Genomic DNA, 72,089 nt, shown 5'->3' on the forward strand with positions numbered 1-72,089 from the left:
TAATATTTTAAACAACATTGACATTTACATATACTTAGTCAATGATACATGTAATCCCATATCATTAGTGGGTATATGTAATGGTAATGGGTAGGGTAATGGGTATATGTGAATATGGTTACATTATTGTTATCAAGCTCTGGGTAACCAAGTCCAGAATCAACATCCTGTGCATCAATAGACTACTACCACAGTAATACCATCAGAATCATCACACTGTCATTCATCAAACTGCTCGTTTCTCTCATCATCTGACTCCCCAAGTTCAAAGTCCAGTTCTGGACCATCCTGCTGTTTTTGGTTACTGCAGGTCTGTAACCTGCACATGTCTGTGCATGGAAGTCCATTTGACAGGCACATGCAGCTTGGCATTTTGCATGAATGCACACACTTGCATGTTAGCATTTCCAAGACCACATCTGGTGCAGGTGGGGAGCGCATCCAGTAAATGGCCAGCTTGCCTTCATCGTCTGTCCATCCATACTCAGTAGGGCTTGGCACCACAGGGTTAGCCTGCAGACAGCACTTCCATATTGCTGCCTGATAGTTGGCTCGTTGAACATGCATAAAGAGACAGTCTCTACATGGTGGCAGCTGGCTGGACTCAACCTCTCCCCTTTTGGTGCAGAAGAGCTGGTAACGCAGTTTGTTCACCTCAGCAGTGCTGCTATTAGCAACATACATCCGACAGGTGAACTGCTCAATTTTCTGGAACAGCTCATCACTCACATTCCATGTCTGTCCCAGTTGACTAAAAGTCTCTTGGCAGGAAGTGTGCTTTCTCACTATCTTCAGAGCATTCAGCTTTCCTCGACCAGCGAATGCACTGACAGTGTCGCAGCCTGTGAAGGCATGTAAGCCAATTAGGCTGTCACAGATGCTGTCTCCAAGTGAACTTGCCAGTTTGGTGATGTCGACAAACCGTGTGCGGTTCTGAGTCCCACACTTCTGGTAGATGGGACAGGTGATGTCCTTCTGGAAGCCAAGACAAAGCACCATGACATCAGTGTCCTCAGCTGTGATGATAACTGACTTTGAGCCCGCATTTGCTGCATGCAATGCATGCAGGAGCAGACGGGTGTCAGCTTCTTCATGTGTGGAGTGCAGTTCTGCTGCTTCCTCACACCCATCTTCTGTCAACTTGTAGCAGGTTTCCTCACAGGTCATATACAACACCTTACCATGCAGCATAGCTCTGTATCGTGGGAGTTTCCACTCTTCCACCAGAAACTTGATGAGACTGGTCTTGTTGGAGGAACTGCACAGAAATTTTCTCCACTGCTGGACGTGGTGTCCCCCTGCAAGATTCTTGTACTGGAGAGTGATGTCTCCACCCCGGTTCAGTCGTTCAGCATCTTTGATCGAAGTCTGGTGATAGACATCAAAAACAACATCAATCCTCCCACTCTGTGCTCCCTCATGGAGGACCTGGGTCAAGGCTGACTCTGCCACCTGTGCAAAGGTTTTGTTGTTGCCATTCATTTTTTGGACCAGGCTCATCCCATCAATGATGGAAGTAGATGGGATTGGGATGTCTTCTGCAGGAGATACATTCTTTTCAAGCTCTCTGGCAAGTGCAGCCTTGTTTGTTTTTCGTAAGGACCCATCAGCATTTGCCAGTGCCCATGGTAGTGGGCCCAATGGGTAGGCAAGGACATCCTTCAGATTCACCTTCCTGCTTTCAGCCACCAGGATCATGTGACTGAAAAGGTTTCTATCTGCCTTCAGAACCACATCCTGTGCTTTCTTTCCATGAGCTTGTTTTGTGCTGACATTGGAGAATGTTTTCAGACTTTGCTTGGTCATCTTGTCGTGGAATTTCACAGGTGGTGGGTCTGCATCTACCTTGTTTGCTGGAATGCTTGGTAGGCCTCTTCTCCTTTCTCAAGAGCTCTCAAGAGATCTATGGTCACATCAGGTGGAGCCATGTTGCCAGTGGAGAGGCTAACCAAGTCAATCTCATCAGGGGACATAGGATTGAGCCAGTTATTCTCCATAAGGTCCATGAGAGACTGGACATCTGCTTCATCTCTCTTGATCCTTGGACTCTGTAGATCTGGATGAGACCATTTGCACCTGCCTTGACCTGTCAGGTCTCTCAGCTGTCTGAGGTACATGCTTCTATACTCAGCTGTGAGATAATATTTGGTCACAGCTCCTGGCTTCAAGCTGAATCCCTTTGTCCCTCCAGCTGTTTGGGTGTCTTTGTTCACCGTTTCTTCTATAGCTTGGTCAACAGGGATTCGGCCAAAGGGATTGGTGGAGCCCAGTTGGACTGAGAAGCCTCCTTCCATGAATTCTGTGTACACATCTGGGTGTGTGATGGGCAGCTCAGACATCTGGGCGTAGTAGTAGGGGAGGTAGCGTGCATAATTCATCCTGTCATAAGCAAAGCACCATGGGATCATTGCTCGAATGCTAGCCAAGTGTAGCATCCAGTCTCCCTCTCTGGATGCTCGGATGAGCCCCAACAAGATTTCAACCATGTCCAAATAGGACATCCAGAAGTTCGAGAGGCTGCCGTTTCCACCTCTAAGGAACTCACGGCAGACTTCAAATAGATCCATGATGCGTGTACAAGAGCTGTTCTCGAGGACCTCCTTCAAAGCATGTTGTGAGACTTCTTTCCCAAGGCTGTCAATGGTCTTCAGTGTCTCATTCAGGTGAACCATGTCATTCCTGTGAGTTTCTTCCAACCAGGACAGGAAACCATTCAAGGTCAGTCGCATGAGAGCCTCATACAGGAGCTTGTGTAGTCGCACTGCCCTGTTGTACTTGCGGCCATCCATAACACCAGCAATTGAGCCTTCTGCAATCATGCCAGACTCAATGCAGAGGTCTTTGAGTCCAGCATCTTGGAAACGCTTTCCTATTATTGCCAGCAGTGTGCAGATGGTGTGGAATACCCCAAGCCTAACGATGATATCATGGAACTTGTCATGGTGTTTCCATGTGATCTCGACAGCCTTCGCATACAGGGCTTGGTCAAAGACACAGACAATCTTCCTCAGGCCTAAGCACTGCATGATGCTCAGTGACTGGTTAAGCACCTCGTTGACAGTAGACATTTGTGTCGCTGGAGCATTGATGGTAGGCAGATAGCCTATATTGTCGGGGATGACCGTCATCTCTCCTCGAGTCAGGATGTTGAAGCCTGTCCAGCTGCTGACTGACTGTTCTTCTTGTTGTGACATGCGTGCTAGGACCCAGAGAAGGTTTTTCTCTCTGGCAAGCTTAGTATTGGCTGCAGTATCGGCATCTGACTTTTTGCTTTGTGGTGGCCCTACCCGTTGTCCAGCATTGTAAGTTGGTAACAATGGTGGGGGTCCATCAATGCTTCTCTTCTTTGTTTTGGGAACAGTGGGCATGGGTTGGACAGGAAGTGGGTTGACTGGCTTTGCTTGCACAGCAATCCCATTGACTCTGTGAGATGTTCCCTCACCACTGACAGTTTCTTCAAGACGGTCGATATTGTCCCAGGCTAAAGTTGTGAATATGCCAGGATGGATGTTAGCTGGAAGGGCAATGCCACTCCCTGATGATGAGAGTTTCTGGAGACACAGGGCAGTGTTGATCTCTTCCATCTGTGAATAGGACACACTGTGACCAAGTTGGTTGAGGATGTTTATCAACTCTACATTTCCTGTCAACGATTTGACACTGAATGGCAGAACAATGTGCTTGGAAGGCTTGGTATTTCCACTTGTCACTGCATGTACTACGTCATGGCCAAATGACTGCAGAAGGCACTGCACTCTCTGGGATGCATGATCAGGATCATTTGAGCCTGTGAGTAGAGAGTACAGGAAGATAATGAGCGACTCTGGAATGGTAGGACATTCTGCTTCTGGTTTGACTTCAGGCGGCCAGGTTTGAGGAACATCTTGACTTTTAATGTCTGCTCTCAATTTGATGGCTGCTTTGGCTATAACATCTTGTGCACTGACACTTTTCAGGGTCTGCAGCTCCCTTTTGAGAGACTGATTTTCTTTGGCAAGTCCCTTCATGGACAAGTTATCGGGATAGAGGAGGAATTTTCCTTTCTCATCAGGGAATATCTGCAAGGCTCCAGCAAACTCACTCTCCAGGTTTCGCCTTATGTGCTTCTTGGTTGATTCCTTGACTTGGGCAATGCCTTGGGAGTTCATTGAAGCTACCAGTCTAGAAGAGAGCTCAGTCATTGTCATCACTTGAGGATTGCCAAAAAGCTCCATCCTGATGAAGAGGAACAGCTCATTGTATGCCTTATTCACAGCAGCTTCATACCGGGCTGCAGCATCATCATCTTCATTGCTGGCAACCTCTCCTTTGGAAACCTCTTCTTTGGTGTAAAGTCTATAGCATGACCTGTGGTAGTGCCCTTCAGCTGCTACAAGGTCTCTACTCACAATGGCAAGGATTCTGCTGTCCCTTTTCTTTGTGGCTGCACTCCTGATCTTTGCATCAGCTCGCAGTTCTCGACACTGCACCAGTACTTCTCTCGTATTCTGTCTCTTGGAATATTTGCTGTTTTTCTGACAAAATATGCACTCTGCATCACAAGTCCTAGATGTACTTGGAGCATGTCGAGCTACTCTCTTAGATTGTTTCTCTTCAGCAGAGACACAACTTTTCTTTTCTTTTGCAAGGAGGCCATCAAGAATTTGCTTCATAGTGAAGATACTGCGACACTTTCTGTGGTAGTAGATTGCTGGAATCTGTCCCTCAGGAATGTCTTTTGCCAGTTTCAAAACTGGTGCATGATTTCGTATCTGAGCTGCCCTGAGCAGAGTTCTCCATGAGTCGACACTTTGTAGTGAAACCAGCTTATCTGTATCATCAGAACAGTGGATAATGCACTCCACCCGTGGGCGCTTTGGTATTGGGTAAAAACTTGCTTGTTCACCAGTGGCCATATTCAGTCAGTTTTCACCTGCCACATACAAACAAATACATGTAACTTAGGTGTATGAACACTACTAAAACAAAGTTTACTTTGCTTCACCAGCGTCATATTACCATTACTTATCTTACATAGCCACAAATAGATACATTACCTAGTTGCTATGCAACAGCTGTATTTTGTCCACATGAGGCCGCTAAAATCAACACAAGATGAAAGTTCCTCGTAGCCACTTTAACTAATCATATTAACATATACATTAAAAGAACATGCTAACATTATGGGAAATTAGCTTACAATCTTCTCCAGAGTGAGACAAGAAGATAGATACCAGTTTCCTCTATATGTGTTTAGTGGAAAGCTATCTGGCTGCACGTTAGCCTAGCTTAGCACAATGAATGGAAGTACACAGTACTGGTTATCCTTGGTTGTTGGCCAACTAAGAACTGTCCCAGAGTTTAAGCTAGGCTAATCAGTACCAGGGGTGTTGAAATGCTATATTTGTAAAAATCTGGGCAAATACACAATCGTGAGAGGCACAGAAACAGGTTTCCTGAAAGAAAAATGAAATAGCTGCTCATTTGGAAAGGTTATCATGTATTATTTTACTTCTGTTGGTGTACCAAATAAAATGGCACCAGTGAAGTTGTGTCACCTTGGGTGATATCGATATCTGGTCTGACCCATGGACTAACTGGCTTTGGTCTAGTTAGTTTCTTAGTAATAATGCCCTTCTAATTTAAGGTTCACAATCACCTCACACAAGGAAATAGTATGGGTATATTATACATTTCCTGAATCTTTACAGTCCTGTGAGTATTCCAGTTTTTGTGTTTTGTGTCCCTGATATTCCTAGATGCCACAGGGCTAAAAGAAAGTATATAGTTTAGGCGAACATTGCAGAAAGATGTGTGTTATTGACGGGTTGAAGAGCTCAAGTGACCTCTATATTTGTGAGAAATATCCACAACAGGGCTTGAATGAAAGCTAAGAAGGTCCCCTTTAAAATGATACCAAAGACAATATTATAGAACATTAAAAAATGTCCTGACCATGAGGCTAGACCAGGATATGCACCAGCGTCTAAAATGCAATTTACTTTAGGGGGTGGTTAACTTCATGAGCTGATAACTGTGATACAGCTGCCACTCAGGAATGGTTATCATACCAAAATATCATCTACAGACATGGATCCTTTCAAAAATTATAAGTAAGTTTTGCCACCTTGAGTGTACCGAAATAGGAAATTTTGGGCTCTGGCCCATGGACTATATTTCTTCAACTGTTTTTACTTAGGTGGCGTTTTACTTGCTGTTTGGACCTCACAGGCTGCTGGTGTGCTTTGCCTGGCTGCCTGTTGTGAGCCATCTCCCGGCGCTGACTTGCATCTCATCGGTGTGGTTGGACTGGACATATCCTTGTGTGATATTGGACTGTTTTTGTGTGGGACTCAGTGCCCGTGCTTGCGCATTCTTGGACATGGCTTCCAGGTCTTGACTTACACACTCATCTTGGCTCCTTGACCTTCTGCATGGCCTTTGTTGGCCATGTTGTATGCATTGCTCGATCTAGCGTTTCTTGACTGTGCACCCCCCTCCATCACCTGCTACTGTTCCCTCAATCTGGGGGAGCGGGTCAGGCTGTTTTACACCATCTCACTTATGGAATAATTTCTTTTCAATATTGCCCCTCACTTTTTTTTCTTCCTTTGACTTATTTTTGTTGGTGTTTCAGTTGCCCCCCTCATGTAGAGTTCTGTTGCTGCTTATGTTATGTATTATGTTTTGTAAAGTGTAAAGTGTGCTGTTGCTGTAAAGCATCCTTGAGCTTTAGAAAGGTGCTATATGAATTAAACTTGTCATTATTATGTATCATTGAAATGCAGACATGAGTGGATACCAGTCATTTCACTGCTAAATTAACATCAGTACACAAAGGGCAATACAAAATAACATAGGTGATGCCCGATCCAAGTTCCAAGTTGACAAATTTTTTGGATGATGCAAACTTTGGAGTAAATCATGTATATACGTTGCTCCTCTTTCACACATCAGACAGTGGAGTACAATATTCAGAAGGCCACTTCACACCAGCCGGGGACTCTGACATTATGGGCCCCATCATGACCAGACCATGTTCCTGTTTGTATGAGCTTCTTCTCACAGTTCAAAGATGTGCATGCAGGATGAATTTGAGTCTCTAAATTGCCCATACATGTGAATGGTGTGTGCGTGACTGTGCAGTGCCTTGTAAAAGTATTCAACTCCCTTTACAGTCATCACTAATTTCTGGATTATAAAAGATACTCACACATCTGTTCCTGAACAATATTATTTGTGTGAACCCATAAGCTCTAACAGCATGTTCCCAAAGCCAAGATAAGTTATGTTTCACTGACTTTTTAAAAATAAATTAAAAACTAAAATATAGTGCTTGCATAAGTGTTCAACCCCCACATATCAATACTTTGCAGAGTACCTTTTTTGCTGCAGTAACAGCCATAATTCTCTTGGGGTATGTATGTACAAGCTTTGCACATTCTTCTGGAATAATTTTTGCCCATTCTTCGTGGCAGAATATGTACAGGTCTAGCAGGTTGGTGAGCTGGCGCGTCTGGACTATGATTTTCAATCTGTGCCACAGATTTTCAATGGGGTTGAGGTCCGGGCTTTGACTTGGCCACTCCAAAACGTTCACCTTTTTGTTGCTGAGCCATGCCATTGTTGCCTTGTGCTTAGGATCATTGTCCTGCTGGAAGGTGAACCCTCTCCCCAGCTTCAGTTTTATGTCAGACTGCAACAGGTTTTCTTCTAATATTTCCCGGTATTTAGATCCATCCATTCTTCCCTCAATTTGAATAAGGTTCCTAGTGCCTGCAGATGAAAAGCAACCCCGTAGCATTATGCTGCCCCTGCCATACTTCACTTTAGGGAGGTTGTTTTTTTAGGGCACGAGCAGTGTTAGGTTTGCGCCATACATAACACTTTGAGTTTTGGCCAAAAAGCTCAACTTTCATTTCATCTGACCACAACACCTTTACCCACCTCCTAACTGGGTGGTGGTGCAGTGGTTAGCGCTGTCACCTCACAGCAAGGAGGTCCTAGGTTCAAACCCTGCAGCTGTCCAACTTTGGGAGTCATCACGGGTCGTTCTCTGTGTGGAGTTTGCATGTTCTCCCCGTGTCTGCGGGGTGCTCCGGTTTCCCCCACCGTCAAAAAGACATGTACAGTGCATCTGGAAAGTATTCACACCCCTTCACTTTCCCCATATTTTGTCATGTTACAGCCTTATTCCAAAATGGATTAAATTCCTTTTTTTTCTCATCAATCTACATACAATACCCCATAATGACAAAGCGAAAAAGGTTTTGTAGAAATTTTTGCAAATTTATTAAAAATAAAAAACTGAAATACTGCATGTACATAAGTATTCACACCCTTTGCTATGACACTCAAATTTAGCTCAGGTTCATCCTGTTTCCACTGATCATCCTTGAGATGTTTCTACATCTTGATTGGAGTCCACCTGTAGTAAATTCAATTGATTGGACATGTTTTGGAAAGGCACACACTTGTCTATATAAGGTCCCACTGTTGACAGTGCATATCAGAGCAGAAACCAAGCCATGAAGTCAAAGGAATTGTCTGTGGATCTCCGAGACAGGATTGTATCGAGGCACAGATCTGGGGAAGGGTACAAAAAAATTTCTACAGCTCTGAAGGTCCCAAAGAGCACAATGGTCTCCATCATTCATAAATGGAAGAAGTTTGGATCCACCAGGACTCTTCCTAGAGCTGGCCACCCAGCCAAACTGAGCAATCGGGGGAGAAGGGCCTTGGTCAGGGAGGTGACCAAGAACCCGATGGTCACCCTGACAGAGCTCCAGCATTCCTCTGTGGAGATGGGAGAACCTTCCAGAAGGACAACCATCACTGCAGCACTCCACCAATCAGGCCTTTATGGTAGAGTAGCCAGACGGAAGCCTCTGCTCAGTAAAAGGCACATGACAGCCTGCTTGGAGTTTGCCAGAAAGCACCTAAAGGACTCTCAGACCATGAGAAACAAGATTCTCTGGTCTGATGAAACCAAGATTGAACTCTTTGGCCTGAATGCCAAACGTCACATCTGGAGGAAACCAGGCACCTCTCATCACCTTGCTAATACCATCCCTACAGTGAAGCATGGTGGTGACAGCATCACGCTGTGGGGATGTTTTTCAGTGCCAGGAACTGGGAGACTAGTTAGGATCGAGGGAAAGATGAATGGAGCAAAGTACAGAGAGATCCTTGACGAAAACCTGCTCCAGAGCACTCAGGACCTCAGACTAGGGCGAAGGTTTACCTTTCAACACGACAATGACCCTAAGCACACAGCCAAGACAACGAAGTGGCGGCTTCGGGACAAGTCTGTGAATGTCCTTGAGTGGCCCAGCCAGAGCCCAGACTTGAACCCCATAGAACATCTCTGGAAAGACCTGAAAATAGCTGTGCAGTGACGCTCCCCATCTAACCTTACAGAGCTCGAGAGAATCTGCAGGGAAGAATGGGAGAAATACCCCAACTATAGGTGAGCCAAGCTTATAGCTTCATTGGGACATCCAAACACTTGGATATTGTTTTGTATCCCTTTCCTGCCTTCTGCATTTTAATCACTTTGTCTCTTACTTCATTATTATGCTCCTTTGTCTTCATTTTCTGACGGAGTTCATGCCCGGCTAATGAACTTTACACAGAGTGCTTTCTATATCCATAAACAAGACCATTATTTTAATATCTTACAGGTGCACACTAAGTATGTCCAATTGTGTTAACCCGAGTTTGTTTTAGGAATAATTTTAGTTTTTAATTTATTAATACAAAGTCAGCAAAACATAACTTATTTTGGCTTTGGGAACATGTTGTTAGAGCTCATGGGTTCACAAAAATAATATTGTTCAGGAACAGATGTGTGAGTATCTTTTATAATCCAGAAATTAGTGATGACTGTCAAGGGGGTTGAATACTTTTGCAAGGCACTGTATGATGTGTATGGCCCTATGATGGACCAGTGAACTGTTCAGGGAACTGTTCCCTGCCTTGCGCCCAATACCTGCCGGGATAGGCTTCAGCTCCCCATCTCATCTCAACTCATCATCAGCCGCTTCTCTGGGGCTGGGTTGTGGTGGCAGCAAGCTAAGTAGGGCACTCCAGACATCCCTCTCCCCAGCAATACCCTCCAGCTCCTCCTGGGGGATCTCAAGGTGTTCCCAGGCCAGATTGGACATGTAGTCCCTCCAGCGAGTTCTGGGTCTACTGCAGGGTCTCCTCCCAGTTGGACGTGCCTGGAAAACCTCCAAAGGAAGGTGCCCAGGAGGCATCCTAATCAGATGCCTGAACCACCTCAACTGGCTCCTTTATACGCAAAGGAGCAGCGGCTCTGCTCCGAGCTCCCTCTGGATGTCCGAGCTCCTCACCCTATCTCTAAGGCTGAGCCCAGACACCCTACAGAGGAAACTCATTTTAGCCACTTGTATCCACGAGCTCACCCTTTCTGTCACTACCCAAAGCTCATGACCATAGGTGATGGTTGGAATGAAGATTGACTGGTAAATTGAGAGCTTTGCCTTCTGGCTCAGCTCCCTCTTCATCACAACGGTCCAGTACAACGTCCACATTACTGCTGACGCTGCACCATCCGCCTGTCAATCTCCCGCTCCATCCTACCCTCACTCGTGAACAAGACTCCGAGATACTTGAACTCCTTCACTTGAGGCAACAACTCATCCCCAACCTGGAGGGAGTAATCCACAGTTTTCCAGCGGAGAACCATGGCCTCAGACTTGGAGGTGCTGACTCTCATCACGGCCATTTCAAGCTCAGCTGCAAACCATCCCAGTTTGTGCTGGAGGTCACATTCTGATGAAGCCAGCAAAACCACATCATCTGCGAAGAGCAGAGATGCAATTCTGAGATTCCCAAAACAGACACACTCCTCACCTTGGCTGCGCCTTGAGACCCTGTCCATGGATATCACAAACAGAATCGGAAACAATTAAGGGACAACTTTGGCGGAGTCCAACACCCACTGAAAACATGTTTGACTCTGTGCAGAGAATGTGGACGCAGCTCTCACTTTGGTTATACAAGGACCGGATGGCTTGTAGCAACTGCCCTGGTACCCCATACTCCTGCAGTACCCCCCACAGAGTTCCCCGGGGTACATGGTTGTAAGCCTTCTCCAAGTCCACAAAACACATGTAAACTGGCTGGTCAAACTCCCATGCCTCCTTCAGCTCTTCCGCAAGGGTAAAGAGTTCTCCGTTGTTCCACAGCCAGGATGGAATCCGCATTGTTCCTCCTGGAGCCAAGGTTTGACAATCAGTCAGAGCCTCCTTTCCAGCACCCTAGAGTAGACTTTCCCAGGGAGGCTGAGCAATGTGATGCCCCAATAATTGGAGCACACCCTCCAGTCAGCTTCAGCAACCCCCCCCCGCAACCCTAAATTGGATTAAGCAGGTATAGATAATGGATTGATGGTATTATATATGTTGGATTCTAATGTGAGAATATATCTCAATATGTATATTTAATTTTTGTTTTTGCCTGACGCCCCCCCCCACCTCTGAATTGGAGAAACTCAGTTTGTGTTTGACCCATAGTAAGAAACGGCCCTGTCAACAAGACATCATCCTGCCCTATCTGCAGAGAGGCAACTTAAAAAAAAAAGTATTGTTTTTTTTTTTTATTTGGCTTTGGGAATCAAGACAGTATCAAAAATATTTGTCTTTGGGAATCAATACATTATAATTTTATTATCACAATTACCAATAGCCAGCATCTGTAAAAATCAAAGAAGTATGAGATTAAATAAATAAACAGCTACTTAGAAATTTCTGTTTAAAAACGATATATTCCAACTTCACTACTATGTGAACACATGTAACTGTACTGGTATGGAGGTTAACAAGCAAGTACTCTATAAAACATGCAATATTATGCCAATGATGGCCTACCAATTTCCATTAAGCCATTATAAAGTCCAACAGGGTCCACTGAGAAATATAATACAGCATCTTTCTTGAATGACTGTAGGAAGCTGCACTTAAACCCCCCCGCTGAAGTCCACACATCAGTTGTATTGTATGCAGGGGGTGTGCGTTCACGCTTTCCTATGCCGGTGTGTGAAATCGGGGAAAAGAAAAAGAAACAGAGGAAGCCGGAGAGCGGGTGAGGGATAGCGAGAACAAGAAAGAGAATGAACAAGCAAGCAAGAAAATGAAAGACAGAAAGAAGGGAGAGAGGAAAGAGAGACTGTCAAAGTCAAATAAATTCAGAGGGATCAATTCACAGACTTTCTCTGGCATATCCAAGGGAGCGCCAGACTCAAAGCTCTTCAAGCCAGCACTTCAAAGTGGTGACACGTCCATTAGAATTTCTAATTCTGATCGCATCGACAGGCCTAGGGCTAAGGCACAGGCTGAGAATGGGCTGTGTAAAATCTAGGCCACTGCTGAGAAAAGGAGAGACTGAGAGAGAGAGAGACAGACAGAGAGACAGACAGACAGAGACAGACAGACAGACAGACAGACAGAGCGAGAGAGAGAGAGGTAGAAGGGAAGAGAGGAGTGAGATGCGAGAGAGAGGTAGAAGGGGAGAGAGGAGCGAGACGGGACGAAAGAGAGAGAGGGGGGGGAGGGGGAGAGGGAGAGAAAGAGTACAGGGGAGAGTGAGATGAGGGCAAAGAGGGAGGTATTACTGGATACTCCCCCTTATTTTTGCGAAAAAGAACAAACAAAACTCAAGTATGAGTCATCTTCATCATAACCTTGAGATTTATGAAAGGGGAACATAGGCCTACTTTCAAATGCTAGCGATTTATTATGGGAGCTGTTAATGGGGAAAAACAGTTACCTCCATCCTCATATCCATAATAGATGATAAACAAAGACTGATAAACAATTTATAATGCTAAAATCATCTAATGCAGTAGTAAGTTGCACTATGTGGAATTACACGAAGGACATTATCACCCTATATATGAACTTGAGACCAAACTGCCCAAAACTTTTGAACAAACCAACTGACTGTGAGGAAAGAAAACAAACCGTGTGGTGGAGGAGGCCAGTAGCTCTGAGCACTAATTGCCCTTAGCCTATATTTTCACTGACACAGCAGTCAGAAAGAAACTTCTTTTTCGGAACTTATTTTCACAAAATTTAATTAAAATTCATTGCTGTAAAATGTATGCTGAAAATTAAAAAAAAAATCAACATTAAAAAGGTCACCAAGTGGCTGAAATACATACACCAAATATAAAACTAATTATCAATTCAAATCATTTTGAACTAATTTAGTGTAAAATATATTTAAAACTTAAGAATAAGAGCATGTTTTTCCCCACATGCAAGCCCTGGTGACAACATAACAGGGGTGAGAAGAGTTTCACATGAGTAAAGCTGTGACGCTGGCATGCAAGCAGACGGTATGCTAACTGCTAACTAAGTCAAATCTCACCACACAGCAAAAGAGCCGCCATTTTCTCCCAGTCTCACGCCAGGAATATACAGGTACAGACATTTTGAATTTCTTTCATTCCCTCATTTCCGCATTCAATAAAAATCAATAGGCAGGGTTTTAATTTGAGTGCGGGAAGAGGAGTTGGGTGGGGAAGATCTGTTGGCTTTACGGCTTAACGTTACTGAGGTAGTTCCCTCCCTGCCTGGCTGGTGACTTGGGCCGAGGGAAGTACGCGCTAGCTTAGCGCAGCTGTCAGGAGTTGCCTTCCGGTGAATCAATACTTGTCTTGCTTGCCCTCTTTCTTCCTCTTCATCCTTCTATCCTGCGCTTCCTCAGTCACAGCCAATGGGCTCCCCTGCTGGTTCAAAATCAATGAGTCCTGAAGCCGATTCGCAGGTTCAAGTCGAGGCCATCTCCTGCTTTGTTTTTTTTATAACACACATATTAAGGGTTTTCTTACTGAAGAAAGCACTTGTACCATGTAGATGCATGGAAAGCAAGAGCAGCCGGGTGCACAAGTTTTCCTAATGACGGATGTCATACAACTCCAAACTAACACAATGTTGTCTGTGTAGCCAGGATTCCTGTACAACTGACCTGAACGACATTTAGAAGGCAACACAGCAGCAGCAGATTCAAATGAACGCATGCTCGTGTGTGCATTTTTCTATGTTCTTTGGAAGTAGAATTCAAGATGTCTGCAGACATTTGAACCCCACACATTTACCATTGCCACGAGACAGGCTAAGCCAAGGGCTAAGTGTAAACCTGTTCTCACTGTTTCACAATATGGCCGTTTATTGAACTACAATAGCACACCCCAGTGGCCTAATGTGCACACATGCAATCAAATCAGATCAAGTTTTAACTGATAAAATGGGGATTTTTTTAGGGTTGTCACAGCACGCAAAGAAAAAAATGAAGGTGATGACGGTGCCGTGTGCACTTCACTATTCACAAGCAAACCATACACTGAAAGGGAAGGTACATAGAACTAAACTCTTCTTTGTATATAGTAGCCCCTGAATGTCAATTTTTTTTTATAATGGCAACAAAGTCAATTAATGCGCTGCACCTGTAGGATTTGTAGTTCACAATATTTATTACAAATATATACAGACGGGTGACAAATTAAAGAAAAAATCCTTAATGCTTGACAGGGGGCTCTGTTATTATATGTGATTGTGTGTGTCTGTATGTGTGTGTGTGGGGGGGTTTTCCAAGTCCATTTTAAGTCAATTTTATTTGTATAGCTCATTATCACAAATTACAAATTTGACCTCAGGGGTCTTTACAGCAATACAACATCCTATCCTGAGAACCTCGCATCGGATAAGAAACTAAAAAAAAAAAAAAAAACTCCTAACAGGGGGAAAAAATAGGAAGAAACCTCAGGGAGAGCAACAGAGGCGGGATCCCTCTCCCAAGACGGGCATACATGCAATGGATGTTGCTTTACGGAATAAAACACAATTTACAGAAAACAATATTATGATAATAATAAGTTAATAAGATAATAAGATATATGAAGAATATGATGAGGAGGAGGCCAAGCAGTGTCCAGATGCCACCGGAACAGCCTAGGACCTGAGCCATGTGACCGCCATCACCATGGAGACCTGACAGGAGGACAGACTACACACGCACACAGGGGAGACTCACACACATTACACCAATCACATACACAGGAGAGAGAGAAGTATAAAGACATCATTCAGAGAGTGAGAAAGAAGTGAGAGAGAACAGTTGCAATAATCAATAATGTATACTCAGTCTCTTCAGCATTACAGTGCTTGGTACATTAATTGAGACAGAAACCGACCCACCATACAGCACAGGTCATGAAGTACTCAATTTAAAGGCAACCAATTCTAGGTTAAGGCAAGACGGTCATTATGACTGTTTTGGATCTTTAAAGTTTAATAACTGTGGAGGAAAAAAAGATACAGACCTGCCACCCCCTGAATGCCCCTAAAATTGCAGATATTTGCATTAAAATGAGTTTTAGATCAACTGCACAAAAAAAGTTATAAGATCTACCTAAAATGACCATGACCAGGCAAAATGACAGCATGTAACTGACCTTTCGCAAAGTCCCGCCCCCTTAGTTACTGTTGCTATGCCCGTCAAGCATTTCAGAACTATCCAGGAAGTAGCCGGAAAACACCAAAACATGAAGGAAGAAATCAGCGCATTGTGTGGCTAAAAGTAACAGTAATATTACGTTAGCTGTATTAGCTATCAATAATAGCTAGTAGCAAGCTTGGCTTGGAGCAGACAAGTATTTTTGTTGATTTTGGATGGATTAAGCTGGCCATGGGGTCTGCTATACTGCCAAATCTATTGCCGACATTGCGCTTCTTGCATTCTGGGTTTCGGGAAGGGAAAGAAAATTACACCCCCTCCAAACTTTTCAGATATCTAGTATCCGATTTGCAGATCCCATAGGCACACCGTTTCAGCATTTTGCTGTGTGTTTGAAAGCTTGACGGACCGTTGCTAAGGTAGGATTGGACAAGCGCCGTTCTCGGGAGTTACTTTGCGAAAGGTCAATTTGCATGTCACGTCACTATTTATGACGTGTGCTGGTCGCATCATTTCCTTTGCAAAGTTCATTGCTCTGTCCTAGAAACACACAAGCATTCTCCAGTGCAGAGTAATAGTCTAAACTTGATTTTTGATTATTGCCAACATGTCTGGTTACAGCCACAATTTCAGGCGCACCATGACTACCATTGAGGCATTGCGGCATTTACAGACGTTGGACAGCGGCGATTTTTAAATGGTTTGAAATATAGTATTAAAGTTGTTAAAATGTTCATTTTGGTGTCAGTCATTTCTTAACAGACACACTAACATATGTAATGCATTAATAGCTCAACTGGGTATTTATCTTGACAGAATAGAGTTTAAAAACCGGCCGCCATTTTGACCACCCATGGTCATTTTAGGTAGGAGTGAAATCCTGGTCGTTCTAGTGTTAAAGGACTCAACAGATTCTGATTGTCTGATGGCAGCAGGCGGGTTACTCAACAAGAACAGGGCCAGATAGGAAAAGGCCCTGCCACCAGCTGACTTCTTTTTAACTTTGGGTACACACAGGAGCCCTGTATTTTGAGAGTGAAACACTTGAGATGGAACATACGGTTTAAGGAGATCAGACAGATATAATGGGGCAAGCCCATTTAGGATTTTATAAGTCAGCAGAAGCGCCTTGAAGTCTGATCTAATATGGATAGGAAGCCAATGAAGGGAGGCAAGAATTAGTGTAATATGGTCAAAATGTCTTGTTTTAGTTAGGATTCTAGCTGCAGTGTTTTGAACCATCTGAAGACTTTTAGTATGAGCATGTGGCAGACCTGGAAACAGAACATTACAATAATCAAGTCTGGATGAAACAATCGCCTTTACCAGCAAAACCTTTTAAAGACATCTGGCCTTTCCTGGGACCTACAATGCTAGACATTGTTAATTTATCACTTACTACTGGCATTGTTCCCATCAGTTTTAAGACAGCTGTGGTCAAACCTCTACTGAAGAAACCACACCTCGATCCAAGGTCTCTTAATAACTATCGACCAGTCTCTAGCCTTCCATTCTTTTCTAAAGTACTAGAGAGAGCAACTTTTGACCCATATAGAATAAAAACTTTCTATATGAACCTTTTCAATGGGTTTTCAGGGCCTGTCATGCCACTGAAACTGCTCTGACCAGAGTGGTGAATTATCTTCTACTAGCTATGGACTCTGAATCAACTTCTGTGCTTCTACTATTGGACCTTAGTGCAGCCTTTGACACCATTGATCACTGTACACTATTAGACAGAATAAATTGTAATTTTGGTGTCTCTGGTCTAGCTCTCTCTTGGCTTAACAATAACAACAACTTAGTTTTGTATAGCGCCTTTCAAGGAACCCAAGGATGCGTTACACTAGATAAGAAAAAAAAAGGATTAAAACAAAGACCAAAAGACTACAAACCATAGGCCTTCGTAAAAAGGTAGTTTTTCAGTAGTCTTTTAAAATTGTCCAAAGAAGCAGCGTTGCGGCTGTCTGCTGGAATAGAGTTCCAAAGGGTGGGGGCTGCCACACTAAAGGATCTAGCCACAAAAATTGGCAGGCTGGAGTGGGGAATGGAAAGCGAGCCTGTGTCTGCAGACCGCAGATTCCGGGACAGAATATAGGAGTTGAGGAGGTCTGATAGGTACTGGGGGGTACTGGGCATTGAGGGATTTATAGGTGAGGAGGAGGAGTTTATAAGAAATGCTGGATTTGACTGGGAGCCAGTGAAGTTGGACAAGAGTGGGAGTGATGTGTTGCCAGGGCTTGGTGCGGGTGAGCACCCTGGCGTATGAATTCTGCACATACTGAAGCCTGTCTAGGGCTTTGCTAGATACCCCAGACAGGACTCCATTGCAATAATCTAGAAGGGAGGTGATGAAGGCATGGATGAGAGTAATGGAGTCTGGGAGTAATGGTCGGAGTCTGCAGATGTTTCTGAGGTGAAAGAAAGCATATTTGGTGACGGATTTGATGTATGACTGGAATGAGAGGGTGGAGTCCAGAATGACACCAAGGTTGTGGACTTCTGGGGATGAGCAGATGGAGCAGCCATCACGTCAAGGAGAAGCTCTCCAACCTTCCAGAGTAGCCCCTTGGAAGCCACAACCATGAGCTCAGTCTTGTTGCTATTTAGCTTGAGTACATTTGATGACATCCAGATTTTTATTTGGTAATCCTACTTATCTGAAAGAACACAATGTGTCTACTATAATAATATTACACACATCAGGGCTCGATTCTTGGCCCTCTACTTTTCTTTCTTTATAGTTCACATCTTGGCCAAATTATATGCAGTCATGGAATATATTGCCATTGCTACGCAGATTATACTCAGCTGTATGTTCCTATAAGGGCTGATGATCATACTCAAATTACTAATTTAGAGGCCTGTTGGCTGCTGTGAAAAATTGGATGTCACTAAATTTCCTGCTGTTAAACTCCAAAAACCAAGACTACCTTTTTTCACTTACATATAACACAGATAAAAGTCGATCTTTCCTGTCCATGGCTGACACAGAGACTCTAATAAATGCATTTGTTTCATCCAGACTTGATTAGTGTAATGTTCTGTTTTCAGGTCTGCCACATGCTAGTACTAAAAGTCTTCAGATGGTTCAAAACATTGCAGCTAGAATCCTAACTAAAACTAGAAAATTTGACCATATTGCACCAATTCTTGCTTCCCTTCATTGGTTTCCTATCCATGTTAGATCAGACTTCAAGGTGCTTCTGCTGACTTATAAAATCCTAGATGGGCTTGCGCCAGCTTACCTGTCTGATCTCCTTAAACTGTACATTTCATCTCGAACTCTCCACTCTCAAAATACAGGACTCCTGTTTGTACCCAAAGTTAAAAAGAAGTCAGCTGGTGGCAGGGCTCTTTTCTATAGGGCCCCGCTCTTGTGGAATAACCTGTCTGCTGCCATCAGACAATCAGACTCTGTTGAGTCCTTTAAATCCAAACTTAAAACTCATCTTTTTGCCTTAATCTACAATTACTTGCCTTTAAATTGAGTACTTCATAACCTATACTGCATACTGGGTCAGTTTCTGTCTCAGTGAATTGACCAAGCACTGTTCTGCCATCGAGATTAAAGAGCTGATTATTGAGTTTTGCAAACTGTTCTCTTTTCTCACGTGTCTTTTCTCTCTCTCTCTTAATGATGTCTTCTCCTTTCTCTTTTTCTGTGTATGGTGTGATGTGAGTCTCCCCTGTGTGCACGTGTAGTCTGTCCTCCTCCCAGGTCTCCATGGTGATGGTGGTCACCACCTGGGCACTGCATGGCATCCTCTTCATCACATTTACTTTTAATATATCTTATAAATCCATATAGTTTTGTTATCCTGTTTCAATGTTATATCCTTCTCTCACTCTGATGTGTGACTAATTTTTTTTCTTGTCTCTTCACCCACATATGTGAATGGTGTCATGTGAGTCTCTCTTGTGTGCATGTGTTGTCTGTCCTCCTGTTAGGTCTACATGGTGATGGTGGTCGTGTGGCTCAGGTCCTGGGCTGTTCCAGTGGCATCTGGACAGAGCTTGAGATCCTCCTCATCATCCATCCATCCATTATTTGAACCGCTTATCCTGTTCTCAGGGTTGGGAGGATGCTGGAGCCTATCCCAGCAGTCATTGGGCGGCAGGTGGGGAGACACCCTGGACAGGCCACCAGGCCATCACACAGGGCCGACATACACACATACACACACACACACACACACACACACACACACACACACACACACACACACACACACACACACACACACACCAACACACATTCATACCTATGGGCAATTTAGTATGGCCGGTTCACCTGACCTACATGTCTTTGGACTGTGGAAGGAAACCGGAGCACCCGGAGGAAACCCACACAGACACGGGGAGAACATGCAAACTCCACACAGAGGACAACCCAGGACGACGACCCCCAACGTTGGACTACTCCAGGGCTCGAACCCAGAACCTTCTTGCTGTGAGGTGACCGCGATAACCACTGCAACACTGTGCCACCCCCTCATCATCATATTCTTCATATATCTTATAATTCCATTATAATTCTGTTGTCCTCTTTCAATGTTGTATTCTTTAAATTGTGTAAACACAATGCCCACTGCACGTTGTCTGTCTTGGGAGAGAGATCCCTCCTCTGTTGCTCTGCCTGAGGTTTCTTCCTATTTTTTCTCCCTGTTAAAGGTTTTTTTTTTTTAGGGAGTTGTTGCTTATCTGATGTGAGGGTCTGAGGACATGATGATGTGTTGCTGTAAAGCCCCTTGAGGCAAATTTATAATCTGTGATAATGGGCTATACAAATAAAATTGACTTAATTTTATTTTTATTTTTTTACATTTTACCTCTTCTTCCCTGCAATTTGCTGAGGCCCCCCTGGTGGCACCCACTTTGAAAACCACTGTTGTAGACTATCGTAGTAACCCAGCTACTGAGGATGCACAAGTCTGGAGCCTGGATAAATGGGGTGGGTTGCGTTAGGAAGCACATCCGGCATAAAACCTTTGCCAAATCAAATATGCGGATCATAAATCAGATTTCCATACCGGATCTGTTGAGGCCCAGGCTACCAATAACTGCCACTGGTACTGTTGGCCAGCAGGGTGCCGGTGGAAACTATGCTACCATTTGGCGAAGGAGAATGAGGGGGCATGCATGTCCAGAGGCAGCGGGAGAGGAGGAAGAGTAGGAGTGTGGAGGTGAGAGTCAGAAGGTTGAATTCTGGCACTATGACTGGTAAAGGGAGAGAGCTGGCTGATATGATGGAGAGAAGGAAAGTAGATATACTGTGTGCAAGAGACCAGGTGGAAGTGGAGTAAGGCCAGGAGCATTGGAGGTAGGTTCAAATGCTTCTATCATGGTGTGGATAGGAGGAGAAATGGGGTAGGAGTGATTCTGAAGGAAGAGTATGTAAAGAGTGTGTTGGGGGTCAAGAGAGTGTCAGACAGAGTGATGAGTATGAAGCTGGAAATTGAAGGTGCGAGGATGAATGTCAGCACATATGCCCCACAAGTTGGGTGTGAGATGGAAGAGAAAGCAGAATTCTGGAGTGAGCTGTATGAAGTGGGAGAGAGTGTACCCAAGGAGGAGAGAGTGGTGATTGGGACAGACTTCAAAATCAGAATCAGAATACTTTATTCATCCCCGAGGGGAAATTGGGTTCTATTACAGACACCCATGCTCTAATAACTAGAAACTAACAAGATACAAGATAAGAAAATAGAAACAAATAGAAACAAGAAAAACAGAGACAAATAGAAATAAAAGATAAAACAAGAAATATGAATAAGACCAAAATATATCAACAAGCATGGTGCACATAACACCCTATCTATACTGCACTACCACAGGACAAAACAATGGACATGTTGGTGAAGGGAATGGAGGTGATGGGCAGGTACAGTATCAAGGAGAGGAATGTGGAAGGACAGATGGTGGTGGCTTTTCCAAAAAGGAAGGAAATGGTTGTGATGAATACATATTTCAAGAAGAGGGAAGAACACAGGGTGGCGTATAAGAGTGGAGGACGGTGCACACAGGTGGATTATGTCTTATGCAGAAGGCACGATCTGAAAGGGATTGGAGAGGTGGCGAAGGCAAAGGAAAAGGCGTATGGTGAGTGGTATGAGAGGTTGGATACTAAAGAAGGAGAAAATTACTTGTACTGATTGGCTAGAGAGAGGGGCTGTGCTGGGAAGGATGTTCAGCAGGTTAGGGCGATCAAGGATAGAGATGGAAATGTGCTGATTGTGTTGAGAAGGTGGATGGAGTACTTCGAGGGGCTAATGAAAGAAGACAATGAGAGAGACAGAAGGTTGGATGATGTGGGGATAGTGAATCAGGAAGTGTGGTGGATTAGCAAGGAGGAACTGAGGGCAGCTATGAAGAGGATGAAGAGTGGAAAGGCGGTTGGTCTAGATGACATACCTGTGGAGGCATGGAGATGTTTAGGAGAGATGGCAGTGGAGTTTTTAACCAGATTGTTTAACACAATCTTGGAAAGTGAGAGGATGCCTGAGGAGTGGAGAAGCATAGTGGTACCGATTTTCAATATGGGCAATGTGCAGAGCTGTAGTAACTACACGAAGTTATGGGAAAAAGTAGTGGAAGCTAGGTAAGAGGAGAGATGATGATTAGCGAGCAGCAGTATGCCATGAAACCATACTGATGGAGTTTATGTTTAAGTACAGCCACATATGCAGCCAAACTAGATGGAGTAGCACCCAGTACATGATTGAAAGCCTCATTGCACAGAAACAGGCACTGTCTGCGTATATGGCTTAATACGACCTGCCAGCCACACTAACTGCAAACCAGCGGGCCCTAGTGGAGAAGGCTTCCACGGTTCTGGTACCTTGTGTGTGTCCTGAAATGTGTTCTCAGGTGGGGAAACGAGGCTGACCAGGGGATTAAGGCAATGAAAAGTACCCTCCTTGACACAGTCAACAAACGTTTTAACGACGTGGAATCTGAGCCATTATACTCAGTTGCAACTCTGCTGGATTCACGTTACAAAGACAGGTAAGGGAATTTCTGTTAGCCTAACCTGATTCCATGTTATGTGTGTGTGTGTGTGTGTGTGTGTGTGTGTGTGTGTGTGTGTGTGTGTGTGTGTGTGTGTGTGTGTGTGTGTGTGTGTGTGTGTGTGTGTGTGTGTGTGAGTGAGTGAAAGAGAGAGATACAGAATGAGAGTAACAAATTCCTTACACCTCTGTATGGAATTTACACTACCATTCCATCATTTTCACAAACCACATATCAAGTATATCAGCAGACAAATAAAATATTACTAGTCATTATTTGACTATTAATATTTTATATATTTTATCATACATCAAATGGAGACATCAAATGGAGACACTTTGAGACTTGGAAAGGAAGCATTAATGGCAGAGGTAGGGAAGACGGAGGAAGTGTTGAAGACTACACCTGAAACTACAGCGTCCGAGCCAGCAGACAAGACTCCACTGATGGAGGCTGCAGACACAGCTACCAGCAGCCCTGGCAGCGTCTTCGATGAAACCCTGGAGGAAAGCATGGTATTACCTTATCCTGGGATAACCAAAAGTGCACAAATTCAAGTGCAGACCTACCTCAGTGAGGCAACTATTACACGGTCAGACAATCCCTGGCTTTACTGGAAAGCCAACCAACCTCAACTGCCATCCTAGGCAGCCAGGGCAGCTAAATGTCTCTGTGCTCCCTGCACAAGTGCAGAGAGTAAGAGGCTCTTTAGCACAGCCTCAATTATTACTGATGTAAGAAGGAGCAGGCTGACGGTGGAGACCGCTGAAAAGCTTGTGTTGCTAAAGAATCTGCCCCTAATGGTTATGTGAGCAAAGTTAACATGTTCAAAGAGCTTTGCTACAGAGAAACGGCACCTGTGAAAGTGATTTTTTTGTTTTTGTTTTATTTTTACAATTGTCGAAAATAAAGCAGCTAGGTCTGTAAGGTTAGTTTAAACTGTGCTTATTATGTCATGTTATTTATCTGGACTGTTATACATATTTAAGTTGTGTTTTACAGTACCATTTGCACACAGCCGCACTGTAAGGGATAGATTTGCATATGAATCTTTTCAATGCTGAATACTGCTGTTTAAATTGTTTGACTTTAAACCTGTTGGTCGCTTTAAGTACTGCAGTACCTGTTTTTTTTATGTAGTGTTTCAATAAAGGGTGGCAGTCTTTCATAACCAACTGCTCTTGTGGACTATATACTGGGGAAGTATTTGTTCTCCATTTGAGTGAGATGTTTTTCGGAGGGTAGTTGACTATCATAAGTGCTTCCATGTATTTTTTTTTTTATTATTATTTTTTATAAATTTATTTCTGATTTTCCCCTTTTTTCTCCCAATTTAGTGGCCAATTGATCCCTATTTTAATTCAAACACCCACCCTCGTATTGCATGCGTTCGCCAACTGCATCTCTCCGGCCGGCAGTCTCGAAGGAAAGCGCCTCCCCACTTTCGTGACAAGGCGAATCCAAGCCGAACCACTGTTTTTCCGACACACACAGAGACGCATTCACATGACGAACACAAGCCGACTCCGCCCCCCTCCCGAAGACAGCGTTGCCAATGATTGCTGCTTCATCGAGTCCGGCCATAGTCGGATCTGACGAGACCGGGGCGCGAACCCCAGGCTTCCATGTATTTTATCACTATTATTATTGTTATTATTCATTTAGTGTACATGCAGGTGGCTGGCGTGACAGAGGAAGATGCAGAGGACAGGAAGAGATGGAAACAGATGATCTGCTGTGGTGACCCCTAACGGGAGCAGCTGAAAGTAGTAGTAGTAGTAGTACAAGAGTACACCAAAATATTGGATTGATATCAGTATCAGCAGATAGTAAAAGCTGGGGTATCGGAAGTGGAAAAAGTGGTATTGGGACATCTCTAATAAACAGAAACAAATATCTGTAACAGTTGCTAATTATATTTGATTTGCTAATGTCCCTTACGGCTTTCCGTAGCGCCACAACAAAGTCACGTGATGTACGTAACAACGTCAGTCGGAATACGGTCGGTGAATAAACACCCAGCACGAGAGAAGTCGTCCTTGCTTCATTTATGTTATAAGTTAACATAGCCAGAGGGCACAGATCATTACATGGTGTCAGAGTAGCGGAGTTTAAATACCCAATATGGATTCGTACGGCGTTCCAGCTCTACGGATGGACTGGGAATCGGCGAACTTACCTGAAGCATGGAGACGATTTCGACAAACAACGGAGCTAATGTTCAAGGGCCCCCTGCGCGGGAAGAACGAAGAGGAGAAATGCAGCTACCTCCTGCTCTGGATAGGGGAAAAAGGGCGCGATGTGCACAACACTTGGACACTCAGCGGAGAACAAGCCAAGAAGCTAGAAACGTACTACGATAAGTACACTGAGTACATCACCCCCAAAGCAAACCCGATTTATGCCAGATATAAATTTCATGAAAAGATGCAGGGAGAGAGTGAATCCTTCGAACAATTTGTAACTGAGCTAAAGCTCCTAGTCAAAGACTGTGGCTACCCAAATGCCGACGAGATGGTCAGGGACCACATCGTGTTTGCCACCAACTCACCCAGAGTGAGAGAAAAGCTACTTAGCCAGGGAGCTGAGCTAACGCTAGAAAAAGCCATAGATGTAGCCCGCTCACACGAGCTAGCAAAGCAACAGCTAAAGTTTATGGGCCAGGGCAGCACACATGAAACGGTGCACGCAATAGGCAGAAAGACTTAAAAACCGAACGCACCCAAAGCAGCTAACGCTAACTTCAGACAAAGGGAGGGTAACGTTAGCACCGCCGCTAGGGTGTGTAGCTATTGTGGAGGGCTACACGGCGCTAAAGCCACTTGCCCAGCTAAGGGTAAACAATGCATTAAATGCAAGAAGCTCAATCATTTTGCAAAAGTATGCAAGTCTAGCTCCCAGGGACAGACAAAGTACTACCACGGCACAGTACATGCCGTCGGAGAGAACCCAGAAGAGTACACCACTGACAGAGAGCAGGAAGAACTGTACTTCGACAACATTACAGTGGAGAGCACCGCTGTGGGAGAACAGACAGAGCTGTACATAGACTGCATCTCAATAGAGAACAACGGAAAAAGCAACGAGCAGGTTTACGTAGAGGTTGGAATTGGCACACCTCCACAGAAGGTAAAGTTTAAACTAGACACTGGGGCACAGGCCAATACTATTCCCACCAACCTGTTCCAGGCGCTGTTCAAAAATGTGACACTGAAACCAGCAATACACAGACTCACTGAATATGGAGGAGGCGCGCTGAGCGTGAAAGGCACATGCAAACTCAAATGTAAGTACAGAGACAATGCAATGATGCTGGACTTTTACGTCATTGACACAAACGCCCCACCAGTCATGGCAATGAAAACATGCCGTGACCTAAACTTGGTAAAAATAGTGATGGCTGTGAGCGAGGAAAACAATGTCACATCACAGAGCATAATGGATGAGTATGCAGATGTTTTCCAGGGAATAGGAGAGTTCCCAGGCGAGTGCACCTTCCGCGTCACACCAGATGCAACGCCGGTCGTCTGCCCGCCACGCAGAATCCCCATCGCCCTACGCAGCAAACTGAGGGACGAGCTTGACAGCATGGAGAAAGGCGGCATAATCTGTAAGGTAACAGAACCCACAGAATGGGTGAACGCACTCGTCATTGTTGAGAAGCCAAAGAAAGGGAAACTTAGAGTGTGTTTAGACCCCAGAGCTCTTAACAAAGTGATACAACGACCTCATTACCCCCTCCCCACGCTGGAGGATGCCACCACAAAGCTCGCTGGAGCTGAGTACTTTAGCGTGTTAGACGCGCGGTCAGGCTATTGGGCCATCAAACTGAGCACTGAATCCTCAATGTTGACGACATTTAACACAGTGTTTGGCAGGTATCATTTCCTCAGACTGCCATTCGGAATCGTGTCCGCTCAAGACGAGTTCCAGAGACGCGTGGATGAAACATATGAAGGATTGGACGGTGTGACGGCCATAGTGGACGACATACTAGTGTTCGGCAAGACTAAAGAGGAACATGACCAGCGTCTCAGAGCGATGCTGAAGCGCACAAGGGAGCGAGGGGTGAGGCTCAACCCCGACAAGTGTCACATATGCGTGTCCGAGGTAAGCTACTTCGGCCACACGCTCTCACACGAAGGCATCAAACCAGACCCACACAAGGTGAAGGCGGTCAAGGACATGCAACCCCCACAGAACAAAGCAGAGCTGGAGACAGTCCTCGGCATGATCAACTACCTCGCCAGATTCGCTCCACACCTCTCACAGATAAACTCACCCCTCAGACAGCTTCTGAAACAGGACAGTGAGTTTGTGTGGGATGCAGTCCACGACAAGGCGTTCCAAGAGATGAAGAATCTCATTACACAGCACCCAGGTCCAGTACTCTCATATTTCGACCCGCAGAAAGAGCTGCGACTCCAAGTGGATGCATCCAAAAGTGGCCTTGGGGCTGTCATGCTCCAAGATGGCAAACCAATTGCCTATGCGTCCAAGTCACTCAACAGCACTGAAGAAAACTACGCACAGATAGAGAAGGAGCTCTACGCTGTGGTCTTCGGCTGCAAGAGGTTCCACGAGTACGTGTACGGACGAAAAGTGATTGTGGAGTCAGACCACAAGCCTCTGGAGGCAATACTAAAAAAGCCACTGGCAGCAGCACCACCCCGGCTGCAACGGATGATCCTGGCGCTCCAAAAATACGACATCCAAATCATCCACCGCCCCGGTAAGGACATACCGGTGGCCGACACACTGTCACGCTAGTCAATAGAACACCACGACAGTGACCTACAGGAAGGGATGGAGGCCCAAGTGCACACAGTCCTCAGCAACATCCCTGTAAGCGACACAAGACTCACAGAAATCAAGCAGGAAACAGCGCAAGATCCACAGCTCACCGCACTCAGACGAGCCACACTCACTGGCTGGCCAGACACAAAGAAAAACTGCCCGCTCAGCATCCAGGAATACTGGAACCACAGAGCAGAAATCTCAGAAATGGACGGTATCCTGTTCAAAGGTGAGAGAATCATTGTCCCCCAAAAGCTTCGCAAGGACATGATACAGCGCATCCATGCCAGCCACCTTGGCGTGGAAAAAAGCAAATGCCAAGCAAGAGACTTACTGTTCTGGCATGGCATGGGGAAACAGATCGAGGATGCGGTAGCAGACTGCAGCATATGCCAAGAATGGCGCAGCGCAAATGCAAAGGAACCAATGATGTCACACGCCATACCCGAGCGGCCGTGGCAAGTGATAGGCACAGACCTATTCATATGGCACTCACAGGACTTCATAGTCACTGTGGACTACTACTCCAGATTCTTCGAGCTAGAGAGACTTTACAGCTGCACCTCATCTGCCGTCATCATGAAGCTGAAAGCAGCAATGGCTCGACACGGAATCCCCGAGACTATCATCAGCGACAACGGTCCGTGCTACAGCTCTGGTGAGTTCCGCAACTTCTCACAGACATGGGGTTTCTCACACACCACCACAAGCCCCCACTACCCACAGAGCAACGGCCTCTCCGAGAAGACTGTCCAGACGGCCAAACGCATCCTGGACAAAGCCAAAGCTGAGAACAAAGACCCCTACATGAGCTTACTGGAGTATCGCAACACACCGGTGGACAACCTGAAATCACCGGCACAGCTACTGATGAGTCGGAGGCTGCGGTCCATTCTCCCATCAACAGCAAAACACCTGCAGCCACAGATCGCCAGTCAGGAGGATGTTCACAAAAGGAGAGAGGTATGTCAACAGCGCCAGCAGGCATACTACAACCGAACAGCCAAACCTCTGCCCCACCTGCCCGCAGGCACACCAATCCGCTTCCGGCAGGAGGATGGATCCTGGAGACCTGCAACTGTGGAAAGACCAGCGAACACAGACAGGAGCTACCACATCCAAACCAAAGAAGGTCAGATCTACCAACGCAACCGTCAACACCTGCGACAAAGCAGAGTGAACACTCACACTACACACACACACACTTCACAGCAGACTGTTACCAGCGCTAATAACAACAACACACAAGCCCATCAGCAAGAGCATGCTGAACCTCCAGACACGAACAATCAGCGACAACCAGACACACAGCCTGGTTACACCACGAGGTCAGGTCGCACGATCAAACCAAGACAAATCCTTGACTTATGAATGTTAAAAAAAGAGAATTTTACACCAACCTGTACTATACCTGCTATGTTTTGAAAAGAAATATTTACAGCGTTCACTTACCTTGTGTACCTACCTGCTGTTTGCAGTTACCAGTAATGAAATGAAAAAAAAAGATGAAATGTTATTACGGTGTCACATTTAGACAGTGAAGGAAATGTTTTACACTACTTTGTTGCAGTCCGGTTATATAAGAGTTCCACTTTCATATTCTTTCTTATTAAGATTGTATTCGCTTATAAACATGCTCAACGTGGTCTGTATCTCTGCAGAGAAAGCAGCACTTTTCAGAAAAAGGGAGATGTAATATTTGCTAGTAATATTTGATTTGCTAATGTCCCTTACGGCTTTCCGTAGCGCCACAACAAAGTCACGTGATGTACGTAACAACGTCAGTCGGAATCCGGTCGGTGAAAAAACACCCAGCACGAGAGAAGTCGTCCTTGCTTTATTAATGTTATAAGTTAACATAGCCAGAGGGCACAGATCATTACAATATCCATGAATAAAATAAAAGTACCATGTTAAGAAAGTTAGTTACCCTGGTTCTTGGTTTATGCCACTTCTGTTCAGTTTCCATGCAGCTGTGTGTTGGGGGAGCAGAGGCGATCTTCAGCTGGGAATAGTGTGCAGTCTGGTAAAGAAGTGCTGCCACATAGTTGCATAAAGCTGCACCTGCCACACAGGTACACTGGCAGCTTTGTAGCTGCACAGCATGGGAATCCCTAAGTACAATCTGTGAAAATACACATATCTGTTACAATACATACTGTACTTGCTGCAAGTGCAGTTAAATATTGAAACATTCTTTTTATAAACAATAAATTAGTGAATTTTTGTTATAAGGGAGACTACATGAATACAGTGAGAAAAATATGAATGATATATGAATTGATTATATGAATGAGAAAAAAATGAATCAAAAAAACCCCACAGTTGATATGCATTAATGTGTAAATCAAAACTTGTAGCCAAATCATTACAAATCTCACTTTACTCATTTACAATAACAGGGAACACCGAACGTGTGTAAAAGAAGTGACAGAACTCAGAACGCACTGTAGTTTCTGTGAATTCCATTACTTTTACACATTACACAATAAGGTTATGTATGGGGGTATCATAAGAAATATACATTTAAAGTATCCTTTAACAGTATTAGATTCATAGCTGTCACATGATTCACAGAAACTTTACTGATTTGATGCACAGGAACCTGTCACATGAACCAGTCTGCACTGAACCTGCAGGGCAACTTCCCCTTACGCTCAAACTGTGAGGCTTTTGGCTTTGCCTCATAGATCTGTAGCACTCAGTCCTAATGGAGAGTTCTCCTGTTGAATCCTTGTTTGAAATTGAGACTGACAATGACGCTAGGAAAACTGTAAGTGACTGACACAGAAACATAACGATAGCAATAACTTATCACTACGCTAGCATTGGCTAATACAAAAACATGCTAGGTGCTAATATCACACGCCCGGATCTTACCTTCGTAACTGTGGGTGTAGCTTGAAACGTAACGTTTGAAGCCCTTCTCCTTTTTGGTAACTGACGTATGGCATGCTTCTTGGATAATGCGACTAACGTCGTTAACCGTGAATCTGCGTAGATCTTGAAGAGACTGAGTGAAAAACGTCATTTCTTCGCTGTTGTTGTCCGCGTCACTTCCGGCTCTGCCCGGAAATGAGCGAGCTGGCCGAGTCGGAATGCGGAAGAGAGTGTGCATATAGGCTAGTCGACTGAGACCTTTCCCCATCCGCAGCAGCATGTGACTTAGCACTCGAGACTCCGACGACGACATCCATCCCGCCATGCCAAAGCACGGGTACCAGCAGCCAGGCACTCAAAAAACAAATTTAAATATTTTAAATGCCCAAGAGTGAATATAAACCGTATTTTACTAGTGCGGGGCATTGTCTCTCAATACGTGAGACGCTGGACTTCCTGCATTGTGAGGCAAAACAACATAACCACAAGTCCATTTAAACATTAAACAATCAAATTTGATTATAATGCAATAATGGGGCGTGGGTTTCCTCCGGTGCTCCGGGTTCTCCCACAGCCCAAACACACGTAGGTCAAGTGAATCAGCCATACTAAATTGTCCCTAAGTGTGTGTGTGTGTGTGTGTGTGTGTGTGTGTGTGTGTGTGCGTGTGCGCGCATAGGGCTAATTTGCATTTTGAATCACCTCCTATATGTTGTATTGTCAAATGATGGTAAAATAACAGGCCCATTGCCCAATAATACAAAACTTTTATTGGGAAGCTGGCATGGCTGAGTGTGTGTCTGACAACACTTGTTTGTGTGTGTGTGTGTGTGTGTGTGCGCGTGCGTGCGTGTGTGTGCTTCTCTTGGATCGCCACCTTGCCGTGGTAGAGAAGGTTGTGTGTACCAATGATCCCAAGAGCTAATCCGTCCGGAGCTTGGCTCCTGGTATTGTCACCCAAGGCGGATATATCAAGGCGGAGGTTGCAGATGAAGTGTGATCTAAGAAAGACCTTAACAGCGGAACTGGCAGACGATGAAGATGTCTCCAGGTCACAATGGCAGTGAAGGCGGATGAAGGCTGCAACAGAGGGTGGTCCCCAATCATCTTGGTTCTCCATGCCATTGGACTCTGGCCACCCCCTGCCAAGGACCGTGTGGTGGCTTCAGGCGCATCAGCCACTCCATGTAAAAAGCTGTCACGTGCTGGCCTCCTCCCATTATGCGGCTCCAGGATCAGCCTCTACATCCACCTGAGGACCCAGAGGGACCCAGAGGGAGGACGGTCATAGTCGACCCCGAGTGACCGCCGATGGTATGTGTGTGTCTGTGTGTGTGGCGTGTATATGGTTTATGTGGCCACCATGCCAGGCTATGTTCAAGGGTAATTTTTAACATTACTGAGCATGTTGGTGCCAGCGTACCTTTGTCCATAGATGAGGATTAATGATGCTGTTGCATCTGTCAGCTGTGTGTGTGTGTGTGTGTGTGTGTGTGTGTGTGTGTGTGTGTGTGTGTGTGTGTGTGTGTGTGTGTGTGTGTGTGTGTGTGAGAATATGTGGCCACCATGCCAGGCTATGCGATGCGGTTAATGTTCGTTCGTCTTGGTGGCTATAACATTACCGCTAATGATGTATAAGCCTTGCATGATTAAACTGTGTTGCATTCAGGCAAGTATAGTTGTAATGGCCTATTTTGGTTAACGTGTGTTTCAGAACCTCTTAAGTATGATCGGTCTTGGACGGGCTAGGCCCACCTGATTTTCTCTGTGCCCACCCACACTGTGATTGCTGCCTACGCCACAGCCGGGCAGCGTTAAAGGGAAGTTCATAATCGTAACATATTGCACACGTTACTCACAATGTGTGCTAAGGGCTGTGTTGTAATCCTACAATGTTATTTACTGAGGAAAAATTCTCGTTTTTTTTTATTGCCAACTTAAAATGGATCTGACATCAACCTCTTGAAACCAGAGCGCTTCGGTGGGTATCAGGGAATTTATTTGGCAGTTTGAAATGGTTAAAATGGTACAATTTTAATGTAATACAGGATGTAATAATGTATTTCATTTAGTTGGCTGCATGGTAATGAGATATCAAAGGGAATATCTGATATGTTACAAAATAGACCGAGCTAATCATATTTGATGTTATTAGTAATCCTTGCTGTTTAAAGTCCTAAGTCCATTGGTCTGTTGCTGCCTCTTTATTGACTTGACTCAACATAAAGTAAAAAAAAAAATGCTAATTCACATTTTTTTTTCACGTGGTTAGCAACTCTTACTGCAAGTGGTGCAGGCATTTCATTTGTTAGGCACCCATGGTCGTAAACATGAAGAAGTAAGCTGCTGCAGTGGAACGACACACATTCAAGGAACACAGACTACCTGTCGTCATCGAGTCTACGGGGTTTTTTTGTGTGCAGACGCTCAGCTTATGTTGTGACGTGACACGATGCTGTCAAATGTACACCCGCTTTCTCTACGCTTTGCTTTTGTCTGAGGTTTCTTGGTCTGCGCTTTCCCCACCGCTGCCGAAACGCTGGCTCAACTCTGCGGTCAGTGTCGAACAGCACGATTTCTGCCGGGGCAAGAAAGGATGGAAGAAAAGGAAGGAAAAAAAAGAAAGAAGTGAATTAGACTAGATGGGCTTTGAACCCGGTTAAACTGTTTGTACGTAAAGTAGAATTGCACACTTCTTCTCCACCTTTCCATCCTTGGCTTGGCTGTGAGCCTTGGACACCAGCTCCAGCAGGGCAAGCAGGAGCCCCAGACCAAGCCCCAGGCCCAGGAGGAGGAAAGGGCCCTTCAGACTGTGGGGCTCCAGGGCCCCGGACGAATGACGGCCGTCGGCTCCCACACAGCTGCTGGGCCACCACTTGTCCCTCAGGTAGGTCAGCTCGCCTGACTCACTGAGCTGGAGAATGGCCACCGTCAGGTTTTTCATCAGGGGTGAACCTGGGGGAGCGGGAGGAGAGGAGGGGGGAGAGGAGTTGAAGGACACGTCTGCAGTTTGTGTGCGTTTGAGTGAATAAAACAGGGAATTAACCTGGCAAAAACCGAAGCATCTGAACAAGTCTTACAGTCTTAAACTCACACAGAAACACCTTGTTTCAGGAATCATTTACTCATCAAGAACTATTTATCTATTTTTTTCTTTTGATTTTTCTCCCCAATTGTACCCGGCCAATTACCCCACTCTTGCGAGCCGTCCCAGTCTCTGCTCGACCCCCTCTGCTGATCCGGGGAGGGCTGCAGACTACCACATGCCTCCTGCGACACACGTGGAGTCGCCAGCCGCTTCTTTTCACCTGACAGTGAGGAGTTTCACCAGGGGGACGTAGCGCGTGGGAGGATCACGCTATTCCCCCAAGTTCCCCCTCTCTCCCGAACAGGCGCCCCGACCAACCAGAGGAAGCGCTAGTGCAACGACCAGGACACATACTGGCTTCCCACCCGGCCAATTGTGTCTGTAGGGATGCCCGACCAAGCCGGAGGTAACACGGGGATTCGAACCAGCGATCCCCGTGTTGGTAGGCAATGGAATAGACAGCCACGCCCCTAAACATATTTAAGATATGTCTTGATGCATGCTCAATAATCCAGGCGAGAAAATCACAGACAGTTGGATCAGTTCATCGGGACACAACCTTCATTGACAGAAGCGTTTCTTCGCCCATCTAAGTGACCTCTTCAGTCTCAACTGACTGCAGGTATCCCCACCCTTATAAACTATACAGCTGCATAACGACCGAAACCAGCGATCGGTTTCATATGCCACCATAGTATTTATAAGGGTGGGGATACCTGCAGTCAGTCGAGACTGAAGAGGTCACTTAGATGGGCGATGAAACGCTTCTGTCGATGAATGTTGTGTCCACATGAACTGATTCACTTCTCAATTTAAGATGTTCAACTTTATAAACGTAATGTGTTTCATGTGAGAGTTCCACTAATCAACATTTCTCAGCATTAACGGTGTCTTATTTCTAATTTCAAAAGTAGCAAACCGTAAAGTAAAAACAATCAAACGTAAACAGCATCCTGTCCAGCTTGCTGGCAGGTTCATTAGGTTCACCCAGAGGTGCAGCGATGCTGTAGCCTCTCATGGCGACGACCTCCTGGGAGCGTGTCAGCTTACAGTAGCGGGCCACTGCTAGGTCCAGAGACACGGCCTCGCCAATAAAGGCAAAGTTTCCGTCCTGGGCGCGACGGATACCCTCCTCCATGTTGGCTACATAACTTTTCCTGCGCTCCATATGCTGGTAGATACGGCGAAAAACGGGGTTGTTGGAGTTCTGGAGATACGGAAAACATGAAAAGACTGAATACAGGATGGTCGAATACACAACGTGGCACATGCTGAGGCAGCTACTTGTTCATTCGTTTATCATTAGGGCAACCTGTATTCCTTAACAACCAGGGAAATGTCTTTACGCATGCTCTATAATCCAGGTAAGAAAATCACAGTTCATCTGGACACAACGCTGGGCCTAAGAGTACGCTTAGGCCCAGCGTTGTGTCCGGATGAACTGATTCAACTTCCTGTAACAAGGGCAATGGCTCAACTATGAACTATTAAGCTGTAAACCTTAAAGAAAGCCATTGAGGAACCACCATCAACCGTCCCATAATCTATGACATCCTGGTTGGCGAGGTCCTCGAAGCTCTTGATGGAGACGTGCTTGGTTTCGGAGCGCATCATGGAGTTGAGGCTGGCGAAGTAACAGGCCAACAGGAGTACTGCAAAAACCCACCAGATGGCACTAACCACACGTCCGGACAGCGCTTTAGGGTGGGGTCCAGCACCTGGGCAGGCAAAGACACGATACATACAAGGTTATGATTTGCCAAATGTACTGTATCGAATGCTGATGCCATCAAAATCACACTGGGGGAGCTATTTCAGAGAAATACTGACGCATCGGTGATGGAAAATATGTCTGATCTGTGTGTCTGAGAGCCGGTTTAGTTGAGCGCTGTGTCACCTTGCAGGGTGAGGGCCGCGGTGATGTACCAGAAGCAATGCAGCAAGGTGAAGCTGTGCTCCTCTGTGTCTGGCTCGGACCACTCAATGGGACTAAGCCTGTAAATGTAGGGAAGTACAGAGAAGGCAAAGAGGAAGAAGAAACAGCAAAACTGTTTAAGACGGAGAACAGAGTTTATTCACCCATGTAAATAATGGGTATATTCATAATATACTCTTGAGGAGTTATTCAAAACTGGCCAATAAAGAAAAAAACCCCCCACAAAAACAACTTTTGATGGCTAGAATTAATGTGATTTGACGATGCTTTATTGATCCACATAGGGAAGTTCCCTACTTCCAACTCCGAGGGGGTCAGACCTCTATGAAACATTCCCGAGGCTTGCAGGGATTTCATGTCTTGATGGAGGAAATGGATCTAACAGACATGTCTGAACGTTGAACATATTAACCCGTCATTTACTCTCTGTCTCTTATTCAAGAAAATGTCTTCAGAAAACATCTTCAGATTCCAATGTCAGTTCGTAAATATTTTGCATTTCAATAGGGTGGGTAACACACAGACTATTAAGCTTTTACACTATGGTACAAGAAGGAATTTTGGATCCCATACTTGAAATTTGGGTGATTCAAGTGTCGCAGGCTTTACTGATATAAATGAATATGATGCTTAGTGATGAAATTCCACTAGTTTAACATTGTTCTGTTCTTCTGGACCACGCTGTAGGCCTTGCACACCCAACGCCTGCAGGAGCTGTCAAATTCTCTATTCAGATTTGCGCATTTGGATGCTTTCAGTCTGTTCAGCTCAGTTCAGTTCGGTTGAAATCAGTTGAGATCAGTACTTTATTGCCCCACAGGCGGAAATTTGGTTTGCAGCAGGGCACCAATAATACCGTACAATAACAATACACACACAATGCACTACAAATAGTGATAAAACCCCATACTGCAGAGACATTAAAATGATGGGTGAAGTGTTAAAAGCTTGCAGACATGTAGAGAGAGGAGTCATTTACACTGTATGCAAATTAAGCCTATTTATTGCACTTGGAACAAAGGAAAATTTGATTCTATTGCACTTTGCCCTTAGAAGCCTGTACCCCCAGCCTGAAGGGAGGGGGTCAAAAACGTCAAGGAGAGCGTGATCTGGGTTATCTAAATTGACCTGGCCTTCCTCAAGACCTGGCGAAGAAAAGCAGTCGGAAGGAGGGGACTGCTGCTCACCAATGATTTTACCAGTATGGTCTTTTTTTGTTGGGCACATTCAAGTTCCCATACCAAGAATCCATTGAAACAGTTGGGACAGGCTCTGTAAGGGATCTGTAGCAGAGCACCATCAGCTTCCTGCCAGCATCACAAACATTCAGCCTCTGCAGAAAATGCAGACTTTGCTGGTCTTTCATACAAATTACATCTGTGTTCATCTCAAAGTTGAATATGTTGTCAATACAAGTACCGAGAGACTTATGACTTCTGACGCTTTCCACCCCATGACCTTTAACAATGGATCTTGGAGGGAGGGGGCGGGAGGTTAAGGTCAGACAAGACGACCCTTAGCCTGGTTCACATGGTTTCATTTTGTGTACTTGAACTACATGAGTATATTAGAGTTCTGCCTTCAGGCATTTTCATTTCCCCCCTCCTTTTCTCCCCAATTGTACTTGGCCAATTACCCCACTCTCCCAAGCAGTCCCGTTTGCTGCTCCACCCCCTTTCCTGATCTGGGGAGGGCTGCAGACTACTGCATGCCTCCTCTGATACATGTGGCGTCGCCAGCCGCCTCTTTTCACCTGACAGTGAGGAGTTTCACCAGCGTTGAAGGATCACACTATTCCCCCCAGTTCCCCCTCCCCCCCCGAACAGGTGCCCCGACTGACCAGAGGAGGCGCTAGTGCAGTGACTAGGACACCCACCCACATCCGGCTTCCCACCTGCAAACATGGCCAATTGTGTCTGTAGGGACGCCCGACCAAGCCGGAGGTAACACAGGGATTCGAACCGGTGATCCCCGTGTTGGTAGGCAATGGAATAGACCACAATGCTACCCGGACGACCCCCTTCTGGCATGGTCAAACACTCACCTTGCCACTAAAAATATGCAGAACCCAGTTAGCAGGAAGGCGATGAGGATGCCCACCCACATGTCAGTGGAAAAGGGTGACAGGAAACTAAAGGTGCTCTCCTCGGATGCCAAGTCTTTGCGCAGGATGAAGCCGATGCCTGTTTGCATGAAGGGCGTGGTCATATCCACAAACTGCTCTCTGACTGCAGTGAGTGTCAGCGGAGCCACAGCCAGGTCAGCTTCCTGGGATATGGTTCGCACACATATAACAGTCATTTGTACAACCTTTAAACGAACACCCCAACATGCAGAGGGCAAAATATAGGACAAATATATATTACTCTACACACAATTAATGTACCGTACAGTACACTGTGGAGCGTACCAAACGCTGTGGGTACTTACCCCTCGGATCACCTCGCCAATCATACCATTCCAGTTCCCACTGGGGTCAAGTGAGCCGTAGCGGTTGTCCTTCACAAGGTTGACTTGGTAGTTGAAGCCCAGCTTCTTGGAGAGCTCAGAGATCAGGTCGACGCAGTAGCCCTCCAGCTCAGAGCCCCTGGACATTGTGTATGGGTCTTGCTGTGAAGTGAGCGAACAAGGCTTTTTCAAACGAGCACTATTACTTGTTTGTTATCTTGTGTGAAAGAGAAAGCCGTACAGTCTCAAAGTTACAGAGGGCATTATTTTTACTTCCCATTTGGCACGCAGGGAGGAAAAGAATACCTTTATCGTGGTGATGGATAACACCTTCTCATCTAGAATGGAGAAAGAAAAAATAATTCAGTAAGACACTGTGTTTTTGTAATCCTTCGGCTTAACTGGTTGTCTCCTCTTACCATAGAACATTTTATTCTCAAGTGCTCTAAAACTTCAAAGCGCACTTTTTGTTTTTGTCCCCGCTTGGCGTTCCTCGGATGTTGTTTTTCCTGAACCACAGCCACAAGACAACCTCGATCCCCATTGTCCTCAGCAGTCGTTTGAGGACAATGGCCGCCTTGTGCCACTTTCTCGTTTTAAGGAGATCTGTTCTTTGCGGGGGGAAAGGGCCCCATCCTGAGTGGAGAAGTTGCAGTGCACAAACAGGGGGAAACACTATGAACCAGTACTGAAACTGTGGCGGCCCCTTGCCGAAGATACCATCTGGGGAACCTATTCTGCACATCGTATGCCCCCCCCCCGCTCCCTTCTGGGTAAATCTCTCAGGCTGTCTATGGTGCTCAGACTTGTTTTTGCTGTTGCCATTTGCCGTTACCCATGGCATTCACAGCATGTTCAGCTCGGGCCCTAACATGCCCTGCCAGGGTCAGTTCGAGGAGGGAAGGGGCGGGGGCGGGTGACAGCGGAGGTGTCAGCGGTGTCGCTTCATCCCAATCGGGCTGCCATCCACATAAAGCGGAGGACGTCCCATCAGCCTCTTCTGTGAGAACATGGCAAGACCTACAAGCTGCGGAGATGCCTGTCAGTTCACAACCTTCCTGCAGAGCTCCCCCCCTCCCTCGCATTGTTAATTGATTTATCACAGTCTTTTGAGGACTCCAGAAAGGCACTGCCCCCTCCCCGGGCTCGTGAGAAAAGAACCCTGCCACATCAGATAACGACCCCCTCTGTGCTTTGATAGGTCGCCAGCAGCCCCCGTCCATCTCCATGACACGGAAGGCGAATGTGACGATGGTTCTGGAGATGCCAAACTGGTGCAGCCAGCCAGTGTCCCGTAATCTGGTTTACATCAGGCTGACCTCAAAGGAGACTAGCATACAGGAAAATGGGAGTGCTACGGCATGGTCTGTTTTGAACAATAGCCATATTGGTCCAAACAATAACAATGTTATTTTGATCTTGTGCAAAAACAGCATGTTGGTATGGAATGAATTCATTATAATTCTGGTTTTGATATAGTTTTAGCACTATCAGCTCTACCTATCCCATCATTATAAAGAACTAGATAATGATTTTATGTGCACAGAATAGTGAAACAAGTCATCAAATGATGCTTCTTTCTGATTTCAGAGTATTTTGCTTTGTTTGTGCTGCAAGACTGGGGTCAATAGATATGTCAGAAAAAAACAATCTGTTTTTAGATGTTCTTTTTTTACAGATATGCTAAAATGATCAGATTAGGCTTACCTGTGATGCTGACATCTACAGTCAATGCCGCCATGCACAACACCAACACAACGCCGCCGTTCATGATGCCAGGCTCAGCTGAAAATCATAGTGACTTATGAGTTTCTGACAAAACCCCTGAACATTTTAAACTCATCCAAAGTTGACAATCACTCAAAGCATGTGCACAAGCTTAACTGGGGGCCATAGAGTTTGCCATGTTGTTTTACACAGAATAATAGTTCCGATGTGATAAAATGCTCATTAACAATGGTGTCCTTACCTCAGACGTACTGTGAAGAACTAGCGGCGTGTGCAGGAGGACTCCGGCAGAACGGGCAGCGTATGGAGGCGATGTAGCTGGACCGGTGCACGTAGCCAGTGGGGAGGGCTGGGTCGATCTCAAGAAGCCCGGTTTGGAGGGGATTTATTTAGGGGTGGATATCGAAGGTGGAGACTGGACCTCAAAAGAGGCCAGCATGTGACTGTTGGGGAGTGGGCTGAGGAGGGATTCAAGTGTGGAAAGAGCTGTGGACCAATGAGAGCCACTTAAGCATCGTCTGTGATGTTGCTGCTGTGTTTAATACTTGTAGCAAGAAAAAGAATGGGTATCAGGCTTGTATGAATAGCATAGCTTAAATGTGTGCGTACTTTAATTTTACAATAATCATAATAGCAATAAATTCTGTTTGTAGAGTACATATCTGAAACCCGAAGCACTACAAAGTTAAAATCAAGGCAGAGAAAATTAAAGCATATAGAAAAAAAAAATCAAAACATTAAATGACTAAACAAAACTGAAAACCAGCACTACTGGTGGCACCTGAGGACCAGATTGAGAACCACTGTTCTGAAGTGAGTTGCTGTAACGACTATACACAGATATCTATAACTTTAAAAAGGCAGTATTCAGTATTGCGGCACAGTGGCGCAGGGCACAGTGGTTAGTGCGGTTGCCTCACAGTAAGAAGGCCCTGGGTTCAAACCCCCGGGTTGTCCAACCTTGAGGGTCATCCCAGGTCATCCTCTGTGTGGAATTTGCATGCCCCCCCCCCCCCCGTGTCTAGAGGGGTTTTCTCCGGGTGCTCCGGTTTCCCCCACCATCAAAAAGACATGCATGTTAGGGTTAATACTCCTGTCTGTGCCCCTGAGCAAGGCATTTGGAAAAAAACTGTAGCTGGTCCCCGGGCACTGCACGGCGGCTGCCCACTGCTCCTAGCTACACAGCTAGGATGGGTTAAACGCAGAGAGGAATTTCCCTACAGGGGTCAATAAAGTATCTCAAAATCAGGAAAAAAAAAACCCTCTACAGAGGGACTGTTGTGAAGCATTATTCTGTAAAACAACTATAAAACTCAACAGGTCAGTGGGCTTCTTCTTTATTATAGGAAGCTTCATGTGGAAGTATTGGAGACAAAGCAACCTGTTTTTGTCAGGTTATATAACAGCGTCTGAGCTCACGAAGAGGAAACAAAAACAAGCTTTTGCAACAGCCGAGACAGATGAGTTGGGGGTTCCAGGGAGGCGCCGCAAGAGGAACGGAGCATGCAAAATATGATTTTACGCACATGCTTCCTTCTGCTGCTGACTCCACGTCCCTGTGGACTCTGGGAAACGAGCGCTGCTACTTAGTGATGTCAAAACTGACTTTTTAAAACTCTTTTAGGATTTAATGTACTGATGCTATAGACTCACAGCACCAAGATCTGACTGATTCAGCAGTACGGTTATCAACGTTATGTTTACTGTGGTCAGTCTGCACCTTCACAGCAGACCGATCCCTTCCTTTGTGTACGGGAAACCCGAATAGCTCGGAGCACGGGCAAACAAACTTAACCGACTTATTCAGCTCTACACAGACTCTAAAAAGAAGCAATAATTTCTTTTTTTGAAGGGGAGCAACTGCTTTCGCTCTTAGTGACAAGTATATTCTCTCAGTGCCCAAGTGCTCAGCGGGACTAAAGATTCCAGTTGAAGGGCCAAATGCATGCCAAAGTGTCTGGATAAATATGACCTTAAGAGGGAGTCGGGGCCGCTCTTGGAATCCTAATGAAGCCATCCTTTGTGTTTGTTTGACAGCGGGGAGCAGCGTCTATGGACCTAAAACGAGCATGTCGTGCTTCAGAAGTCTCGGGAGCAGAGGAAGAGTACTGGCAGCCGGTGACAGCTCACCAGAGGTGGCCCTCGCCTTGGAAACCAGACACTTGGCAAAGCCCGGGCCCTCTGATTGACACATCACTAAGCAGAGGAAGCACAGACCGGTTATGTGGATTCTTGCGTCTTGATTTTATCTGAACGGTGCATCGTGAATCGTAAATCGGGGTGCCGGCGGTTGTTCTGTAGGTATATCAAAATAACTTTGTCTGGGGGTTATAAAGAGTTTACCCCTTGAGGCAAATTTGTAATTTGTGATATTGGGCTACACAAATAAAGTTGACTTGACCTTCAAACTCATGGTTGCATGACTAAGCAGCCCATCTATTGTGCAGCCTTAAATCATTGTTCTGGAACGTTCTCTGCTTCTCGCAGGGGGTCCGGAGGGTTCGTGCCAGAGGTTGAGAGAGGTGACCATCGCTGGTAAACACAGCTCCAAGCAAGAGTCCATAATTAGAGCAGCAAGCGGGCTCTGCCAAGACCGAGGCCAAGGGCTTCCTTACTTGTCAGCTTGTGTAAGGTTCATTTTAACTGGATGCCCAGTTTGTTAACAACTTGTCTTTGTGTCAACTCTGACACAAGCTTATCTGAGAGTAAATCAAATAAATGAGATGCCGAAGACCGCGTTAATATTCATTTGGAATTTATTCAGGTCATATTTACTCACGGTATCAATTAAATATTGTACCTAAAATGTTGCACAAGGAACTGGCACGGCAGTGCAAACAATACGATAGGCATACAAGTAAACGTGCTTTCATACAAGTCATTCCCACCCCGGTAGAGCGCCGCGGAGCAATGACCGCACCGGGAATCAGACATAACGCTTTTGTGACCCATACTTACTACAGTCTAAAAGAGGTTTTACATATTAACAAATCTTCATATAAAAAAGTCTTTATAAAATAAAGCAGATTCTTGGGATAAATATTACAGTGCATAAAAGACATGCTGTCAACTTAAAAATGGCTAAAAGGTGTTGTCTGCCGCTTATTAAAAGAACACGGTTTTGGTTTGAGAGACGAGCCGGGGTGACGGAGTTAGCAAAACATTGACAGCTTCAGTCAAATTACAACGTTGGACAAAACAAAGACAGCAAAGGGAGACTTTTTTTTTATCCAGTATTATAACAATACTTGCCACCTATATTTGAAAGACAAGATATGCCTCCACATTCTGTATCGGACTCTACATTACTTTCAATATGACACAATGCCGCTATTTTCAAATACTGCTAGCCTGTGGCTAGGCTACAAATAAAGTCTTAACAGAGCTGTAAGATCTAATTTTTTGATTTATTTAAAGCATATGATAACATTTTGAATTTAAAAATGGATTTAATTAAAATCCAGTCCTTTATTGACGGCCTATTGCTGTTACTGTATTTCATCGTGTCAAGAAGAATAAGGATGCTCAAACACAAGAATAGGTCACAATCAAAATGAACAGTAATGAAAATACTCATGGGGAGGAAAGTTTTTTTTTGAATAAATTCTGGTATTTATTCCACATTTAGTGCTAATGGAAGAGAATGTTGTAATGGGGGCTTTTGTAAGAATTTATTGTGTCTAGTTCCGAGAGACTACATCTATATGGCATTGGCTTAGCTAAAAAAATGGAACCTTGCATGTCCTTAAACAATCACATTAAAGTTCATCAGTAATGTATCTAATACAGCTGAACAGAGTTTCATGTAAGATATGGAAATGTGTGTGGTGACGCACTTTCAGCAACAGGTTTCAAGACACACAACTTTATTTCTCCTAAAAAGATTTGCACTGGGTGGCGTTTCAAATGGGCTTCTGGTACAGTCTCAATTCCAAGTGAGTCAAAGCATTGTTAGAGCTTAAGCATGAAAAAGACTTCGTTGTTGTCAGTGTCTGGGAAGGACTGGGACGGTCTTGGGGAGGGGGTCTCAGGGGCGTTGAGTTGACTCAGCAGATCCATGCTGGCGCAGGGGCTCCGGGTCACGCAGCACGCACCCTCAGGGTTCCCCCGCTCCTCAATAGGGCTAGCGCTACTGCCGCTACTAATGCTACCGCTAATGCTAATGCTTCCATTTCTGCTCTGGATCAGGCCCTGTAGCCTCTGCCTTTCTAGAGCCTGCTTGGCCCTGTTAGCTATGTATCGCACTCTGCTTTGGCTCCTTGAGGATGTCCTCCGCAGCAAGGGCTCATCAATAACTTCCGCCTGGGACTCTCTATGCATTGCTTTCGGGGCAAAGTCGCTAGCTGTCAGTGGCTCCACATCTGTCAGCCTCCGCAGCTGCTCTGTCAGGTCACTTTTTGGCCCATATTTATTTGGGCTGTCTTTGCGATGCTGGTCCTTGGTGGGCCTGACAATGAAACTACGGCTTATACTGCGGTATTTGCTGTCAAAGTTACACGCAATATCGTCAGAGGTCAGGTCCCCCAGACTCTTGGACATGGAGGCCATGGCAGATGGGGCTGTAGCTGCCACGGAGGGTCTGTTGGCAGAGGAAGCAGCAGCAGATGACTGTTTCAGCCCATCCATATAGAGCCGACTCCATGTGTGTCTCCTTTGGGTCAGTCTCTTGGGCGATTCCACAGAGGCTTCCCGTGGTGTACCCAGGGGACGGGACAGTAGCTCATCTTCTGGAAGCTCCCCCTGCCGGAGATTGGGGTTTGACTTGCTCTTGCTGACCCACCCGTGGTCAAATGAGACTGTGGCTGATCGATGGCGGCTAACCCAAGGAGGGTCAGAGGTGCTGCTTGCTGTTGGCATTCTGACAAGGTTGGGCAGAGACAGATCAATGATGGTGTCACTGGATGAGACACTAGAAGAGGAGGACATACTGTCTCGATGACTTCCTGGGTCAAGCTTGCGCCACAGCTGGTCATTCACTGTGGCATCTATGCATACCTCCGGCACGGCTGAATGGTCTGGTTTAACCGTAGAAGTGGCTACCCGCACATGTCCCTCACTTTTTGCCCGCCTTACTGGTGTGGGTTGTGACGGGGTGCCATACAGTGCTCTCCTGACATGGGTTCTCTGAGTGACAGGGACGAGAGGAGGGTCAGCAGGAGAAGGTGTTCCAGGTAGCTCCACTTTGTGGTCAGAGTTCAGCTCTGTGTTATTCTTCCATTTGTCTGTCTCAGTTTGGCAGGCTTCCATCTTGCTTGGTATATGCACCATGGATGGCGGGTTGCCTTTGCTTACCCAGGGGTCTTGTGTGCTTCGTGTCGGGACAGTTTTGGAGGCTGGACCCTGAAGGGAAAGGGGTGTTGGGGGAAATGAAATGGGTAGGCTCAGGGTTTTTGTAGAGTTTGTAGTCACTTTGACAGTACTGTCCACCACCCTTCTTGACGGAACGGACGACGGGGATTCTGTCATTATTGCTGAGGATGATAGAAGTGGGGGACGAGATGAAGATGGTTTGTCAACTGGAGTGGAGACAGAGCGAATAAGAGAAGTGTCCCTGGGTTCTTCAGAGACTGTTGGAGGTGGTGGAGGAGGGGAAGCTGGTCTCTGCGCTGCAGCACTACCTGTAGGGAGACGAGGGACACAAATCAGTGAATTAATAAACACTGCATTCCTGAATAAAAGAGCACAACATACAACTGCCTACGGGACAGGAATCTTATCATACACTCAATGAACATTTAACTCAAATGTTGTATGATCAGGAATAGTGTGCAAAAACAAATAATGAATCATGTCAAATGAAAAACAGAAAATAGAGTAATACGTGTTTTATCAGCAACCACCACTCCCAATGACCATCAGTGTGCACAAAAAAAACAAAAACAAAACAAAAAAACAAATGAAAAAGTCTCACAACCTCATAACGAAATGAAAAGACCCGTTGTATGTATCAGGAGGATTCACGGCTTCTGCAGCTTATCATTTAACGTGAAGCAACAACAAAACACAAGGTTTTCAGCAGAGGACGTCCCCGCCTTTCTCTGCAACCCTCGTCTCTGCTCGGGCATTACAATAATGTGAAGAAAACAAACAGAAATGAACAGGCCAAAGTTGGACAGGAGCCCTTTCTACTTCTGCTGGTGTCAATTTGAGTTAATGCAGTTTTGAGACAGACATATGAAGGTGGTCAGAGTGAAAATGGACGTCAAGCCCTGGCTTTAACCAAGCAAAGAGTGGTGGTATGAGGATCACGACGGATGCAGGCAGGTTCACAAAAAGAGAACAGTGGTGGTGCTGAGGGTGCAGATGCAGAGGGTGCATTCAAAGGGGTTGTTGTTTACCTGGCTCTGGTCATCCCCTCAATTCTGCACTAGGAACAGAGAGAGCGTGCAAAAGGGACAGAATGGAAAAGGAGTTAAGCACTATTGGAATAGCAAGGGGAAAAAGGAGGAGAAAAAAACCCACTGTCATGACAGAGAAAGCATCATCAACAGGACACTGTAAGGTGACTCTTGGTTACTACACAAGATTTGTGCACAAAGTTCCCGAAACAACTCTGTTAAACTATCTTACACTCCCCGTCAACGCAACACCACATACGTTATTGTCTTCACCGAAATGGCAGCCAAGCGAGAGCTTTCCACTGGTATTCCAAACAGACGCCGCCGGCATCTGCTGTACCATTTCTTGAGGAGGTTAAACATGTGTTGCAATGACAGCAGTTACGCGTTGCACTAAATAAGAATAGGGGAGGCAGGGGAGAGTTGGGGAGTTTAGGAGCAGCTGGAGTTCATTATCATGTGGACCCACAGTGTCGAGGGGAAAAGTCTCTTGAAACTGGTCATGTGAAGTGGAAGGCTGGCGCCTCTCACTGTAGTCCAGTTAGAGACACGGTACATTTGAATTTAAAAATGCACAATTTTGCACAAAAAACTTTGTTAATACTTGACACTTTGACTGATGTGAGACACAGACGATCACAACCTGTTCAATTTTTCAATCTTGCACAACTGTCCTGACAACGGGTGAGGTATTAGTTGCTTTTAACCCTTCGAAGTTAACCCCACTCATCATATTCATCTAGTGCTAGTAGTGGCTTAATAATACTGATGCCAGAATGGTAATTACGAGACAGCAAAAATGTTCATTCCTGGGGCGTCCGGGTAGCGTGGCAGTTTATTCCGTTGCCTACCAACACAGGGATCACTGGTTTGAATCCCGGTGTTACCCCGGCTTGGTCGGGCATCCCTACAGACACAATTGGCCGTGTCTGCGGGTGGGAGGCCGGATGTGGGTATGTGTCCTGGTTGCTGCAGTAGCGCCTCCTCTGGTCGGTTGGGGCGCCTGTTTGGGGGGGGGGAGTGGGGGGAATAGAGTGATCCTCTGACGCACTACGTCCCCCTGGGGAAACTCCTCACTGTCAGGTGAAAAGAAGCGGCTGGCGACTCCACATATATCGGAGGAGGCATGTGGTAGTCTGCAGCCCTTTCCGCATCGGCAGAGGGGGTGGAACAGCGACCGGGACGGCCCGGAAGAGTGGGGTAATTGGCTGGATACAATTGGGGAAAAAAAGGGAGAAAAATCCAAAAAGAAAAAAGCATGTTCCTTCCTTTTGAACTTGCTGAAAGGCTAATATAAGATACAACCACTTAACACCACAAACAATAAGGAATCCATCCATCCCATCCATTACCTAAACCGCTTATCCTGCTCTCAGCGTCGCAGGGATGCTGGAGCCTGTCCTTCCAAAGTGAAATGTCACATTAAAAAACTCCATGAAAGATAATTCAGAGCTCATTTTAATGTGTGAAGTTTTGACAAAATGAAATATAATGTTATAAGGGCTATGTACTATAACCACTGAGCTATTGATAATGGTATCACAGTTTATGCAGTATTTGAATAATGGCAGAACACAACAACCATAAAAAAATAATCCAAATAAGGTTGTTAAAGCCATTTTAAAACCAAATTTGTTTACGGCAAAAATCATAGCAATTGTTAGAACATGTCATGTAGTCCTAAAGAATAATAATAATAATAAAAAAAAAAAACAGCCTACATCAGTCAGTACAATACATACTGATGAGCAAAAACATCATGGCCACTCACAAGCGAACCGAATAATGTTGATTGTCTCCAAATAAGGGCACATGTAAAGGTTCGGGCAGATCAGATGGTAGACCTAGACCTTCACCATTTGCCTGATGAAGGTCTAGCACCAAAACGTCGCAAATAAATTTTTTAACTGCAAGTTTGACAGTGTGCGGGAACTTGTTTGCAACTTTTGATTGGCATTTCCCTCTCCCACACAACCTGTCTCATGAAATAGATGCACAAAGTGATCTTTTCTGAATTGAGCTCAACAATGAAAAAATGTATTTTTTTCAAACTTAACCAAATTAAAAAACTTGTTCTCACACCAAAACGTTTCCCCAAGGGGTTGAACTTGTGTAAGCTTATTTCCGTCATATGATGAAGATTTCATGGCCAGGGGAAATGTGTGGTGTATAACAAACAGCTGGTGCTCATCATCATGAAGCAGACTAATCTTGGGGGAGACTCCCCTGAAAGATGTCACGTGAAGCGGGAGGCTGGGATCATTACTTCTATCAGCAGATGGGTCAGAGGCATTTCTTTTTGGTGTACTATTTTTCAGTGCTGGTTTGGTTCTCCGTTCTCCATCCATCCATCCATCCATTATCCAAACCGATTATCCTGCTTTCAGGGTCACGGGGATGCTGGAGCCTATCCCAGCGGGGAGACACCCTGGACAGGCTGCCAGACCACCAAACAGGGCCGACATAAACACCCATTCACACCTAGGGGCAATTTAGTACGGCCGATTCACCTGACCTACATGTCTTTGGACTGCGGCAGGAAGCCGGAGCACCACACAGACATAGGGAGAATATGCAAACTCCACACAGAGGACGACCCGGGACGACCCCCCAAGGTTGGACTACCCTGGGGCTCGAACTCAGGACCTTCTTGCTGTGAGGCGACCATGCTAACCACTGTGCCACCCTGGTTTGGTTCTATCAAGTGATAATGGGACCTACTAGATATCGTTCACAAACAGTCTAGGTAAAACTAGAACTTGTCCTATGAACTTTGGGTTATACACTTACCCGGATTTTCATCTGTTAAGGCATGCGAGTGGGTTCAGATTTTTGAGGCAAGGAATACAAGCAAACAAAAGTAATTGAGGTACACTTTGCTATACTTCTCAGGGTCTTGGTGAAAGCTAACTTTATAACAATGAGAAATGCATATGAATTAACTTAATCATAGTTTGAATCTAACCAATTCCACCTATACTAGCTACCTACACTACCTACAGCAAGTAAGAAACTATGGCTCTAAATAAGGGTAAAGCCACAATGTTCACATGGGATCACAGGGTAGGTATGGTTTACGGAGCTAGGCAGCAGGAGGACATATGCTCGTGCTATGAAGCTACAGTGGTCTTGTGATGAAGGGACTCTTATTGGAGAGCTGTACTCTGTGTAAAGGACTCACTATGTCTGCTATAGCAGGGACTTGGTGACTGCTAGGGAGGATTGCATGTTAAATCTTACCAGCGAAGAACAAGGGGGATTTAGAGCGCAACTCTTCCATTTTCTGGGCAAACAGGGCATTCATCTCCCGCTGCAGGGTGCCCACCGCCCTCTTATGGCTGTCGAGGACAGAACACGGAGGAAGCATCGGGGGCGACTCAAAGCTGCTAAGGCTGCTGAAACTGTCGCAGCTGCTAGCATCACTGAGTGATAGCCAGTCATTATCATTGCCATTTGCCAATGGAGCGGGGGTGTATCCACAAGCAGTGCCATAGTTTGGTGGTTGTGCATGCTGCCAGCGGAGGCTGCTCCTGCAGTCAGGTGTGAGAGGAGGTGCTGGCATGACGGTGTTGGGGAAACATCTGCGAGGTATGCTACAGGAATGGGTTCTCCTCTCTGATTGGCCAGAGTGAGGCTGGATGATCTGGGCACCAAAAGTTTGTCTGGCTTTGGCTCTGGGAATGGGCATGGGATTGAACTGGGCCTCTGGCTGTGACTTGAGGTGGGGCGGGAGCTGCTGTGGGTCGGAGTGGGCAACTAGGGGCTGGGGCTTTACTATAGGCTCTGGCTGAACCTGTCTGTTGGTCAAGGAGGAGCTGCTGTTTCTCTCCGGTTGCGCCCCGTCGCCGGTCTTAGACCCGTCTCCTTGTACTTCCTCAGCCTGACACTTCCTCTCAGTCTCTAGACTCTCTTTGGAGCCAATAACACATGTGATGCAGTTGGAAGACACCCCAACCTTGCCTGTGCTGCTCAGTGCCATGCGAGCAAATGCCCCCTGCTTCGTTTCCTGGGGGTTACGGAAGCGGGGGCGGTTTGCCCGTTTCAAGGGCTCACTCATGGGACATCGAGGAACAAAGTGCGGGATCTTACCTTTGCCCTCCTTAGGGTGGAAAGCCCCGTTGGTGTCAGGATGATCCCAGGTGCCTATGGCTTGGCGTGATGCCAGTGTGTCTCCGTTGCGGTGGTGTGGTGGCGTCGGCACTTGGGAGGCAGCAGCAGTGGCCTTGTCCCTATCCTCAGACTCTCTGTCGTCGCTGACGCCCTCTGAGCTGTTGTCTTTGGTGTCGATGGCAATCTCTGGAAAGCCCTCTTTGATTTTCGGCTGACCCTTGGTGGGTGCACTGGCCGTGCGGCGCAGGAGGTGGGCGCCGAATGGGTGCTTACGGCTGTGCTGTGCAGCAGCATGGCTGTCCAGGGAAGCTTGCTTTGGATTTCTGTGAAACAGCCCTTTTATGCCGCTGGCTGCCCTGGCCTGCCGATGAGAAGGAGAGAAAAAAAGAATGTTATATAAGGGTCTGATTGTTGATGCATTATAGCAATAATAACTTGGCAATTATTGCCAATGAACATGCTTAGCAAACAAAACCTAAAACAGAGACTATATCAGTATCCACATATTTATCCAAAAAATGTGCTCTAGAAACACTAAAGATGGCCAATTATCAGTTAATGCTAAAATATGGGTATCAGCGTGAAGTTTGCAGGTTGTTGCACAGTAATTTAAGTGGTTATTTAATCGTTATTCGTACTAAAAGGCTTTGAGGTTAATCTGGATTCAAGACATTAGCCACAATTTATTAGACACGCTGGGATGGAAGGTCTAGGCGTTTAGTATGCTGTACATGTAAACTGCAGTGGCGAACTGTTAGAAAAATAACACTAAGTGGGTAAATGCTTTTTGTTCTCACTGCAACAAAGTTCTACAAATACGCCATTTGTTAATTGGCGACTAAACGAAAAATCATAATGAGCATTTCAGACTAACAAAACTCTGTAAAAGGACCTGGAAAAATGGGGAATTCTTCAAAAACGGAAGTGAATCCTTTTTGTGAATGTGTCATCTACAGTGAGGGGTAACTTCTAATCCTACCAAGTCAAAGCGGCGTTATACTAAAAAAAAAGTCATTTTCAGTCATTAAACATCTCTCATTCACTTTTTTAAATGAAATTGGCTTCACCGTCCTGAAATTAGACTATGGTCACTTCACAAATGCACTGATGGGTGGAGATGCTCTGATGTCGTTTAATAAAGGTCAAAAGTCACAATGATCGGGACAATGAGGAAAAATGGTGTGAACGGTGAGCATGGGAACGACAACACTGATGATTCTGACACACAAATCCATTTCACAGTCAGCCTCACAAATGACACTGGGTGTTCTGTACCACTACATGGCCCGAGACACACAAGTGGACTGGCAAGTGTTGAGGGAACTTCAGGACATTTCATGGTGGGACAAATTTATTGCCAAGGACAGAAATCAAGAAAGCTTGTTTTTTTTTTTTTTACAATGCGAGCAACCCAATGTCATTTCATACACAGTGTGTGAGAAGTAGATCCAACCAGTCTGACTGACTGCTGATGACTGACTGAGTGGTAATGGTTCACTGGACATCTATGTAGTCGTCCAGCAGCCCACTGACAGTACAGACAAAAACACGGGACGAGAAGGAACAAAAAAAGTATGACGTTGAGTTAAAATAGAGAAAAATTGGCAAAATGCTGCAAAAAATACAGGGAACTGAGCATGCATTCATCACCAAACTACCAAACTATGCTACTCTGTAGTGTTTGAATCACAGCCGTAGGGGGAGCACTTCTGGCCTGAGAAACCAGACAGTTACAGAAACACTGGAATTCAACGGAGTAGTAAAAAAAAAAGTTAAAAAAAGGGGTTTTAATACTGGATATACTGTGTTGTGCAGTCATTTTAAAAGCTACAAATGGTGAATTTGTGTGACTGTGTGTGTGACACAGCTGACTCTGGGGGTCGCCACTGATCAACAGACAGCAACTGCTGTCGGGAAAGGTCTCTCTTCTGTTTTTTCCAGGGTAAAAAGCTATGAGAAGATTAAAAAAAAATGCAACAAGATTAAAAATAGGCAGCGGTGAAAAGAGAGATCGATGTCCTGGGATGCCCTGGAATTGTATACCCCTGCAGTGCAGCATGCTGGGAAAAAAGAATCTCGAGTTAAGGGGAACAAAATACTCTGAAAAAATAAGTCACTACAGCTCAGTCAGGTTCTGACTCACAAGCAAGCTCATCTCTCTCTCTAACACACACACACACACACACTCTCCTCTCTCTAACACACACACACAACTCTCTCTCTAACACACACACACACACACGCACACACACTCTCTCTCTCTAACAGACGCGCGCACACACACACACACACACACGCACACACGCACACACACACTCTGTCTCTCTAACAGACGCGCACACACACACACACACACACACACACACACATTCTCTCTCCTCTCTCTCTAACACACACACACACACACACACACGCACACACACTCTCTCTCTCTAACAGACGCGCGCACACACACACACACACACACACACACACACACACACACACACACACACACACACACACTCTGTCTCTCTAACAGACACACACACACACACGCACACACACACACACATTCTCTCTCCTCTCTCTCCAACACACACACACACGCACACACACTCTCTCTCTCTAACAGACACACACACACACATTCTCTCCTCTCTCTCCAACACACACACTCTCTCTCTCTAACAGACGCACACACACACACACACACACACACACACACACACACTCTCTCTCTAACACACACACACACACACACACACACACAAACACACCCACACACACACACACACACACACAGAAACCCACAAACACAGAGTAACGGTGCAGGCTAGAGACATTGGATCTACTTGGGGTCAATGAAGATGTCAAGCCTGTTTACAGTCATATTCACAACTCATGTGACCCATGAGTTGACTTCTTTTTGGTAAATGCTTGCAATCGGCTCACAGAAAGGTGTGCGGGGGCGGAGGGGGGAGGGTTACTTGAGTGGAGGGGGCTGGCAAAGGGGGCGGGGCATGTGGCGCATGCAAAATGCTGATTGGGTCTCACTACACCTGAGTTACGAGTGGCAGGTTCAAGGCTCCTAACAAATTCCTGCCCTCTAAATGCAGCGTTTGGACAAAGAGGGGTCCACTGAAATCACAAACAGACAGAGGAAGACAGCCGTCAGAGAGCAGGACAGCGAGACAGAGATATAAGAGGCGGAGGAGGGCAGCGCACAGTAACAGCTGAGACAGGAAGTTCAAGGTGAAGACAACATATGAACAACAACAGCATGGTCATATACGCCATGACGCTGGAGACAGTCGAGCACCCTGGACTACCACTGTCTCATAGAGGAGACGCCTCATTACGTAACAAACCTGCAAGTTAATATCAGAATTTTATCATTAACGTCCACATCATGACTTTTGGTTAGGAAATATATCTGCAGCAAATTACACAATTCATTCTCACATACTCCCACCCAAGACAGTCTTAGAGGACTGACATCAGTCCATCTGAATGTCCCCCTTATTCCTATGGTCCAACATAAACGGGGTTGCAACAACAAAGCAAGTGGGACGCTAACACCAAACAGCAGACTCCTTACTGTTTTAATAAGTGACTGAGTTATTATTCCTCCGATTCATATATTCTTCATTGCAAGGACTTGGAAAATCAAAAACTATTAACGATTACTTCTGAATCTCAATGAGTTTGATTATTTATTTACTCATTTACAGTGGTGCAGGGTCCCAGCTTATGTTTGCTAATTAAATTCCACAACTGTTTTTAAAGAATATTTTATGACATGGCAGTACTGGGCCTGTAATGAGGATAGATGTTATTGAGGTTATTATCTCTTCTTATCTATTTTTCTTCTTATCTCAGCTTATGTTTGCTAATTAAATTCCACAACTTCTAAATATTACTTTTAAATACAATACTTCTAATACAACTTTTAAATATATGAATATATCTTTTTTTATATATATAAATATATTAATTATATATCTCATATATCTTTTATTAAGGTTATTATTTCTTCTTATTTTATCTTTATTCATATCTCAGCTTATGTTTGCTAATTAAATTCCACAACTTCTAAATATATCTTTTAAATACAATACTTCTAATACAACTTTTAAATATATAAATATATCTTTTATTATATATAATATATATATATATATATTATATATAATATATTATTTAATATACGAATATATCTTTTATTAAGGTTATTATTTCTTCTTATCTTTATTTTTATCTCAGCTTATGTTTGCTCATTAAATAAACAATTTGTAAATTTATCTTTTAAATAATATCTTATGACATAGCAGTACTGGGCCTGTAATGAGGACAGATGTTATTAAGGTTATTATCTCTTCCAACATAATTCAATCATACAGCAGCAAATGTTTGATTGAAATCCTGATTATCAGTTGAGATATAGATTATAAACCATATCCCTGGCCCTTTCGAAATATTTTCAACCCCTCTTCATTTCATGTAGGTTTTCTAGACCCAGAAAAAGTTTTTTTTTTAGGACTTTTTGTTTTTCCCAGCTTGAGGATCTGAACGTAATGCTGATTGCTTTTCTATTTATTTTAGCAGTCATTAATGTTATTATTTTTATATATATATCTATTTTTTTGGGCATTTTTGCCTTTATTGGATAGAGGATAGTGGCGTGGCAGACAGGAAACAAGCGCAGAGAGAGATTGGAACGATATGCAAAAAAGGACACCGGCTGGACTCAAACCAGGGACGTTGCGGTTATGTGGCATGTGCTGTGACCATTCGGCTACCGGGGCACCTAGTAGTCATTATTTACTAAGACCCTGATCATAGTTTCCCTACAATCTCTCGACAAATGGCAACCATAGGTTGGACCGTAGGTGGACTGTGTTTTTTTCTGAGAGTATGCATATTTGTGTGTGTGTGTGTGTGTGTGTGTGTGTGTGCGCGCGCGCGCGTGCACAGCCCTTCAGTTGTTTTCTAGTCTTAAAGGTCGCAGTCAGCTGGTTGCCTTCATTGGACTTACCTTACCAGTGATGTCATTTACAGCTACATGAACAAAGATGGAGGCCTCCTCCATACCTTCCAAATACACGTGGCGATAACCTGCACACAAAGATATAGTAACAGCAGCATTAATCCATCCATCCATCCATTATCCATGCCGCTTTTCCCAACCGGGGTCACAGCATGCTGGCGTCTATGCCTTCAAGCGAGGAGACACCCTGGACAGGCCGCCAGGCCATCACAGGGCCGACACACACACACACACACACACACACACACATTCATTCTCACCTAGGGACAATTTAGTACGGCCGATTCACCTGACTCACATGTCTTTGGACTGTGGGAGGAAACCAGAGCACCTGGAGGAAACCCATACAGATACGGGAAGAACATGCAAACTCCACACAGAGGATGGCCAAGGATGACCCCCAAGGTTGGACTACCCTGGGGCTTGAACCCAGGACCTTCTCGCTGTGAGGTGACCGCGCTAACCACTGCGCCACTGTGCTGCCCCGCAACATTAATCAACAAGCAAAAAGCTGTCAACAACTGATACAGAATTCAAACTAACATAATACGCACTGCAACATGCGAGTCCCCAGATATAGGTAAGAGCTCCTTGCCAATAGTCATTTGATGCATTTTGTGTGTTCTTCCTTTAATTTAACTGATCCCGCAAAGTGAATGTTCATGTCTATGGAGCATAAAGTATCAGATGTTCCGATGGAAGTGTACACGCCGTGGAGCTCTGGAGCACGAAGGACTCCCGACATAGGATCGGCTCCATAGAAAGCCTGTCAGAGACGGACATATCCGATACCTTTGCAGTACCTTACCTGGCATCATGCTGCTGAAGGCGATGGTGCGTTGGCCGATGAAGTCTTGCCCGATGGGGTCATGGTCCCAAACCAGGAAGCGTACAAGGGCCAGCTCGGGCATGTGCAGGGTGAAGACTAAAGTCTCCTCCCACATAGGATTAAAGCCTGGGAGAGACCAGGGAGCCAAAAAGAAGAGGGCGGGGGGAGGAAGGGTGGGGTGGGCGGGGGGAGGTATAAGGAGAGGGTAGATGAAGGACAATGGGGAAAGGAGAGAAACAATGGGGTAAGTAGGCATGTGAAAGGTACAAGCGGCAGGGTGCAAGAACAGTGAGGTGAGCTCAGAGCCGTGGTTAGAGAGAGAGATGGAGAGGTAGACAGATAAACCATTAGGCGAGAGAGGGAGAGAAATTGAGATAAACAGATAGAGAGAGAAAGAGTGGACAGCCCAGGAGACAAGAGGAGCAAGTTAGATAGAAAGCTCAGCAGTCATGAATAATTGAAGCTGTGTGTGTGTCTATGTAAGCAGACAAAGAGCTAAGCTAATACATCATAGATTAGACCCATACAGACAGACAGCTTGGCAAGTGTGTACACATATAGGAAAAGAGAAAAAACAGTGATATACCACAAATGTCATATACACCAAACCAAATATATATACCTAATACAGACACACTTGAGTGTCCTGTTTAAATGACGGATTCAGCAGTGTACCAAGCATTTAAGGTTTCATCATCATCGACAACAACAACAACAATATCATCATCATCATTCTCTAAATCATACGCAAAATATTTTCTGAGTCAGAAAAAAACGATAAGGTCCCAGTTCTTTGCTCACCATTGTCGTCCACCACCCTGGTCTGCTCCTTGCAGCAGTCCACGGGCAAGCCAATGATCTCCACCTCCACAAAAGGATCAATGATCTGACAGACAGACAGGGGGCACAATAAGCCTTCACATACTGCACAGAAATTTCACAAGTACTAATACTGGTGCACTGTGTGGCGCTCATTCCACCCAAGCGACAGCAAAACTTAAGATCCTGCAAAGTGTATTTCATCAAATGTATTACAACATCATAGCACTTGTGATATTGCAAAATACGCTAGACAAATATGTCATGTCTGGCTTCTTCACCTATGTGATTTCAAGTACCACTCCACTCAAAAATATGTTTTTCTTATTTTTGAGTGCCACAGATACGAATCAGTACAGTCAAGGCCAGACAAACTGTAGTTTATCACTACAGCGCTGTTTCACACTCCTCTACTGGAGGAGGCGCTGTCTGTGCACTTCCTAAAATCTCAGATTCAGATGTACCCCGGGCAAGCTAAATTTGGTACATCACAAATCTGAAAGCCAATCACTGTCTAATATGCAAACGCAGGCAAGAAACCTGAAACCTCCTGTGCAGAGTGGACTTGTCAGTACAGAGAGCGAGTTAGCTTTAGCATTAGCATAGTGAAAGTTTCGACAGCAAACATGTTAGAAGTTGCAGTTTTTGGCTGTAAGCCGGACCCTGGAGCTTCCTTCCACTATCTATAAACAAAAACCCACTTTAGTGCTCAAATGGTTGGAATTTATTTACAGACATCGGGCTCATATGCCTAGAAACCAGGAAGGACTGAGTATCTGCAATGCTCACTTCAGTGAGGAGTGTTTCCATAACCGAAGGCAAAAGTCACTGGGCTTTCACTAGAAATTGGTTTTGAGGTCTGATTCTGTGCCGATTATTTATCCTGGGACTGCATGTCACAAGCTAACAAACAACATAAACCAATAAAAGATGCTAACTGCACTTACCATTCTGACACGTCTGCTAGTCGACGGGTTTTGTGCACAGCAGAGTCTGAGTCTGACTGAGGCTCAAACATGTATTGCTGAATCTCCCCGATGTTTGCTCCAATGCAACCCATCTTTAGCAAGGCTTTAATGTCTGTAACACCATCTTGTGTATTTTCTACCAGTCATGTATTGGCAGTATTTTAACTTTCCCCTTTATTTGTCTGTTTAATGGGTTATCTGTGAAGGACAGGAACAGCCTAAACAGTATTGTAAAGGTCTGCTCCGAGATAATCGGACTTCGGCAGAGAGACTTGTGCTCCCTCTGGGAGAAACATGCGGCCCAGCATGCAAAAGGAATTATTAGCCAATCTGACCACATCCTGTCCAGCGAATTCACTGTAATGCCCTCAGGCCGGTGCTATAAAGCGCCCCCTAGGAAACCAAATCACTATTCTAAGTCCTTCATTCCTTCTGCTATCAGGCTGTTGAATGCTGAGAGTAGTCATTTTAAATGAATGCTTTATTTTGTTTTAAACCACAATAGTTGGTTTATACCTTTGTCTGTTTTTTACATGGCATTACAATGGAATGTAACGTGCAATGCATCTTAGGATGCTTCCTTTATTTATCTATTTATTCTATTCTTTTAACTTACGTGAATTTTTATCCTTCACCTGGTCCTCACACAAGTCTGCATGCATGGCCACATGAGGGTGCCAGTGTGCATCTGTTGCCCATGTTCTGATCTGTCTATTGTCTCTGACAGACTGATGATTAGTGCTCATCTGTGAGTCTGTGTATGGTCTGGGTAGATTGTAAAACTGAATTGCCCTTCTGGGAAAAATAAAGTTGTCTGAATCTGAATCTTGATGCGCACCGCTCTTTCACCTGTCAACCAGCAGTGGTGGTGGGCGGGGCTTGAAGCCTGTGACATTTGCGTATTCATAGATCCTGAATTTCTCAATGAGAGAGAAAGTATGTGCTTAGAGCCCCTTTTCAAAGTTTTTTCTTTTTTACTTTTTATGTGGGATAACCACATTAAACAATATATTAATCATCTCAGAGGATTTTTACAATTTAAAAAGTGTCTGGAGGGGTACTTTAAGAGCAAACTATCAACTTAAACATACAACACGTGACTTTGGAGAAATGAGCAAGAGTGAGCTAGATTTTTAAAGTACACAACCAAGAAAAACCAAGAGAGGGACTCTTATCTGCTTCCTCTTTCCATCCTGTAACCCCTCATTCCAAACCAGGATAATGACATGTATCAGTCTGCTCATCATAACTGGATAGACTTGTATTGTTATTGATAATCCAAAGGAATTGAATCAAGTGCAACTGGACTTGGTATATATCCGTGAAGACGTTTCGCCTCTCATCCAAGAGGCTCCCTCAGTTCGTGCCTTTCTGACTAGACCAAGCTAGTCTGATGAGAGGCGAAACGTCTTCACGGATATATACCAAGTCCAGTTGCACTCGATTCAATTCTTTTGGATAACCATGACTTGGATGAATGAGAACATTCGCAGACATGTTATTGATCATCTATGCATGTTTTTCTGAAGCATTCCTGTACTTATAGGTGAAGTATTTATGCAGATAAAGTTATCTATTTTCAAAGCAATGACTGTCTGTTCACCTGTCCACAAGATCCTTATCAACGCTGTGAGAAAATATAATATATCACAGTTTATAATCTATGCCTGTTAAAAATATTCTTTTAGTTATACCAACACTGGGCGTGGTTCATGAATTGATGTCTAGATTCAGGGCTTACCCAGGCTCCATGTTTTCTATATGAAATGAGCTTGAAGGCTAAAAACTCCACAAGTGTGTAAGAACAAATTTGTGCTCAAGATCATCTACTGAATGAGGCCCATTCTTCCTGTGAAGCAGCTTTTCTTCTCATAGCCCACAAGTTATAGGTGAAGCAGACTGCTATTTTCACTTGGCCAGGGAGGCAAGCCTGTTGTAAATGGGCCTCCACCCTGAGCCAACTGCTCAGTATGCCTGTCGATTGCATGCACAAAGTTGATTGACAGCCAGGAGACCCGTCCCTTCCCTTTAAGCTTCTCTGATTGGTCAGAATGGTGAGGTTGGTTGTGAAAGTTCAGAATGGAATAACTGCACGGCAGCTACACCGGTCTATGAAACACACACACTGCAGACTGTGAGCCAGCGTGTCCACGTTAAGAAATGTTTTGGAGAAATTCAAAAAAAAAAATCTTACATACCAAAGCTTTAAGAGAAAATGTATGAATTTGTGTGACCTACCTCTCCCCTATCCCCAAGCATGGAGTCTTTGGGCTTGGGCAGCTGCTGTCCACTAATGATCTTCAGGACCAGCTGTTTCTTCATCTGACCTGGCAGGGGATCTTCCAAGTTGGGGTTAAAGGCACCTACAAAGAACAAGTGCAGGATATAACTCATTCGCTCTATTTCACAAAATAACTTGCAATCATCTTGGCATCCTGACAGTTGAGGATTACAAAATTAAATTCACCACAATTTTACTTTCTCATATTGCTTTGGAATCCAAGCTCAAAACGTGTTGTCTTCTTTTTTTTTTTGGATTCCATCCCCCTTTTCCAATTACTCCACTCTTCTGAGCCGTCCCAGTCAGTCGCCCCCCCCCCATCTGCCGATCCGGGGAGGGCTGCAAACTACCACATACCTCCCCTGATACATGTGGAGTCGCCAGCCGCTTCTTTTCACCTGACAGTGAGGAGTTTCACCAGGGGGAGGCAGCACATGGGAGGGTCATGCTACTCCCCCCAGTTCTCCCCCCCCGAACAGGTGCCCCGACCGACCAGAGGAGGCGCTCGTGCAGCGACCAGGACACATACCCACATTCGGCTTCACACCCGCAGACATGGCCAATTGTGTCTGTATGGATGCTCGATCAAGCCGGAGGTAACACAAGGATTCGAACCAGTGATCCCATGTTGGTAGGCAATGGAACAGCCCGCCACACCACCTGAACACCCACATTTTGTAATTTTTAAAGCTAAAAATAAGTTCAACTCTCCTAACAAAAAGGACTCGACGAAAACAATTTGCAGTGGCTGACCTTCACACATCAGAACAGGCTTGATGATGTAGCCACAGTTGCCGTTGCTGTAAAACTTGGCCCTGTTCAGCTGGAGGACCCGACCCTCTGACTGGTAGTTCAGCGCAACTGAAATCAAATCAATTTGTCACCGTCAATATGTTGATCTGCTCCTGTCATGCACTGGCTAGCAGGTATTCTCAGAATAAAATATCAAGATGGAATAAAATATTTAGAAAATAAATGGTGCTAACTGGGAGAAATACTCTGTTCTGTTAATCTTAAATGTAGTCCTAAATGGGTGCATCTTCTGTACCGAGCTGGGATCCGGCGTTCCAGAAGGGCTGGGGGTTGAAGTTGGAGGAGTCTACGCGGTATGAGGACGGGTAGATGCGGGAAAGCTGTCGCTGGTTAAAGTGGATTAAAGCGTTGGGTTTCTGCTGCATGAGCTGATGTGCCTTGGTCTCACTCAGGGAGGACACCTGCCAACTGCAGCTGTCTGCAGGGGTAACAGTTTAGAACCACAATGCATTTTGATAGCAAGTTGGTTATTTTTAATTTCTAAGGCATCTGCAACATTGTGAAAAACTGTTTTTAGACTCACCATAGACTACTTTCTAGCCATACGGTTAATATTTGTCAAAAGTTCGTCACTGGAAACACATACACAACCACCCAGGTTAGTCACCACAACCTGTCCCAGTGAGTAGACCTCCTTACCTTGTGCTTCAATATCCTGGAGGCCCACTGACCTGGTGTACTTGACCAGGTCAGACAGAGCTCTAGATAGCTTCATAGTCTTCTTCTTCCTTCAAGGCAAAAAAACACAACAAAAACAGGTCAACAGACAAAAAAGTACACTCACTTATGGCAAAGCACACAGAAACTGACAATGTTTCAGAGTGTGTGTTGCATACTTGCTATGGTGTAGGGGGACACGGGATGCGCTGCTAGTGCTTTCTTGGTCAGTATCTGTGTCTTCAAAGCTGGATGTCTTCTTCAGCTTGGATGTCTTTTTCTAAAAAGAAAAGCAGCACATGTCACTCGGCTGTTCATATCCCTCCACTGGCTCCCGGTCGCTGCCCGCATCAAACTCAAAACCTGGATGCTCGCTGACAAAACAGCAGCTAAAACAGCTCCCGTCTACCTGAACTCCCTCATTCAGGTCTACACTCAGTCCCACTCACTACGCTCTGCCAATACTAGGCTCCTGGCACAGGGGCATCCGGATAGCGTAGCGGTCTATTTCTGTTGCCTACCAACATGGGATCGCCGGATCAAATCCCCATGTTACCTCCGGCTTGGTCGGGCATCCCTACAGACACAATTGGCCATGTCTGCGGGTGGGAAGCCGGATGTGGGTGTGCTTCCTGGTCGCTGTACTAGTGCCTCCTCTGGTCAGGCGGGGTGCCTGTTCGGGGGGGAGGGGGAACTGGTGGGAATAGCGTGATCCTCCCACGCGCTACGTCCCCCTTGTGAAACTCCTCACTGCCAGGTGAAAAGAAGTGGCTGGTGACTCCACATGTGTCGGAGGAGACATGTGGTAGTCTGCAGCCCTCCTTGGATCGGCAGAGGGGGTGGAGCAGCGACCGGGACGGCTCGGAAGAGTGGGGTAATTGGCCAAGTACAACTGGGGCAAAAGGGGGAAGAAGAAAAAAAGGGCAAAGGAGCAGCAGTGAGCCGTCTTACCTTGTGTTTGGCGAAAGTACCCATGAAGGAACGGCTAGCACGCTTGTTGTTGCTGGGGTTGGCTTCGTCAGCTGTGTCTGTCCCATCGTCACCTTTGCCCTGGAAACAAAAGAGAAACTCAAGTGTCAGCGCTCTTTTCTCTCCATCCTTGCAACCATGTTGGAATGGTTAAACAAATGTGCTTAGTGACTGTCTTTCAAGCACCCCAATTATTAATTTCAGGTTCTGTCTGAGGAGATTCACAAAGTGACAAATTTGTAATTGTTCCGTCGAAACCAACAGAAATGTGCAAGGAACGAGCAAAGAAACAGTTCAGTTCAATCCACACGAGCTTTTTTTTTGTACCTAGTCAACCTACTGTGTTTTTTCCCCTACTTTTTCTCCCCAATTGTTACCCGGCCAATTACCCCTTGTCCAAGCCATCCCGGTCGCTGCTCCACCCCCTCTGCCGATCTGGGGAGGGCTGCAGACTACCACATGCCTCCTCCCATACATGTGGATTCGCCAGCCGCTTCCTTTGACCTGGCAGTGAGGAGTTTCACCAGGGGGACGTAGCATGTGGGAGGATCACGCTATTTCCCCTGGTTCCCCCGCCCCCCGAACAGGCACCCCGATCGACCAGAGGAGGCACTAGTGCAGCGACCAGGACACATACTCACATCCGGCTTCCCCCCCGCAGGCACGGCCAATTGTGTGTGTAGGGATGTCCGACCAAGCCGGAGGTAACACAGGGATTCAAACGGGAGATCCCTGTGTTGGTAGGCAACGGAATAGACCGCTATGCTACCCGGACACCCCCATCAACCTACTGTGGTTGCCTGCAAACAGCTTTAGTAGTTAAACACATCAGATGGTGGGCTATGAGTGGGCATATGTAGATTGTGGTAACCTATGAAGTCCCGCTTCGCAAATCAAGGTAATAGGCTTGTCAGGGTACAACACCTAGCTTAACCATATCAAATACTTTAAAATACTTTAAAATCCTGAAGCTCTTCTTTTTTTAGTACTAACACCTGATACCTTGGTGTTTGACCATTCCTAATCCCAGGGATTTATCTGAATTGAAACTGAGTCGCTAGCCGAATTTAAAAACATGGGTTAACCTGGGTTTTAGTTAATGTTACTGTAGTATCTGTATCTGTGTATCTGATCTATGAGCTTGTGCTGGCCTATCTGCTTGTTAGCTGCAATAATATCACTTTTCTCTTCAAACTCGCCCTCTTCTTCTGCATATTCTTGTGCTGTGGTGGAGATATAAACACCAAGAGGTGCAGCCCAGAGACTTCCACTTAAGCATCTTGTGACTCTCATCACAGAGACAGCAAGTGAGATTGGGTGTTGAGCGAGAACATGAATTGCCTCCTTCCCTGACCTTGAGGCCGGCCTGGTCTGTGGGCTTTCCTGTGGACGGCAGGGCAGCGATGGTGAAACTGTCAGGATCCTCTCGGTCTCTGATCTTGGATTCTTTCATCAGGTTGTCCAGCTTTTTCTTGGCCACGTTTTCCACCTGCTTTCTGTTTGCCGTGGTCTGAAGAAGGGTGGGAGACGGAGTGAAGACAGAGAGCAAAATAAAAAGAGAGAGAGAGACAGACGGAGAGAAAGAATTACAGAGATATGTCGATGGTGTGACGTCAAAAACGGAGGCAATGTGCCAACATTCACAGCACCCCCACTCTTTCAGCCTTGGTTTCATAAATAACTGAAAAGGCAACCTACCTTAATAAACAAAACTGCAGAGTTTTGAATATTTATCACTGGGTTATCCCAACACACTTAAAACAAACCCTGACAGCTTGTATATAGTAGACTGTAAGCATCATAGTAGTGTCTTAACACTAGAACGACTGGGATTTCACTCCTACCTAAAACGACCATGGGCGGTCAAAATGACCGCCAGTTTTTAAACTCTATATTCTGTCAAGATAAACACCAAATTGAGATATTAATGTATTGCATATGTTAGTATGTCTGTTAGGAAACGACTGACACCAAAATTAACATTTTAACAACTTTAATACTATTTTTCAAACAATTTAAAATGGCCCCGGTCCAATGCCTATAAATACTGCAACGCCTCGGTGGTAGTCATGGTGCGTCGGAAACGGCGTCTGTACCCAGACATGTTGGCAATGATCAAAAATCAAGTTTAGACTATTTCTCTGCACTACAGAATGCTAGTGTGTTTCTAGGACAGAGCAATGAACTTCATGAAGGAAATGATGCGACCAACACACTTCATAAATAGTGACATGACCCACACGATCACGCGCAAATTACGTGCAGTCATTTTGACCGCTCATGGTCATTTCTGGTAGATCTTACCATAACTTTTTTTGCGCAATTGAGCTAAAACTAATTTTAATGCAAATATATGCAACTTTAGGAGCATTCAGGGAGCGGCAAGTCTGTACCTTTTCCCCCCCCTCAAAGTTACTAAACTTTGAAAATCCAAAACGGTCAAAATGACCACCTTGGTCGTTCCAGTGTTAGACCAAATTGTCCTGTTTTGAATGGGTCAAATAATTTTTCAGGTCATGTTGTTGTTATATAAAAAAAAAAAAAATCCAAGTGGATTTCCTACTGCAAAAGAAACCCTTGTAAGATTAAAAAAAAAGAAAAAAAAGAAAAAAGAAAAAAAGGCCTGGTGGGAACACACCAAAAAGAAAGCAACCATCGTGCGGCATCTTCCAGGAATGCAGGAGTAAAGATCTCATGGAGGGCCCAAATGAAGCAAGACACGTTCTGTTATGCAATGCAAGGGCTCCTAACCACTTGATGGATGACAGTGTTAGCAATACAAGCCATTCAAGTCATGAGAGGATGATGGAGAGTGACAGAGGAAGATTATGCAATAAGGGTGGAATGAAAGATCTCCTTGGTGAGAGAGGACTTAAAAAAAAGAAAATAACACATGCTTGTTTTATCCACTGGGTGGCATCATTCACCTACAAATTAATGGAGATGGTGTCAGTTGAATGCAAAAGGTACTAACGCAAGCCAAAACCAAATCTGCTGCATATCCTTCCACCGGCTTTCACCTTAAATGTTCCTCCCTTTCAAGAAAAATCGTATGAGAATGCCTTTATGGGAGTAAATCAACCATTGCAATGTCACAAACTGCTCATCTGTGCAGCATAAAAATAAACTTTTGCATTTACCATAAGTGGAACAAGATCTCAAATCCAACATCATAATGAAGATAACATTTTGTTGGGACTGAGAGTTTCACAGGCAGTATGACAGAGCATGACACATGACGTGATCCTATCTAAAAAGGTTAAGAATGGTCATGATATACAATACCTTCCACTTTGGAAGAAGTACGCAACATTGAAAGGAAAGAAGAGAGCAGACAGACAGAGAAAATACCACGAGAGAGAGAGAGAGAGAGAGAGAGAGAGAGAGAGAGAGAGAGAGAGAGAGAGAGAGAGAGAGAGAGAGAGAGAGAGAGAAAGTAAATGAGAAGAGATACACAAACACAGAGAAATGAAGAGAAATTCTGATTAACATTCTCGTCTCTTACTGCAGCGGTGAAACAACATTGGGCGCCCAGAAATGCACCGATTCAATGAGTTATTATTTTACTATTATTTAGAAAGGAGAGGGAAAACAGGATAAGCGGAAAGCAGTAAAAAGAAAACAAAATGACAAGGGATTAAAAGAGGTAAATTGGATGGTATTTATACCTACAAATTACAAACAAGACAGGAGATAGCCCTGCATGGAGTTCATGCACACTCACTGGTGTGCACGTAATTTGAGGGTTGAGTAGTAATTGAATACTAAAAATAACACTGGGCGTCTAAATGGGCTTCTATTGCTACCTTAAGTACAAAAACACCTTTGAAAAAAAATCATCCTTCATAGCAAAATTTTGGAAAATCAAGTTATTATTTCAGATATACGGTTAAATTTAAAATCCATATTGGTTGTTTATTTGAAGTGCAAATAGATTCTGCACGGGTGATGTGCTTGGTAAAATGGTGTAACAGAAAAACATAGCCCAGACCACGGTGTTCAGTTAGATTGTTATTATAGGTGAATATTAGGTGGATGTTTTTCCTCATCTCCAATAACTTATACAGCATGCAAATATCAACAACTAATTTCTTAATCCAGTCATATCTTATTTTATGTTCTACCTCACATTTATGGACAAAATGGATTTTTTTAAAATTACTTTTATTCCCCCCTCTTTTTCTCCCCAATTGTACTTGGCCAATTACCCAACTCTTCCAAGCCATTCTGGTCACTGCTCCACCCCCTCTGCCGATCCGGGGAGGGCTGCAGACTACCACATGCCTCCTCCGATACATGCGGAGTCGCCAGCCGCATCTTTTCACCTGACAGTAAGGAGTTTCACCAGGGGGATGTAGCACGTGGGAGGATCACGCTATTCCCCCCAGTTCCCCCTGCCCCCCGAACAGGCACCCCGACCGACCAGAGGAGGCGCTAGTGCAGCGACCAGGACACCTGCCCACATCTGGCTTCCCACCCACAGACACGGCCAACTGTGTCTGCAGGGACGCCCGACCAAGCCGGAGGTAACACGGGGATTCGAAAAGGCGATCCCTGTGTTCGTAGGCAATGGAATAGACCGCCACGCCACCCGGACGCCCGGCAGAATGAATTTGAATTGATAATCTATATATGATCATATCTTCTTCAGCAATCAATATTTTGTTGGTTATGAGACTCTGAGGTCTTAAAAATTAATATTCACCAAATACCTAATTTCTCATCTCACTCTACCTTTGGAGGAAGGATTTCAGTAGAATTTAGACATTAATATTCCTGTCATTTCACTGAAGGCTTCCGAGGCAACTGCACATTAGTTCAGCTTTTTACTGCGTCGTTACTTACCTCTAAAACTTCCCCAATTTTTAAGGATAAATGTTAGTTATCCTAGCCAGTGAATGTTTAAAATTACATGAGAACACTTTGCAATGCAAATTAATGTTTCTCGCCATCTCTTTATGGGTTGTTCCCTACAACCTCAAATATTGTAAAGAAATGTTAAAGCAACTATAAGTAATTAGATTACTAATTTAGAGTACTGGAGAGAAATGCATTGATGACTACCATATTGGTAAAGGGACTGCTAAAGACATTTCACAGTGAAGTGAAGACAAATGAGGTGAACAGCACCTCTAGTAGTGGGAGCAAGAAAAAAGGGAACGTACATCTCCGTTCATCAGCTTACAGTCGTCGTCCATCTCGTCAGCGCTATCCTCATCCGACACGTCTCCCTCCTCTGCATTCTCGTCAATGTTGGGAGGCAGCTTCTTACCCTAGCAAAGAGAGAGATTATACAAATTATACGAAGAAAGTCCAGATTTTCTCGGAGGAGGATGCGAGGTTGTGGTGTATATTAGTCATTTGTTTCAGAAATACAACCGGTGTTCCTTCCAGGATACTTTTCCTGTAGTTCCAACAACCAATAAATTATCCAAAAATAGCATTTCCGTACTAAGCTTTTTGACTTGCTGTGATTACACAGTGTGATTTAATCCCAGCAATTTCCAATACAAGGTCCTTTCACTCTTTTTTTTTACCTTTTAAAAACTGAAAGCCTCAATGTCACAATTTGTGGTAGCATTTGGAATAATGGGGAAGGACTTTTGTGTTGGCAGGACACCGGTGTGTTGTTATACTTTTTGCTTTTTACGTCCCTCAGTCACAAGACATCACAGTCACAGTTGTCATATATTGATGGGAAGATGGCGGCGCAAATTCATGTTTGCGGCGGCCTTGCTCAGTACCATCCAGGCAGTGTCTTTGTCCACGTCTGTGTCTAAGTTTGTCTTCGTTTGATGGCTGGGAGACCTGGTGCTGGATCGGCTAGGAGAGCTTGGTCTGCTGCGTCCTGTGGGCCCAGGGACCACAACCCTGCCTGGAGCTGTGCCCGAAAGATTCAAAAAAGGACTGGTTGTTAAAATCCCTAGTGTTTGCATTGCAACAGACTCAGTGGAGATCAAACTGGAGATGTCTGCCAAGGTGACATTGCCACCACCAGGACACATCATCAGTTGTGTACCTCAGCATCACAGGGTGTTTCGGCCTTTTATCACAAGACACCCTCCGCTGAGGCAGGCCCACCACAGGTTGATCGGTCCTGGGTGCGTGACCTGTGGTTAGCTGTTCACCCTGGCAGCCCAGACGGTGTCTCTTCTTTTGAGCCAGATCCAGTGGCTAGTCCTCTCAGCAATGTTGGCTAGCTCTTTGATCACTCTCCTGTGGGCCTGCCCCCTGACTCCTAGTTCCCTGAGGAGTTTTGCTGTGGAGCTGGAAACAAAGCCCCTACAACCCACCTCCACAGGGCGCACCTTCACCTTCCAGCCTCTGTCCTGTGCTTCGGCTGCTAGGTTGGCGTACCGCAGCTTCTTACGCTCGTACGCTTCATCAACTGCATCCTCCCAGGGGACTGTGAGCTCAATGATGTAAGCGAGCTGGTTAGAATTGGACCAGAGGACGAGGTCTGGTCGCAAGGTGGTTGTTGCGATCTCTGTCGGGAAGATGAGCTTCTGGCCTAAGTCCATTCGCATTTCCCAATCCCTGGCTGAGTTTAGTGAGCCTAAGTTGGGAAGTGAAGGGTTGGCCTTCAGTGTATCCCCCTCTCGAATGAAAGCTGGAAACCGCCGGGGCCCTTCCATGTTGTTGAAGGGTTGGGCATTGATGGAAACCCTCTTGCAATCGAGTTCAGCTGCCAAGCACCTGAGCACCTGATTGTGTCGCCAGGTGTATCTGCCTTGGGTAAGGCTGGTCTTGCAGCCAACCAAGATATGCTTGAGGGTTGCTGGGGCTGTACACAGGGAGCAAGATGGATTCTCTCCAAACCAGAGATTTAGATTTATGGGAGAGGGCAGGACATCATATGTGGCCTTGATGATGAAACTCAGCCTGTTTGATTCCATGCTCCAGAGCTCACTCCATGTGAGTTTCCTCTTTTCAACACCCTCCCACCTCATCCAGCGACCCTGTTTGGCTTGTGCTACGGCTTTAGCACATCTGGCTGCTTCTTCCTGTCGGCGGACCTCCTCAATCACCATAGTTCGCCGTTCAGTAGTAGTCGCCTTTTGCCAGGTAGGTGTTTTTATTCCCAGGCCAAGGCCGCCTCTGCCTTGTTGAACATGGCCTACTACGTCTCGGTGGCGGAGGGCAGATTTCACCTCCAGTACAGCTGCAGCCGGGGTCCATTTCTTCCCTGTTGCTAGGGTTGGAGCAACTCCTCTCACTACTGGGTCTCGGGATTCTGTGAGGGACATGTCCAGTCTCACTTTGGCACATTTGAATTCCTCAACCAGGCTGGAAATTGGCAGTGCGAGGGCTCCATTGCCGTAGAGTCCAACACTGCTGAGGCACCTTGGCAGTCCAAGCCACTTCCTCACCTGCGAGTTCACTAGCCTCTCCAAGCGATTGGCATGAGATAGTGAGACTTTGTATATGGTTATTGGCCACATGAGTCGGGGTAGCAGCCCAAACTGAAAGCACCAAAGCTTCAACTTCCCGGGCAGTGCAGTGTTGTTGATTTGCCTGAGGCCACTGATTGTATCCTGGTGAAGTTGCTCCAGTTGCTGGGTGTCTTTGAGGTCTGCATTGTACCACCGCCCGAGGCTCTTGATGGGCTTCTCCTGGACTGTGGGGATTGGTTGATCACCAATGCAGAACTGTTCATCTGCTAGTTGGCCTTTGACAATGGAGATGCTGCGAGATTTACTTGGTTTAAACTCCATTCGTGCCCACTTGATGTTCTCCTGGAGTTTCTGCAGGAGGCGCCTGGTGCATGGTTTTGTTGTTGCTATGGTGGTCAAGTCATCCATTTACGCCCGGATTGGTGGAAGACGCAGGCCATTCCTGGACCTTTCGCCTCCCACCATCCATCGAGATGCACGGATGACGAGCTCCATTGCCATGGTGAATGCCAGAGGGGAAATAGTGCAGCCCGCCATAATGCCCATTTCCAGATGTTGCCAAGTGGTGGTGGTGTTCTGTGTTGTGACACAGAACTGGAGATCCTGAAAATAGGTCTTGACCAACTCTGTGATATTTTTGGGGACATGGAAAAAAATCAAACGCCGTCCACAGGATCTTGTGAGGAACTGATCCAAAAGCGTTGGCAAGGTCTAAGAAAACCACGTGCAGGTCTCTCCGTTCTTTCTTGGCAGCTTGTATCTGGTGCCAGATGATATTAGCATGCTCCAGACATCCTGAGAAGCCATGGATCCCGGCTTTCTGCACTGATGTATCAACAAAGTTGTTTCTTTGGAGGAATGTGGAGAGCCTTTGGGCAATCACACTAAAAAATATCTTTCCCTCTACATTAAGAAGGCTGATCTGGCGAAACTGGCTGATGCAGGAAGAGTTCTTTTCCTTGGGGGTCAGAATGCCTCCTGCTCTTCGCAATGCCCTGGGTATGACTCTTTTCTACCATGCCACTTTCATCAGCTTCCAGAGGTATTTCAGGACTCCAGGAGTGTTCTTATAGAGTCTATACTGAATACCATTGGGCCCAGGAGCTGACATCGATCTTGCCTGCTTTACCGTCCTCTCCACCTCGCTCCATGTGGGGGGTCTTGTGTCCATATGGTGGTCAGGTGGGTGAATTGGTGGCATGTCATCCGGGATGGTGACTGGCTCATGTCTCCGGACATCAGAGTAGGTCTTCTTTAGGTGCTCTTCCAGATCTCGTATGGGGACTCTAAGGCTCCCATTTTTCTTGCTGTCAAAAAGGCTCTTGACAAATCTGTAAGGGTTGCTGTAGAAACGAGTCCTAGCCCGTTCTTTCCTCTTATGCTGTCGTCTGAGGTGTTCTGCTCTTCGCAGGTTTGTCAAACGCTGCTTTATTTCAGCCTGCAGTGCGTCAAGCCCAACCCTCTCTCCCTCTGTGGTCTTCCTCCACTGCTTCCTCAGTTGTCTTCTCTCCTTCACCAACTTGTCAATTTCCCGCTGTCTCCTGGATTTGGGCTGGGTTGAAGGGTCTTTCTGCCTACTGGGTATCTTCTCCTTCACCCCAAATCTCTCTACGCCATAGCTGTAAATGATGGCTCCCATGTTCTCCAGTTTTCTTTCAACTGTTCCCTTTTGACCTTCTAGTAAGAGGACAAGGTCAGAGTTGATGGTCTCCCACTCAATCTTCTGGCTGGACTTGGGCCACAGGATTTGAGGTTTTCTTCCTTCCATCTTCCTCTCTGCTGCTGGCCGTGGCTGGCCGGGCTCCAGACCGGAGTCCACTGGAGGGTCTATGCAAAGTTGAGCTTCGTCTGGGGTGCTGATACCCTGAGGACTGTGGGGGTTCTCCTGCCTCCGGGCTTCACTCGACTGATTTGGCCTACTTCTTAAGAAGTACTGGTCAATGCGAGGCCCCTTACCGAGCTCACTAAGGCACTTCTTTTTGCCTTGATGGATTTTAAGACCCTTCACTGATGTAACCTTTGACCAGCCACAGATGCAGCTGTGCAGCTTTTGTCCTGCCAGTGCTGATGATCCATCGGTTGCAGTGCTGGTCATCCAACTCGTTGTCAAATCCTTTCCTTGTTCCGTTACCGTGTGATCCACCTGTGAGTCATCTTGCGCCCCTGCTCTCGCAGACTCTGGGGGTATTCTTCTCCTTAAAGTTTTCATAGCAATATTGGGTGGATCCAGGAACGCTAACTAGCGTTGGGTCCTGCTAGTATGAGTCGCTAGCCCATACCAGCCCCGTTGGGGTCTATTCCCTCCTGTCAGCAGTCTTTCCAGGCCGTCATCTGGTCTTTCCCTGATTGTCAGCTGCCCTTTCGCAGCGGTCACTGGTTTACTCCAGATATTCAAGATTGCATTGCAACAGATTCAGTGGAGATCAAACTGGAGATGTCTGCAAAAGTGACATTGCCACCACCAGGACACATCATCAGTTGTGTACCTCAGCATCACAGGGTGTTTCGGCCTTTTATCACAAGACACCCTCC

At 45.4% G+C, this 72,089-nt stretch overlaps 2 protein-coding genes across 2 annotated transcripts in view; both read right to left on the reverse strand.

Moving 5' to 3' along the window:
* Positions 1-32,629: 32,629 nt before the first annotated feature.
* si:ch211-251b21.1 (uncharacterized protein LOC571720 homolog) lies at positions 32,630-41,544 on the reverse strand. The gene is made up of 10 exons (XM_056299730.1): positions 41,481-41,544; positions 39,330-39,407; positions 37,929-37,960; positions 37,605-37,784; positions 37,219-37,442; positions 35,136-35,233; positions 34,739-34,956; positions 34,226-34,445; positions 32,855-33,105; positions 32,630-32,728 (listed from the first exon to the last, which is right to left on the reverse strand). The coding sequence occupies exons 1-10, from the start codon at positions 41,542-41,544 to the stop codon at positions 32,630-32,632; spliced, it is 1,464 nt and encodes a 487-aa protein (XP_056155705.1).
* A 1,495-nt stretch (positions 41,545-43,039) lies between these two features.
* The window catches only part of plch2a (phospholipase C, eta 2a), an 82,262-nt gene continuing 53,212 nt past the window's right edge, over positions 43,040-72,089 (reverse strand). Inside the window, 15 exon segments of the mRNA XM_056299740.1 lie at positions 43,040-44,968; positions 49,778-50,159; positions 52,840-52,872; positions 52,874-52,918; positions 54,816-54,895; positions 55,636-55,782; positions 56,458-56,542; positions 59,682-59,806; positions 60,478-60,585; positions 60,773-60,955; positions 61,177-61,265; positions 61,374-61,474; positions 62,146-62,244; positions 63,518-63,673; positions 67,329-67,436. Coding sequence (XP_056155715.1) covers positions 43,302-44,968; positions 49,778-50,159; positions 52,840-52,872; positions 52,874-52,918; positions 54,816-54,895; positions 55,636-55,782; positions 56,458-56,542; positions 59,682-59,806; positions 60,478-60,585; positions 60,773-60,955; positions 61,177-61,265; positions 61,374-61,474; positions 62,146-62,244; positions 63,518-63,673; positions 67,329-67,436 — 3,408 coding nt within the window. The 3' untranslated portion in view covers positions 43,040-43,301.

This window comes from Lampris incognitus, chromosome 2 (assembly GCF_029633865.1).
Source record: "Lampris incognitus isolate fLamInc1 chromosome 2, fLamInc1.hap2, whole genome shotgun sequence".
In the NCBI taxonomy this organism is placed as follows: Eukaryota; Metazoa; Chordata; class Actinopteri; order Lampriformes; family Lampridae; genus Lampris; species Lampris incognitus.

Bases quoted from the DNA above. Each gene is read 5' to 3' on its own strand.
- si:ch211-251b21.1 (XM_056299730.1), bottom strand. From the start codon at position 41,544: ATGTGTCAATCAGAGGGCCCGGGCTTTGCCAAGTGTCTGGTTTCCAAG. The intron at 37,961-39,329 runs GTAAGCCTAATC...TCTCCATTCTAG, and splicing joins TGTAGATGTCAGCATCACAG to ATGAGAAGGTGTTATCCATC. The intron at 32,729-32,854 runs GTGGAGAAGAAG...TTGCCCCGGCAG, and splicing joins GCCAAGCCAAGGATGGAAAG to AAATCGTGCTGTTCGACACT.